The following is a 72,089-nucleotide window of genomic DNA, read 5'->3' as shown; positions in this document are numbered from 1 at the left end:
TTCACTAGACCACACAGACTACACCAGAAGTGACACCTCTCAGGAAGATTATACAGCAATATCTGATACCTGTCAGTATAATAATAATACATTACATTTGTATAGGGCTTTTCAAGAACACAAAATCGCTTTACAATATAAGGGAAGGTGGGGGGTAGGACTATCAACCGGCATGGATTGATGGGGGGAGGGGGGGCTATGAGTAGACAAGAGATGAGTTTTGAAAAGGGACTGGAATACTGTGAGGGTCTCAGAATAGTGGAGATCTTTGGGACAATATGCTCAAAACGTTTTTTTTCAAAATGTCAAAAAATGTCTAAAATTATAAATAGTGAAAACTTAAATATAAAATATTTCTAGTGTGAACCAAAATATAATACAAGTGATTTTTCTTAACCAAAATGCCAAAAACACATTATTCTAATACGGGTCCTTTTAGACCCACTTATGGAATTGTGTAGGGTCCAGTCACTCGTGCATCTAAGGGTTAAAACTTGGTTTTGACAAGGGCTCTACTCTTAGTGCTGCAGATAGCTGTAACAATCTTTGGACCTGTCATACATCATGACCACAAATTTTTCCAAGATCTTCAGGTCGTCATCATAAACCACTGTTGGTGGATACTGGCTGAGTTTACATTACATTGCATTTAGCTGACGCATTTATCCAAAGCGACTTATAAGTGCATTCGACCAAGAAGATACAAATTTGAAGAAACAGAATCATATAAGTACATCAGGTTTCATAGAGCCAAAACATTTCAAGTGCTACTCAACTGGCTTTAGATAAGCCAGTCCTTTGTTTAGTATATAAGTGCTTTGTTAGTAATATTGCTCGATGTGGAGTCGAAAGAGATGAGTTTTCAGTCTGCGCCGGAAGATGTGCAAGCTTTCTGCTGTCCTGATGTCAATCGGGAGCTCATTCCACCATTTTGGAGCCAGGATAGCAAACCCACGTGTTTTTGCTGATGGGAACTTGGGTCCCCCTCTTAGTGCGGGTGCAGCGAGCTGTTTGGCTGATGCAGAGCGGAGTGCAAGTGCTGGGGTGTACAGTTTAACCATGTCCTGGATGTAGGAAGGGTCAGAACCATTCGCAGCATGGTACGCAAGTACCATTGTCTTGAAGTGGATTCTAGCAGTTATTGGAAGCCAGTGAAGGGAGCGGAGGAGCGGCGTGGTGTGGGAACATTTAGGAAGGTTGAAGACAAGACGAGCCGCTGCATTCTGGATGAGCTGCAGAGGTCGGGTGGCACATGCAGGTAGACCAGCCAGGAGGGAGTTGCAGTAGTCTAGGCGTGAGATGACCGGAATAAGGTAGACCCTCCACTTTTGTACTTATATGCTCCCTGGGTAGTTGCCCGTTTTGCTTGTAAAGTAATCTTATTACTTTAGATACTGTCACACAAACCAGTGAAATGTGATTAGTCATGTTTGTTCTAAACACTTAAATATATATATATATATATATATATATATATATATATCGTTTTAAATTATAGTGAAGATTTTTCAATTTAAAAAGGGGCCCTTTCTGCTAACGACAACCCAGAGGCAAAACACAGTCCATGATGGGTGTCTCGGGCGGACGACCCAGGGGCAAGGCAGAGTTCATGATGGAGCTCTCGGGCGGACGGCCCGGGGGCAAGGCAGAGTTCATGGTGGAGCCCTCGGGCGGACGGCCCGGGGGCAAGGCAGAGTTCATGGTGGAGTCCTCGGGCGGACGGCCCGGGGGCAAGGCAGAGTTCATGGTGGAGTCCTCGGCTGGGGAACTCAGGAGACCGGGCTCATGGGCAGGAGCTGGTGGAATCTCTGGCGGATCAGGCGTAGACGAGACCCTGGACGGAACAGGACATAGGGTTGGCAGGACCCCCGGCAGAAGAGCAGTCAGCGGGATCCCCAACGGGACAGGACATGGAGTTGGCAGGACCCCCGACGAAACGGGTATCGGCTGGACCTCCAACGGCACAGGACATAAGGCTGACAGGACCCCCGGTAGAAGAGTAGTCGGCGGGGCCTCCAACGGCACAGAACATAGGATTGGCAGGACCCCCGGCAGAAGAGTAGTGACTCGAAAGGAGACTGGAGAGGGAATTCGAGAAGGAACTTGAGAGGGGACTCGAGAAGGAACTTGAGAGTTGACTTGAGATGGTCGGTACGCCGACAGGACTCGGGGAGCTGGCGTCGGCTGGCGAGCCAGCAGGAGAGGAGGTGCTGGAGTCGGCCGGTATGCCGACAGGACTCGGGGAGCTGGCGTCGGCTGGAGAGCCAACAGGAGACGAGGTGCTGGAGTCGGCCGGTACGCCGACAGGACACGGGGAGCTGGCGTCGGCCGAAGAGTCAACAGGTGACGAGGAGCCGGAGTCGGGACCATGGCTGCTGGGCCCGGTACTTGAGCCGGAACCATGGCTGGAACTGGGGCCGAAACCATGGCTGTGGGAACCGGAACTGAAGCCTGGATCATGGCCGTGTGGGCCGGTTTTGGTGCCGGAAACACTGAAGCACGGGCTGGAATCTTGGTCTTGCGTCTCCTAGAGATTCTTTGGAGAATCCGTGGGCCTCCCAAGGCCTGGTCATACCCCAGGAAAGGGTTAGAGGCTTCGGACAAGTCCTCAGGACAACTTGTAGCCACTCAGGCAACATGCTCCTGAGCCAGGGCTTGCGAGCAACCTCCTGACGTGCCTCCTTCAACGCAGCCTCTTTACCCCGTCTAGATGAGGCGCCATTCGACGTATAAAAAATGTACTCCAGAGAGTACCCAAGATGCTCCGCCTGTAGCATCAAAAAAGCCGAGTCCGCTGGGTCCATAATGGTCAGTTCGTTCTGTTACGAACTCAGACACTTAGGAGGTAGGACCCAATTGCACAACCCGGGAGAGGTAAAGTATTTGTAAGATTATTTTTCCAAGAACAGCAAAATGAACAACAAAAAATTGTCACTATCAAATCTCTAACTGAGATGACAAAAATGAGAACAAAAAAGAAAGCGCTCACGTAGTGAGGATCAAAACTTTACGAGAGCACAAAAAAGCATAGACCTGACCATGGCAAGAGACAAGAGCACATAGACCTGAACATGACAAGAGACGAAAACGAACTAACACTGAACACTGGGAGACAGGGGAATTTAAACACAGGGTAACAAGACACAGGAGGGAACAATCAGGGGTGGGGCTGACGCTGATGAGCACAGGAGACACAGAAGGGATGACAGGTGAAAACAATCAGGAAATTAGACACACCAGGGAAACTAACGACAGACAGAAAAACACAGGGAGAAATACCAGACAATACACAGGGAGGAAAACATGACAAGGAGAACAGAAAAACATCCACTACCAGACACACAAACTTAAAACCGTGACACTAGCAAATAGAGCAGCCTGTCCTTCTACAAAAAACGACCATATAGGCCGATTGTTCATGCCCTAATTACGACCCAGAGACACGTTTTAAAGTGTATGATGTTTCTTACACGACCACTAGAGGTGCTCTAGTGGTCGTGTAAGAAACAACATGCTCCCGGCCCATTCATTGCAAACGCTCCGGAGGGACGTTTATTCACAAATAACCCTCTCTGGAAAATTCTAAATTGTGGACTAGTTTGGCCATTAAAATGCTTTTTGATTGGATTTCTGGCGAGAAGTGTATATTGTACTTTTAGAATCCACGCCCAGTGGATGTGTAGGATCTATAGTTTGATAGATATTACGAAGATGATTTGAGGTCTCGCCAGGATAACGTGTATGCAGCTTCCATGTAAAGTTAGCGTGGGTGAAAACTGTTTTTCCGGTCTCGAAGTTTTCATAATAAAACCGGATATATTCCTCTCACTGTCAAATGATTACACAGTGATATCTGCAATACTCATCCACTAAAGACTTTTGTGTTTTTAACCTTCGATTCAGAGAAACAAATGGTTTTTTCGGAATTAAGACACTACAGTTTCCGAAGACACTAACCTACCCAGAATCCCCAGCTATCGTTTGGGACTACAACACTTGCTTTACAAACACCGTGATTAGTCATCAAGCCCTGTGATTGGATGTTGGTGTGGCAGTGCGACAAGGTTACGCTGAGCGTCACAGCTCTATGAAATGGAACCACGGCAGACTTTCCAAAACTGGAATTGGACGGGACCAGCCCCCCTCCCCCATGATCTATGGCACGTCTCTTTATAAGACGTTTTCGTATTTCCCACAATTAGAAGTTGCCAGTAGTAAACTGTGTACACCCTGGAGGTTTAGGGGATACGAAACACAGTGGTGTTATCAAATTTAAAACATATAATTAATAAATGGGTGAATTAATATACCCACATGACACCTAAGGTCAGAAGAGCTTTATTTAACAGCTGGTCTTATGTCTGTGACCCCTCCTGTTGTTCATTGATAAGCCTGAAACATGCACTTATCAAGGTTCAGAGGCACATTTTGCAAATATGGCAGTAGCCATCGATCATCAGACAAGATATACTTTATTGATCCCAAGTTGGGAAATGTTTTTGTTACAGCAGCATGTACTACTTTGTTCTACTCCACTACAATTCAGAGGTTAACCTGGTATTTTACTCCACTACATGTATTTTAGTTACTTTGCAGATTCTGATTAATGATGTGAAATATAAACAACCCTTAAATCAGACTTTAGTTACACCTGAGTCAAATTCAGGGAAGGTGATTGTCAAGTGCCAAAATAAACTATGCAATATATTGGACGTTAAGTACTTTGTCAGACTTCATATTTATCTGTGGATAACCCCAACGTTTTTTTCTTATTCAAAAGAAGACCTTAACTTAAAGTATTCTTTAATGTTTGAATAAAGCCTTATTAGTTGGTCTGTTTTGCACATCCTCCTGTTAATATCTTTGCACGTCCTGCACTAAACTGTTTTATTGTAGAGATCACTACAGTATCTTCTTGATATTTTCAATTTTGTATGTAGGCTACTCTTAATATTTAAATGTTTTCATCAAATAAAACGTATTCAACAACAAAATTCAATAACGTGCTTTAACCACTAGGCGGTGCGGGTTAAAAGAACAGTGGTCTAGTGGTGCCGTGGGATTTTGTGACAACCATACGTTATTATTGCAATATACAACTACACAAAAATAATTATTTTTTAATTTACTATATCAGTACTTTGTAGATTTAAATGTACGTAATCTGCGCGACTTGCGCGTCCACATCTCCACGTGCAGTGCTGCATAAACATGGCTGAGTCAGCGATAACTTTCGAGGGGTGGAGGCAGGGCCGCCCCTCCCTACAGGCCAATCACGCAGGCTGCATGGGGCCCCGCCTTGCGCAGGGGGCCCCGCCCAGAGGGCCTCAGCTGCTGTGTGCAGTTCTCCGCTCAGTTCTCCGTGCACCCCCCGCGAGAGTGAGAGTGAGAGGTGACAAGGGGAGCACGTCTGTAACCCGACACCGTTGCAATGAATCCACATCTGACCAAGCACGGCTTTGATACGGCCACTAGTGCAGGTGAAGAGATGTCGGTGAAAAGACAGTTTCAGTCCGGCGCAAGCAAGAGGGGAAAAAAACAAAACATGAAGAAACTAGAGCATCACTCGAAGGTGGGTTATTGTATGAGTCAAATGTGCAACTTGCGAATGTTGTATAAGTCAAATTGCCAATTGCCATATTAAAACATCAGCTGCAATTCACGACATGAAGAAGGCAGTCTCTGCAGAGCATATAGGCTAATGGAGATGCAGTTATTTCCAGCATTCTTTATTTACCATTCATTCAAGTATGTGATGTATTTGATCTGCTAATGTACAGGAGGAAGAGTGATACACTGTCTGTCTAGTTGGCTTACATAACAGTTAAAGTTTACAGCCTAAAAAACATGGAGCATTTTTTCCCCTTTTATTCATTTTTATGTCAATTTGCACATTTCATGGTGACGCTCAGCCTCTCCCCTTAACTCCTAACAGTCATCATCATGGTGATGCTCAGCCTCTCCCCTTAACTCCTAACAGCCATCATCATGTCAACCACAACATGTGTGTGTAGTTGTTGATATATTGCTGACAGAGGGAACTATATACAGAGAACAAGCTCAATGTTAAGGCGGAGAAGTGCGAGTTCCACCAGAACCGGATCAGCTTCCTGGGCTACATCATCAGCCAGGGCAAGGTGGAGGCAGACCCTGGAAAGATCAAGGCAGTGGTGGAGTGGCCAGTCCCAACTACAAGGAGGGAGCTCCAGAGGTTTCTGGGATTTGCCAACTTTTACCGTCGCTTCATCCGGAACTTCAGTAAGGTAGCTGCACCTCTCTCCAGACTCACCTCCGTCAACATCACGTTCTGTTGGACTCCAGAGGCTAACAGAGCTTTCATCAAACTCAAGTCCTTGTTCACCTCAGCTCCCATCCTTATTCAGCCAGACACAGAGAAGCAGTTTGTTGTGGAGGTGGACGCGTCTGATACTGGAGTAGGAGCAGTTTTGTCTCAGACGGCTGGTCCTGATAACATCCTCCATCCCTGTGCTTTTTTTTCACGTCGCCTCTCTCCTGCGGAGCGCAATTATGATGTTGGTAACAGGGAGCTTCTGGCTGTTAAGTTGGCACTAGAAGAGTGGAGACACTGGCTCGAAGGCAGCAAGCAGCCTTTCCTGGTCTGGACGGACCACAAGAATCTCTCCTACATTCAGTCGGCGAAGCGACTGAATTCCCGACAGGCCAGATGGGCTCTGTTCTTCTGTCGCTTCGACTTTTGCCTCACCTTCCGCCCTGGCTCCAGGAATTTAAAACCTGATGCTCTGTCTAGGCTATACTCTCCTGACTCTCCTGATCCTCCAGATGCTTCAATCCTTCCCAAGAGTTGTATAGTAGGCGCCCTCTCTTGGGAGATTAATAACACCATCCTGGAGGCATTGAGAGAGCAACCAGACCCAGGCAATGGTCCTCCGAACCGTCGGTTTGTTCCTGATGCTGCCCGCTCCAAGGTTCTACAGTGGGTCCACAATTCCCGGTTCTCAATCCATCCCGGAGTAAACCGCACTCTTTCTTTCCTGAAGAGACATTTCTGGTGACCAACGATCAACAGGGACACTCTGGAGTACGTTTCTGCCTGTCCCACGTGTGCTAGGAGTAAGTCCTCCCACCAGTCTCCTGCAGGGTTGCTAGAGCCCCTACCTATCCCTAGTCGTCCCTGGTCACACATCGCACTGGATTTTGTTACCGGCCTGCCCCCCTCCCAGGGCAACACCACAATCCTCACTATAGTAGACCGGTTTTCCAAGTCGGCTCACTTCGTTGCTCTTCCAAAACTCCCGTCAGCCCTGGAGACCTCCCAACTCCTCACAGAACATGTTTTCCGGTTACATGGTATCCCTGCCGACATTGTCTCAGACCGCGGTCCCCAGTTCACCTCTCGAGTTTGGAGGGAGTTTTGTCAATCCCTAGGAGCCTCAGTCAGCCTGACTTCTGGATATCACCCCCAATCAAACGGCCAAACAGAACGAACTAATCAGGACCTGGAGTCAGCTCTCCGCTGCATCACCGACCGAAACCCCTCTACTTGGAGCTCTCATCTCTCCTGTGTTGAGTACTCCCACAACGCACTTACCTGCTCCGCTACTGGTCTCTCCCCCTTTGAGGCTTCATTAGGGTACCAGCCGCCCCTGTTCCCCGAAGAGGAGCGAGACTTAGCAGTTCCCTCAGTCCAGCAACATGTGCGTCGTTGTCAGAAAATCTGGAGAGATACACGATCTGCCCTTCTCCAGACTTCGGCACGGAACCAGCGATCAGCCAACCGTCACAGAAAGGCAGCTCCTCTATACGTCCCAGGCCAGTCAGTCTGGTTGTCCTCCCGCAACATTCCTCTCATCTCTGAGTCCAAGAAGCTTTCCCCACGCTTCATTGGTCCTTTTCCCATCCTAAGGATCATTAACCCTTCCGCGGTTCGGTTAAAGCTTCCCAGAGCTCTGAGAATTCACCCCACTTTCCACGTGTCTCAGATTAAGCAGGTTCACACCAGTGAATTGAGCCCTCCGGCCTTACCCACTCCTCCCGCCCGTATCCTCGACAATCACCCTGCTTATACGGTGCACCGTCTTTTGGACGTCAGACGTCGGGGCAGGGGTTTCCAGTATCTGGTGGACTGGGAGGGTTATGGCCTCGAGGAGCGATGCTGGGTTCCTCGTTCCCGTGTCCTGGACCCAATCATGGTGAGGGCCTTTCACAGGGCTCATCCAAACAAGCCTGGTGGTCGCCAGGTGGCTCCCATTGAGGGGGGGGGTACTGTGAGGAATTGCAGTATCTCCTTCTCCTTTTTTCTGTTTGTCTGTCTTCCTGGCTGGGCGTGGTTGACCTACTTTCCGTTTCCCGCCAACTCACCTCCGCTCCTGTTTCTCATCATCACTGATTACCACTACTCACCTGCTGCTGCTTAAAACTTCGGTTCGATCATCAGACTTCGCCAGTTCTTCGTATACTCACAGTGGTAAACTCCAGTTCCGGCTGACTAGAATTGCTAGTCTTTTTGTATACTCTTCCAGTTGGATTTTTTCATATACTAATCCTGTTCTGTTTTGTGCCTGTTCCAGAAACTCCATATTCCATTCCGTCCTGCCTGCCACGTCCAGCCCAACCTCCGTCTCAGCCCTGCTCCACGTTCTTCCCACTCTGTTGAGAGTTTACTTTGTCTCCTGCCTGTTTTTTGAGGACTTAAATAAATCCAGTCTTTTTGACACTTCACCTAAGTCTCCGTCCCAAGTGTTCTTGCATAGCGGGTTCAAGTTTTGAGTCTCTTTACGAGGAGCGTAACAGCTTCCTTGCATTGACAGTTCTCTGTGCTGAATTTCTGCTGAGTTTCCTTTGCCTCATTTTTAATTTTGTGACCTGTCTGGTTTAAATGAGTGTGTTGCTGCTTTGATGAAGCCTAATTTGATAAAGTTTCAAATTAATTTCTGAAATATTTCATTAATAAATATTTAATAATAAGTAATATAGTTGTCTTTGTCACATTTTATTTGGCATTAGTAAATAATTATGCACATTTACAGATATTTTACATGATATGAGTGATAACACGTGTTATAAGGGCTATTTTGCGCAATAGGTGTGCCTTGAGATTTGTACTTGTCCTTTGGTGTGCCTTGGGCACAAACAGTTTGGGAACCACTGGTCTAGTTAATAAAACATAATAATATCAAACATAATATGACTATTTACTTTATTGTGAAATTAAAACAGAACTGTAAAGGAAAATACAGTTTCAGTCTCTCGATTTGAAGCTTATGCATTGTACCATGAACCTGTATAGACCTATAACAGTCAACTGCATGAGGAGTTGGAAAGGTAGTAAATAATATCCTACAAAAAAATCCCTTTCTATCAGCTGTGCACCGTTATGGTGTAAATATAGCTTATCTACCAATTGGATCAAATATAAAAGTCAGCCGAATTAGTGTTGATACTGCAAGGAGACGTATTGTGTGAAAAGAAATGGAAGATGTTGTTTAATTGCTAATATATTTATGATCCACGTCACGTATTCAGTTTTGGCAGCATTTCTTACAGTTTGTCCAGAAGTCTTCTCATCAGGGCTCTATAAATAAATATCTACGGCAGATATGTAATATTCATTTTTTTGGGTGGGGGGGGGGGGTGGTCAATAACGTAACCAGATGAGTGATTACAGTGCCCGGTATCATTTTACACACATTTGTATCACACAGATGCAGGACTTGCACACGCCTGTTATCTAACCGAAAGGTCCGCACGCACTCTCCAGCTGAAACTCTCTCCTTATTAATTTAATGCAGACAATCACACAATCTATGTGATTTTTGGATTTACCGTGCCTCTCAATTGCCCGTGACAGGTCGATGAATCCTGAAGTTGCCCAAGGATTGTTCAGGGAGCACGAATCCTTGTCAAAAAGAAGACATGGCCAGCAAAATAGACGCTGAAGTTTAGCGCTTCCAGTTAGCCACTCCGTGCGGACATAATTATCCTCATTGAATGTCCGATTCTCTCCCTTTTTCCTCTGTGTACACACAGCTCGAGTGCGGGCATTGGCCTGTCATCTGATTTAATTTTCAGTTGCTGCTGTAGCGGAAGTTTAGTAAAGTTATGTTTGATTAAGTACGCCAAATCTCCACCCTCCATAATGCTTCATTTGCTTGATAATTTCTAACGGCGGTGATGACAGTTACAGTATTAAAACTGATGTTGATGTGATTTGATTGGATGGCAGTGTCCAATCAAATCGCCAGCCGCCTCTGAAGGGAAGCAAGAGGCGGCTGGCTTCCCTTGGCATGGCCCTGACCAATCACAGGTTGGCAGGGGCATCACGTGGGCCTCATCTGATTGGTCAATCCCTCAATTTTTTTTCACCAAGGGAAGCCAGATTCGGCTGGCCTCCTCTCGCAACAGTGAGTGCAATCTACTGTTTCACCATAACATCTAGAGGGGCGCTGTTTGTTTCACTCTTTGTAAAATACTCAATGAGAATGGGGGAAAGACGGGCCGGCAGCAACACACAGCAAAGGAGAATTATCGAAACAAAACAAAGTGTTTTTATTTATTTATTTAAATTATAACTACAATCCGAAAAAACAGGGGAAGCCTGGCTTCCCTTGGCCTCCGGGAGAAAACGCCACTGGTTATGTGATGACTTCCAAAGAGAAAAGCAAGAACACTCTGAATAAAGTATTATTTTATTTTGTTTTTCCGATTTCATATCATATAAACACCATATCCCGAAATGCATTGCGGCTAAAACAATCGATGTTTTAGCCTATCAAAACCTCTGAAAAAAGAAAGGCGTCTCTCAGAATCGAAAGAGAAAAACCTATTGGAAAAACACAAAAGCAGTGTACACAATTTAAACCAATACATGTCGTATAATTAACAAGGATAAACTGATGTTTTTTAGTTGATGAGTACTGCAGATATCACTGTTAAATCATTTGATCATTGGTTTTATTTTGAAAACGTCGAGACCGGAAATACTGTTTTCAACCCGTAACTTTACATGGAGGCTGCCGCATACCTCAAATCATCTTCGTAATATCTATCAAACTATAGATCCTACATATCGACTGGACGTGGATTCTAAAAGTACAATATAGACTTCTCGCTAGAAATCTAATCAAAAAGAGTTTTAATGGCCAAACTATCCTGCAATTTAGGATTTTACAGAGAGGGTTATTTGTGAATAAACGACCATCTGTAACGTTTGCATTCAACAGGAGCACTAGAGGGCAAACACTTTCAAACATAATTATAGGACGTATTAAGCGCTTGAACAAACGACATACTGGTCGTAATAAGGGCCTGAACAATCGGCCCATTTGGTCGTATGAGTTGGAGGACTTGTTGAAATAGAGTGGTGCAGGGATGACGTATTTACCCGGAAGTAAGCTGCTGGTTCCCTCGACAAAAAAGCAATGGGATTTCTCCATAGGATGTTGGAAAATAGCTCTAAATAAGGTCTGTGGAAAACGAACATGTTTGATAAATGCACGTTTTCTTCAGCCGGATAATATCCACATGTCTACCCTACTTTTATAATTTTCTAATCATAAATCTAATCGCCAGAAGCAAAATGCTAACGTTATGCTATAAACGAACTACAGCCGAGTACGGCAGGGTCGCCCAACTTCAACGTCACGCCAACTTAAGATTGATATTCAAAAATACAGATTCAAAATTGTACAAGTTGAAGCGTTTCTTTTAACAGTTTGCAGGAGCGCAGGTAGTTGCTTTCAAGCAGAACAGGGGCAAACAAACTTAGCGGGAGTGTTTAAATGTTCGGCGTAATGACGTACAACGTCCTCGACAACTTCTGTAGTCCTATTCAGCCACTTTTTAAAAACTGTCGTTTTTCAGACACGTAAACTCTTCAAAATCACCAGTGGGGTCACTACTGATCAAATCAAATCAAATCATGTTTTGTTTATATAGCACATTTAAAAGTGATTTTTGGTCGAGCCAAAGTGCTGTACATGCAATAAAAACACTTTACTACAATAGCAAACAGAAGACAATAATTTACAACAGCAAATATATAGATAAAACACAGGGAAATATCAGGAGTCGTGCTCCGCTCTGACTAGAAGGCCAGGGAGAAGAAGTGTGTTTTAAGAGTAGATTTAAAAGAGAGAGAGTAGAGTGTTCCAGAGCCTAGGGCTGCTGCGAAGGCTCGGTGACCTCGAGTTTTCAATCAATCAATCAATCAATTTTTATTTATATAGCCCAATATCACAAATGTTACATTTGTCTCAGTGGACTTCACAGTGTGTACAGAATATCAGTATGACAATACGACACCCTCTGTCCTTAGACCCTCACATCGTACAAGGAAAAACTTCCAGAGAAAACCCACAGTTTAAAGGGAAAAATGGGAGAAACCTCAGGGAGAGCAACAGAGGAGGGATCCCTCTCCCAGGACGGACAGACGTGCAATAGATGCCGTGTGTAAATCGAAAAGATAATACATTTGCAACATAGGTAGTCCAAATGTTTGGAAATGCATGTGTGTATAATAGGAAGATGAATCCACGAGGATATCCATCCAGGACCTATGATCCAGGACCACAGCCACGACTCAAGATCCAGGTTTTAAGATCCAGGACACAGGACCGCAGGATCATCCATGACTCCGGATCCCAGCGTATATAGACACCAAAAAGAAAGAAATTTGGGGAAGCTGGGTTAATCGGAACATGAGAGTACACAGGTATAGACAGAGAGAAGGAAGAAGTAAGATGTCCCCGGACAAACTAAGCCTATATCAGCAAAACTAGGGGCTGAATCTAATCAGCCCTAACTATAAGCTTTATCAAAAAGGAAGGTCTTAAGCACACTCTTAAAAACGGATAGGGTGTCTGCCGCCCGAACACAAACTGGAAGCTGATTCCACAAATGTGGAGCTTGATAAGAAAAGGCTCTGGCTCCCATTGTACTTTTAGAGACTCTAGGAACAACCAACAACCCTGCATTCTTGGAACGCAATGCTCTAGTAGGACAGTAGGGTATAATGCGTTCTTTAAGGTAAGATGGCGCCTGCCCATTAAGAGCTTTGTAGGCGAGAAGAAGAATATTAAATTCTATCCTGTGTTCTATAGGGAGCCAGTGTAAGGCAGCCAGAACAGGAGTAATGTGGTCCCTTTTCCTAACTCTGGTTAGTACACGAGCTGCAGCATTTTGAATCAGCTGAAGAGACTTGACTGACTTCTTGGTACACCCTGATAATAAAGAGTTACAATAATCCAGCCTTGAAGTAACAAATACATGGACTAGTTTCTCTGCATCGTTTTGAGGCAAGATATGCCTGATTTTTGCAATGTTAAGTAGATGGACGGTCCTTGAAATTGATTTTATGTGGGCATTAAAGGATAAATCCTGATCAAATATAACACCAAGATTCCTTACAGTCTCACTGGAGGCCAAATGAATGCCATCCATAATTAGTATATCTTTAGATAATTTGTTTCGTAGATTCTTTGGGCCGAGTACAATAACATCAAAAAGTTTAAGGTCATCCACGTTTTTAAGTCCTTGAGGCAGTCTTGAATTTTATTTAGATGATTAATTTCATCAGGCTTAATTGATAAATATAGTTGAGTATCATCCGCATAACAATGAAAATGTTGAGCCTGGTCTTGGGCACTACCAGCAGCAGCTGGTCAGCCGACCTTAAGGCTCTGGCTGGGGTGTAGCGATGGAGGAGTTCTGCTATATGAGCCGGAGCCAGCCCATTTAGTGCTTTGAAAACAAATAAAAGGAGTTTAAAATCAATTCTGAACCGAATTGGAAGCCAGTGCAATGAAGCCAGAATTGGGGTGATGTGGTCACGCTTTTTGTGGCCGGTCAGAAGACGCGCAGCTGCGTTCTGGACTAGCTGCAGGCGTTTAATTGACGCCTAGTCCATACCCACATACAGAGCGTTGCAGTAGTCCAGCCTCGTGGTTACAAAGGCATTAATAACCCTTTCTAGGATTTTAAAAGATAAAAATGACTTGGTCTTGGCCAATAGTCGTATTTAAAAAAAAACAGGTCTTGACTACGGTGCTAACCTACTGATGTATTTAATGTTGTTTAATGTGATCCGTTTCTTAAATTAGTTTCAACCACAGACCTTATTTCGAGCTATTTTCCAAAGTCCTATGGTGCTGAGACGAGGGAAACCGTAGTGGTAAAATGCTAACTCACTTCTGGGTTTTAGGACTCGTCACTGCACCACTCTATTGGAGTGCACATGTTACATACTGATGTCACCACAGAAGTAAACAAAGGAGTACAACGATTGGGGGGGGGGGATTTGAGAGAGAAACACCGCATCTTAGCTTTGCAGACCATTTACAGTGCATCCGGAAAGAATTCATGCCCCTTTACCTTTTTCACATTTTGTTATGTTACAGCCATATTTCAAAATGTATTGAATTCATTTGTTTTCTCAACATTCTAGACACATTATCCCATAATGTCAAAGTGAAAAAAGTTTTAAAATAATTTTTGCAAATGAATTAAAAATAAAAAACTCAAATATCACATGTGCATAAGTATTCACACCCTTCACTCAATACTTTGTTGAAGCACCTTTGGCAGCAATTACAGCCTCAAGTCTTCTTGAGTATGCTACAAGCTTAGCACATCTTTGGGCAGTTTCTCCCATTCTTCTTTGCAGATCGTCTCAAGCTCCATCAGCTTGGATGGGGAGCGTCGGTGCACAGCCATTTTCAGATCTCTCCAGAGATATTCAATCCGGTTCAAGTCTGGGCTCTGGCTGGGCCACTCAAGGACATTCACAGACTTGCCCTGAAACCACTCCTTTGTTATCATGGCTGTGTGCTTAGGGTCGTTGTCCTGTTGAAGGGTGAACCTTTGCCCCAGTCTGAGGTCCAGAGCTCGTTGGGACGTTCAATGCTGCACACATTTTTCTGTACCCTTCCCCAGATCTGTGCCTTGATACATACCTGTCTCTGAGGTCTAAAGACAAGTCCTTGGACCTCATGACTTGGTTTGTGCTCTGATATGCACTGCCAACTGTGGGACCTAGACAGGTGTGTTCCTTTCTAAGTCATGTCCTATCAATTGAATTTACCACAGGTGGACTCCAGTCAAGTTATAGAAACATCTCAAGGATGATCAGTGGGAACGGGATGCGCCTGAGCTCAATTTTCAGTGTCAAAGCAAAGGGTGTGAAATACTTATGTACATGTGATATTTCATTTTATTATTTTTAACACGTTTGCAAAAAAATCTTTAAAAACGTTTTCACTTTGTCATTATGGGGTATTGTGTGTGGAATGTTGAGAAACACAATGAATTTAATCCATTTTGAAATAAGGCTGTAACATAACAAAATGTGAAAAAAGTTAAGGGGTATGAATACTTTCCGGATGCACTGTACATGCACAAAAACCTATTAAACACTACAGGAGAGGGAAAACCTAAAAGTGACAATGACAGTGCAAATCTGTAGTGTTTTTGGCACATGGCCTAATTTTATTGTGGTGACATAATGAAAAAGCACCTATTAGTTTGCATAAAACAAATCTTGTGATACATTTAGGGTTAATGGTGAGAATCAGATGCATGTCATCCTGCATTAACTGTGTCTGTATCCATATTTAAAATCTGATCATCATGAATAATGCATATGCTATTCGATCTACAGTATACCTGGAAAACTGTGGCGAGATACACACCACCCAACGGTATCATTTCAAACTGTAGACCTGAGATAATGAAAATAATCATCTGCCCGTTCTAACAAAGGCTTTTTGAAGTCTCTCTCTCTCTGTCATATATCTATTAAAAGCTGCTGCTGACGTCAAAAGTGTCCACCATCTTTGACGAGAGCTGCACTGCCCCCCCCCCCCCCCCGGTTCCCCAAACCATTGAAGAAGAAGTGAGGAGGACTCAGCCGACGCTTAGCAGTGCCTTTGCAGCATCCCAGTCATATTCAGAGAGAGAGAGAGGCTGTGTCGGTTAGCTGTTGATATCCGCAGACATTTCCTCCCAAACTGACTGCGGGGCACCGACAACAGGCACAGGTAAGACCCGAGACTCTTTATACTCCTTTTCTACTAATCTTATTTCTTAATTGGGTTGTTTTGTGCGCATTGAAGCAGTTTGTTATTCGTGAAAGGCAAGCGTTGGATTTCTGAATCAGGGTGAAGCTTTTTGGGGTTTCCTCTTCTTTGGGAATATAGAGGATGATTTGCGGTGTTATAACTCAGAAGACATGGAAGAAAAGCAATGCGTGAACTCGCCGGGTGATAAATCCCTCACGCGCAGTGGATGCGGAGCGCTATAATGCGTAAAATGCAATGTGGGCGTTTAAAGAACCTTGGACAGCGGCAGAGAAGGAAACCCACAGCGAGGAGGTGAACTGCAGCTCCATCTAAACACCGCATTGTGAAGTGAGCATTTTTTTTATTCGGGGTCGTGTCTGAGTCAAGCATTTCTCCCAGCCATTTTAGATCTTCAAATCAATGACTGAGAGCCTCGCCCCCCCTCCTTCTCGGAGCTGATAGCCGCAGCAGGTAGACCGCTGATGTCGCAGCGAGGTGAGGGGAATCACGAAGCAGCATCTGTCAGCCCGGAGAACGAAACAGCATCTCCCGCTGACTCCAGGAGAGGAGTCTGGGTGATTGCGGTGCATGTGGTCTGATGAACTGAATGTCATGTTACTGTAAACTGCGCCATGGTGGACGTCGGTGGGAGAAGGGTAGACGATATAAACAGAAGGAGGTGGGAGGGAAAACGGGGGGTGATATGATCCTGCACGGAATGCGTCTCCCCCTTTTTTTATTTGTTTTTACGCATTGCCTTTACATAGGCCTACTTATAAAATGTACGTGATAGAAGGGAAACTATCCCATGGTCAAGGTGCGGGTGGTGGGGGTGGATGGAGGTGAGTAAGGTCTCCGGGGAGGACCACGGTGAAACCCGCACTATGACACCCCCCCCCCCCCCCCCCTGTATTCATTCATCAAACGAACATTACTGTCAATCACGCATGGCGCACAGAGGCTCATTTGGTAATGCACATGTAAACCAGCTTGCATTTAGATTGCACCATATTAGTGCATACTGTATATAAATAAAAGGCAAGTGTGCAATTTCTTCTAAATTTGACTTAATTTGCTGTTTCTAAAAAGCATGTAGGAGACAGACTTGACACTATGGTGTATGTCATGATTTTTCACATCATGCCAAATGGGTTTTTTGGGAACAAGGACGATTCATGCTGGTATGGACGTTTGGGCTGAGGAACAACAGTGGATGTCTGGATTGTGTGTGGTGAATTGACGCCCCTGTGCAGCATGTCACGCACAGCGCCCACACCATGGCTGCTTGTTAGAGGAACCTCACACGGGGATGTAGACATAGATGGTTGTTGGGTATCTTTTGAGTGTGTTGCGATGCGGCACATTGCACTCATGTTGATCTGTGGGATTATTTCATATTAGCTCACATGGCAGCATGACTTGCTGTCACCTCAGGGTTAATTTGTGCCCCTGGGAACCCTGCCATGAGGATCACAAGAAGATGTTCTCACATTCCTTTAGTGAGTTTGTAATGACCTTAAAGACACGGATTGGATCATACAGTCAAAAGCAAACAAACATGAGTTGATTAATGAAGAACAGCCTGCAGGCGTTAGACTGTGACAGCAGCGTGTTCATTACAATGGCACATTATAGCCTGCAGTACATAGAGAGCACAGTAAAGCCCCAAAGGATGCTCCAGTTGCCATGACCGCTATACCATGTCGCGTTATGCGGCTAGCAGTGTTTGGACTGCAGAGAGGGAGAGAGAGACGGAAGCAGGGGGGGGGGGGGCTATACTGCACACACTGTGAAAGGGGGCTGCTCTCTGAATAAATGGTGACTCACAACAGCATCGCCATCACCATCAACCGTCCACTGATTGTGTCTCAGAAACACCCTGGCCATTGTTCATTTCAAACAGGCACTTTCACACACACCTGCATTGTATCTTTGTGAAATGGAGCTAAAGATTGATGCCGGTGAACGCTGATGCGGCTGCGCATTGCGTGTTTCTGTGCAGGTACAGGTCTTAATTATTTCGTATATCCCAAATGTACGCACGTTAACATTCCATTATCATCTTTCATGATAAAATCAATGAGAAAGTAGCATTTAAAATGTTTGGAGCATCCTCTTCGGCATATCTCTTGCTACTTTGGATAAAAGGATCATTTATTGTCATTGTCAAACTCAGGGATGTGCAGCAAATGCTTTTATAGTGCCATTCTGCTGAGTAAGAATAACAAAAAAGGCAAAACAACTATTTGATAAGAGTGTGGAATGATTAATGTAATGCCGTGTTGTTCTTTGGCCTTCACTTATCAAACATACGTCTTCTTTTCCTCCTCTACACTAGCAGATAAAAGTCCTTTTGGGAGCAAACCCCATGTTTTGCTCTTCATAATTGATTCACAAATAGCTGTTTATATTCGGGCCTTGCATCCAACCTAGAGCTTCAGAAAAGAAAACAACTACCTGCTGAAAGAAGAGAAAGAAAAGCATCCTTTGCTCAAGGGCATTTGTTTGTACTGCGGTTGTTTCTCTCCCTCTCACCCAGTTCAGGTTTTATCTGCATGACAAACAAAATTGTCCTCGTGGATTCAGCAGAACTTGTTCAGCCGCTGTCGCATTAGTCACTTGTCCCGAATAATGCCCCGTGGTGGTCAAGTAAGCTGTTCTGTCTGTATTTTCTGAACAGCAGAGTGCTTTTTCGATCATACTCCATAGCCAGAGGAGAATTGGATATTCTGTCTGCTTCTTGGAGACATCATAATGGGTCATATACTGTTCAGGATATTGTGTTTTTTCTCAGTGCAAAATCATCAAGCCATGGAAAATAAAAATGTATCATCATGACTTGAAAATATTTACTATTGATTTTGACTTATCAATGTCATCAGTCTTCATAGATGTGGTACCCCTGCTGGTCTAAGAGTGAAACAAACTCATTCAGTTATTGTTCAGTTAAAATTCATTAAATGATGTCTGCCACCTTATATATTTATATGTAAGGCTTTACTGATGTGCCACAATAATGTATCCTGATGTTATTGAGTTAAATATTAATATTGTGGCTTTCCAAGTTAACATTGATTGAGATGACTGCGATTAAATCAGCATATACTTCTGCCAGGGGACGCCACCCCTCAGAATCTCCTGCCACCCTCTTGCCACCCCATGAATATTTGTCTAGATCCGCCCCTGCTTACGTGGTTACTTGTATAGGTTGAGGTTGTTCTAGGCTGTTGCTTGGCGTGGCGAGAATATTGCTCCACTTTCTCCGGTCCTCGAAATTCGGCTTCCAGTAGCTCTGGAGAGAGCTTTCGCACCTGTGGCCACTAACCGTCATCATTTCTCTGCTTTGTTTCAAGACCCGCATCACTCCACCGCTCCCATGTTTTTTTTTGTGTTGCCATAAGTTAGTCTCTCTGTGTTGGTGCGCGGGGCTAATGCTAATAATGCTAATGCCCGCAAATACAATGGCGGCTTCACAAAGCTTTTCAGAGTTGTATGGGGCGTGGTTTGCAATTCGCCCAGCCAATAGAAATTGGTACTTTTTTCTCCCCAGGATAGTACCACCTCTCTAGCAGGCACTAAACATGGGGGTAACATTTCCCGGCACTAAGTACTCTTTTTGGTGTGTACGCGACATAAGGGGTACTAACGGAACTAAACGGGAAAAGTACGGGGAAAAGTACTCCGGTGTGAACGTGCCTAATTCTACCCGTGATATACGCTCATTATATCACGGCTAAGAACCAATCAGATTGCTTGATTTGACTTGTCCGTTTTATTATTCAAATTAACTACTACAAATAACACAAACACATGTGGTTTTAGAGAGGGAGATACCGTTCAACCCATAAACAACCATTATTAACATACAACACTCCTTGAAACACCTCAATGTGTCCATTTTACTTACTTACAGTACTTTATTTACATATTGAACAAACATAACATAACATAACATTTGAGTATATCACGGCTAGCTGTTTTCAGTTCTTAAGCTAAGATAAAGCTGGAAGGTTATCTTATTATATAACGTTTTAAATTAGATTGGATTGTACTTTATTGTTATTGCACAGAGAACAGATACTGAGAAGCCAGAACAAAGTCTTGGCAAGAAAGTAAATAAGCATACTTGTCAAACTTTTCCTGTGAATGAAATGGTAGATAATAGCCCTGATTTAGAAGGAAAACAGGATCCAGCTTTGAGGCTTTTTAAGAGAAAGGGTTTACTTTTCCAAACTCAGGGGCTCATCAGAAGTTAAAATGCAGAGTCAGGGTGAGAGGAAGGGTTGAGCTTTTTTTGTGTCGAGTCAGCCCTCACGGGACGACCTCTCACTTTCAGAGACACTCCACATGTGGACAACAAAAGAGAAACAAAATGGCTGCTACAATGAAGTGGTGCATTGCTTCTAACCACGTAGGAAAAAAAGTTGAATTATCAAAGCAATAGTTTGTTACTTTTATCAGTTTGTTTTATTGGTTTTATCTTTATTTAGCTATGTTTCCTCAAACTTGTCAGGTGGATAGTCATATTGCATTATGGGTAGCTAAATGCTTATTAATGAAGATGGGTTTGGGATATTGATTGAGGCTCGTTTCAGTGCTGGCACAAAAGCCTGACGTCTCTATATTTAGTTGTATTCATCTTACCTCCTGTTTTACCCTCGATATGACAGCAACAGAGAGTTCATATTATCTCCCTCTTGCTTTGATGCTTTTCTGGAACTGAAAAAAATAACTCCCACATGGTTTTAGCCACTTTTATGAGTCAGTTATCTTCGAGGCCAATCTACCGCGCTGTCATCATTCTGCCATCTGTCTTCTCTCCCGCTCTTACAGGATAACATTATTATTCTTTTGATTAATGAAGGGAATTTAGAGAAGGAAAAAGAACGTTATTACAGCGAGAGGGAAGGAGAGAAGCGAGATAGAGACAATGGAATAATGGAGAATAAATGAGGGAGAGAAACTGTGAAATCGATTTGAAGAAATACCGTGAATACTTCCTGTGTGAAAGTGTTGTTTTAAAACAGATAGTTGTTCCTATCCAGATTATATATTTGTAATTGTATTAAACCTTTATCAAACCAGGAGAGTTCCGTCTCAATAAAGAATATATTTTAGAGCTGGCGACCCAAGTACTCGAACATTTCAGGTAATGTCCTCCTCTATCTTCCTCTTTCACCACAGTATCTCTAAAAAGGGCACTCTCTGGCCCAAAAGTATCTTTGCATTTCTGTTCAAGTGGGACCTTGAGAAATGAAATGCAATCACATAGAAAAAAAAACATGCCAGAGGACAAAACTATAAAAGCAAGTGGCCATATTCACAAATGTGCTCTTTTCCAACCGTCCACTGATTGTGTCTCAGAAACACCCTGGCCATTGTTCATTTCAAACAGGCGCTTTCACACACACATTGTATCTTTGTGAAATGGAGCTAAAGATTGATGCCGGTGAACGCTGAGGCGGCTGCGCATTGCGTGTTTCTTAATCTTAATTGTTTCGTATATCCCAAATGTACGCACGTTAACATTCCATTATCATCTTTCATGATAAAATCAATGAGAAAGTAGCATTTGACATTTTGGAGCATCCTCTTCGGCATATCTCTTGCTACTTTGGATAAAAGGATCATTTATTGTCATTATCAAGCAGATGTGCAGCAAATGCATTTATCTTCATGTTCTGCTAAGTAAATAACAAAAAAAGCAAAGAAACTATTTGAAAAGAGTGGGGAATGATTAATGTAATGCCGTGTTGCTCTTTGGCCTCACTTATCAAATCACTTATCGTCTTTTCCTCATCTACACTAGCTGTGTTTATTGTGTTTATTGTATTTTGTTACTCTGGCACAACAATTTCCTTCGGGATGAATAAAGTCTTATCTTATCTTATCTTATCTTAAAAGTCCTTTTGGGAGCAAACCCCATGTTTTGCTCTTCACAATTGCATCACAAATAGCTGTTTATATTCGGGGCGTGAATCCAACTTCAAGACAAGCTTCAGAAAAGAAAACAACTACCTGCTGAAAGAAGAGAAAGAAAAGCATCCTTTGCAAAATTCTGTATAGGAACTTGGCACAAAATGTATATATATTTTTGTAAATCAGAAATCATTTTGATAAATCATGCCCTTTAATAAACACTGGTTCTCATATTTGACTATAGCAAGCTGATATTAGGGCAATTGCATTTGAGAATTTAATTGGCACAGAAAGAAAACCTTAAAAGTAAGGGTGCAAAATTCACTAATGCTCTTTTTTGTTTATTCCGTACGAGAATTTGGCAAAAAATCTGTTTATATTGTTGAGGTAAAATGGGAAAAATTGCCTGTAATAAGAAATGATTGTACCAATGTACGCACTAATATACGTTACATAACATATTACTTAATAAACATTGGGTCTCATATTGTACTATGGCAAGCTGATATTATGAAGCGTAGTCGCTTGTATGTGTGTGTGCGTGGATATGATGCAGCATGCTCCGGTTTCACATTGATCTGTAGCTTTAAACAAATCACTTTCACCAACACATTAGCCTTGGCTTCAGCAGCATTACATTGTAAACCATCCCTTTCGGACTAAAGCTTCTATTTCCAGAATAAAAGCATGTATAGATGTTTTATCTCTGCATCAGTGAAGCATAAAGTCGCCATTTCATATGCTCGGGTCAACATGAATACGGCCTCCTCCCTCTACATGACATGGCTTTGTGTGCTCAGGTGCAGAGACAATACGACTGTACAGTATCAGTCTTCTGCAAACACGGCTTTCATTCTGTGATCAGTGGACTGTTATGGGCTGTTTGCCTTGGTGAGATTGTTGCTGTAGGTGTGTTTGTGAGCGTGTTATTTATGATGCTGCAGTGCAGCTGGAGGTGGTTGGTGCGGGTTAGCCTCTGCAATGCTCTACATGAACCTTTAACAAAAGGTGAGGTATAGGAGAGAGGGGGCATGTGTTTCATTTCTCAGTTGATGTGAGCTTTATCACACACAGTATAGTATAAAGACTGCAAGGAATGATATGGCATAATGGAACTTATGGTGTGACGCATTATGCATCTGGTTTGACTTAAGTAGAGCAGCAATGATAAGTCAACAACAGAAAGACTATCTACGGGCCTTGTAATTATCAAAATGATCAAAAATCATCAACTGTTTTGACAATTGATTCATCTTATGATATCTTTACTGCAAAAAGTGGCAGATTTGTACCTCAAATGTGCAGATTTCCTGCTTTTCTTTATTGTATATCAGAAATAAGTGAACATCTTTTGTTTGTTTTTAGGATTTGAAGACATCGTCATAGACTTTGAGAAATTAAAAAGGATATATTTATTGTAGATTGAACGATTAATGATGAGTCTAGAAAATAATCTGCAGAATAATTGATAATAAATATTGTTGTTAGTTGCAGCCCTACCTTTTTGTCTATTTTGTTTCCATTTGACTAAGACTTCATCAATAATATAATGGCATTGATATATTATATAATGCCTAAATATGTCTCATGAGCAGTAAAGGGTGTCAGTATAAGTGATTATTGATTGTTTTTTGAATTACCTCCACACTGGAGGTCAGCATTGTCCCATTGAGCATTAGCTGAAGACGTTCAAATATGACGGTATTCAAAGGATGTCTAATTTCTTACTTTTTAGTTGTTTTATCCATTTAACTCATATGTTAAGCAAAGAATGACAGAGATGTGAATTTCTTTGAATTATTTATTATTTATCTTCTATAATAGTTGACTAAATATTTTTGGTTTTTTAGCCAAATTCCAAAGAATAGCACACATTGTAAATAAATAGTTGTATGAGCATTTTACCTATATTCATACATATAGGCCGACCATTTGATCTGTAATGAAATTATAGTTAGCTACAGCAATTTGTAATAACAATTCTTCATATTTTTTCATTATTTCATAATAAACCAAAAAACACCTTGGTTGTTCTTTTGTTGGCTCAAACACAAAGAGGAGGCAGCAGAGGTGGCATTTTATATTTTATGATGAGTGTATTCCTTCAATTGTACATATACCTAATTGCCTTTAAATGTCTTTATTAAATGACTTTTTAAATAATGAACAGGCCCTTGTATGTGGCCGGTCTTATAACCCCCTGATGATGGATGAAGTACAGACTGGACTGTAAAATAAACTCTGGTGATATTTGATTTGATTTTCTTCCTGGAGTCTGGTGCCACCATCCCCAACAGTATATACATGCTCCATGGCAACAACTGTGACCAAAGGACTAATGAAAAACATCAATATTGATTAGGGCACAACAGTTTTTTAGTCCCTTACGGAACTCAGCCTTTCCACTCCGCGGACAGCTTTAACGTTCCCTGATAGGGTTCCATCAAACACGCAGATATAAACGGAACATCTGCTGCATCTCTCGCCAGAGAACCTTCGCATCTCTCCGTCCTGACGTTTATTACGTAATAAAACACGAGAGTTTGTGCTTCTAATTCAAAACAGGCTGCAGTGGCCTGTGCATACATTGCTTGGTTGATTGTTGCTCATATGTTTATCTGCACCGCCAGAGACGTGCACACATAGACTCGGTAGTGCTTGAGCACCTGCCCGTTTTGCCCTCTGGACAGCAATGTGCCCTTTTGAAAGTTCGTTTTTTACAGTTTTTTGTATTTGTTATTACAGTGTACTGTATGTGGCTCATGGTAACATCGATCAATTCTGGATTAAAAGCTTCTAATATATACAACAATGCCCCAAATGCGCGTTGTAATTTTGTCAGACATCCCCACACGTGCCCCGCGGCACTCCCGTACGTGCCCTGGCTGCAGCCCCTCCCTTCCCTGCGCTCAACGTGAACGCGCAGCGCGCAGAGCTGACAGTCAGTCAGTCAGACAGGCCACGGCGGGTGTGTGGTGCAGCAGCACGCAGCAACACGATTAAAAGTGCCCTAGTGACGACCAAGTAAGTAACCACCAGGTAACAAATACAACGAGTGTATTGTTTAATCCCCTAAATCAGATGCCAAACTAAACTATACAGGGTTCGTACGGTCATTGAAAACCTGGAAAAGTCATGGAAATTCAAAATGCAAATTCCAGGCCCTGGAAAAGTTATGGAAAACAATATTTTTCCCAAAGTTTTGGAAAAGTCATGGAAATGTAACTAAAGTTGCGTCAAATATAATTTACATTTTATCTAATCGCCGAAATAATCTGCGGTCGCAAACTGTTATGTGCCATCATGACGCGCATGGTGTTATTTTTTAATATATGAAGCGCGAGCTGTGTGCTCGAGTCTTCTTGACTGTCGGGCCGGCTGAACTCTGCTGCTCCGGGATGAGGGTCAGCTAGGCTACATTATCTCTACGGTGTGTTCGTTAACTGTGCGGAGTCACTGTGGCACAGACTGCACCGCTGGTGAACAGCTGTTAGAACAGGCCGTTCAGGTGTTCAGAGCAGAGCGGCAGAGCGTGATGTGAACTGAAAAGTTTTTCTGTCGCAATATCATTGTCACTATCTGCTAACGTTAGCTTTAGCCTTCGTTTTCTAATAGTTTTTTTCATAGGCTATAAACAGAGGTGGTATAAGTATAGAGATTGTACTAGAGTAAAAGTAGAAGTACTCAGATCTTGTACTTTAGTAGAAGTACTCAGATCTTGTACTTAATAAAAGTAGAAGTACTCAGATCTTGTACTTGAGTAAAAGTAGAAGTACTCAGATCTTGTACTTGAGTAAAAGTAGAAGTACTCAGATCTTGTACTTGAGTAAAAGTAGAAGTACTCAGATCTTGTACTTGAGTAAAAGTAGAAGTACCAGAGTGTAGGAATACTCTGTTACAGTAAAAGTCCTGCATTCAAAATGTTCCTCAAGTGAAAGTAGAAAAGTATTATAAAAATAATAAGAGGCATGAAAATACATTTTCAAAATGCTCAACAGTGCTGCCAGAATTATAAACTGACTGCTACACAATTAAAATGCTTTTATATATTTATATTAGATGTGACTCTTTAGCGTTTCTGTTATTATTAACTGCTGCTTTAGTTGTTCTGACTGCTAAAATCCTCTGTTATTCCTCATTTTAAAGCCGATATTCCGTGGGGTCGGGGGGCTCGGATCCTTGTCACCTTTTTCATACCTGATGAGTTTGCATCCCTGACTACAGTTGCTTTAGCGTGTAGAAGCTAGTAAGCCTACTATTTGATTTGTTTTAGATAGGCATCTGCATCAGACAGTATATGGTTATTGAAATAAATATATATGCAATTACGACATACAAGATGTGCCTTTAATAAATCTCACACTACTAAGGCAGCCGGCGGTTCCACCAGGGGCATCAATCCCAGGGTGGGGGTTTCGTCCCCCCCTTAGCTTCAGATTGGACCCCCCTAAGTCATTTAGAATAATAAAAAGAAATGTTAAAATAATTATAATAATTTTTTGATAATAAATCAGTAAAATCAGGCAAAAATAAGAATTAAATAACATAACCCTAACCTAACCCTAACACCGAAATAAAGTAATCAAAAACCGAAAAGAAACTAACAAAATCCGCCATTATCCGGCAAATTTTTCCGCACAATTTCGGCGCGACCGCCACGACGACTCAGAAGGTGCCCTTTTTGTTTCTCTTGAGCACCTGCCCCTATAAATGTCTGTGCACGCCACTGTGCACCACCATCTTCTCGAACCCCCTCACCCCATCTGAGCCCTCCCACTATATTCCCCTTTTTAAAGAAGAAACTGCTGGGAGTGTGGTCCAACGTTGGGGATGAATGGGGAAGGGCTGTTGTCCCCTCCGGGAGTGGTGTTGGGTGGAAGAAGAGAAGAAAGAAGAAGAAGAAGAGAGAGAAGAAGAAGAAGAAGAAGAAGAAGAAGAAGAAGAAGAAGAAGCATCAGAAGACAAGAAGAAGAATAAGAAGAATGAAGAAGAAGAAGAAGCAGAAGAAGAAGATAGAAGAAGAAGAAAGAAGAGAAGAAGAAGAAGAAGAAGAAGACATATTTTATTAATTTAGTGGTTATACAGTTTGCAGTTAAATACACATGTGCAAATAGGAAATTAAATAAGTTATTACAAATACAAACGCATGTCATAATGCAGTGGTGTCAGAGCAAAGGGGCTGCCATTTTCCCATGCCCTGGGGGTTCGGTGCCTTGCTTAAGGACACCTCAACAGGGCCTAGGAGTCACACTTCTACCAGCACCAGTGTACACTACTATTTGCTTTTGTTGGTGCGTATGGGGACTCGAACCAGTGACCATCTGGTGACAATCCAATTCCCAAGCTAAGTCCCTACTGTTGAGAACAATATTTAAAGGTCTTTTACCCAGTGTATCACTCAGATTTGGTGTGGCAGGATCTATATCCCTTCGTTGATGCAGCCAATGTCTTTGTCAATTATCCCGCTGTAACTCCCAATAAATCTTCAGTGTCTGTCATCAGTCGAGCTCTCCAGTGTGCTCCGTAACTTCAGAGTCCTTGCTCCAGAAACGTTCCCTATACTACTTCCACTTCTATTAGGCAGCTATTATATAGAGCGCCTAGGGAGGGGGTCAGGGGCATTTCGGCCATACTTGGTCATTCCGGGACTTGAACCGGCCATATTCCAGTTCCCAGGTCAAGTCCCTACTGCCAACATCAGCTCATGAGCACCCCTCCCTGTCACCTCTTGTTTGTCAAATGTAATTTCCTGACCCTGTTCTAGACAAAAACGTCATTTGTAATAGCCTCATGGTAACAATGGCTCCCCCATTGGATGAGCGTGTTTTGCATTCATGACCTCTGTCCCCCACGGAGACAGCAGATGTGACAGTGGGACTGGAGGGTGTTTGCAGTGCTCATATTTGCTGTGTTATGCAGTGCATACTGAATCATGGCCTTCTTTTCTTCTCTTTTCATCCTTGTGTGTGTCTGTTCTTCTCTTCTTTCTACAGTAGCTCAAAATAAACACCTCAGTCTGCCCACTGGGATGCTTTTGTCCCGCCGTCTATTGTCCCTCGAAGCAGGACGCTGGCTGATAAGGAGCCATGCAGCTCAGGACCAATAAGAAATGGGTTTGGAGTGGGGGGGAGATGAGCTGTAAATCACCAGCCTTGCCCTTGTCTCACCCTCGCTCTGTCTGGTCTCTATTAGCAAATATAGCGGCTACACCACTTTCAAGAGACAATACATATGATGATGGCTTAGTTTAACTTTAGTGCTGCGTGATAATGGATGAAGTACAGCAGTATTCACATTAACATACACACAGGTCATCGTGTGGCTATCCCTCAAGCTGTTCATGAAGGAGATTATGAGAGGAGGTGTGTGACTGGAATACCAAGTGAGTAACTGCCCATCAATGTCAATTATGCCTTCACACCTCCAGAAAACATTCAACTGTAACTTCTGGCATCCCGGAAACACACTCACCTACCAACTCGGCTGCATGTACAGATTATTTTCTTTATGGATCAATCATTTGGTCTTTGAAAAAAGTAAAAATTACCATTCCAGTTTCTCAAAGTTCAAGGTGATGCATTTGAATGTCTTGTTTCTTCAAGACAAAACCCAAATATATTCACATTAAAGGATTAAAAAACAGAAAAAATGAATCTTAATATACGATAAATCTTTGCAATTGTACTTCCTTCAAGTAAGAAACTGATAACACCTCTGACAGTTTCTCAATCCGCTATGTACAGTACCAACAGTCATGCCATTGGCAAGGATAGGATATGTCTCGCATGATTTACTTATGTGTTCTCGAACATGCCTTATAGGAAACTATGGAGGGATTATGTTTGAGTGTTTGTATTTCCTTGCATAAGGAACACAGTATGTGGTTTACTATTTAAAGCTGTCTCTCTGCGTTATTCACCGAGCTCGATAAACTACTTTGGCCTAAATGTATAGTCTGATCATTAAAACATCACAAATAAAACATACCAGGGAAATGTTCCTGTCTAGTGATGTTATCATGCCATGGGGAGGCTTGCAGCAAGGACTGATTATTAACCAGCCTGTATGAGCAATAATCACCAGTCCATTACAGTACGTATAGCATCATTTTAGTATTTTTAAATAAGCATTTTGCTCCAAGCCACACAGCAGGAAGGTGTTCCATTTGCTGTAGCTAAAATATGCAGACTTATTTAAGATGTATATGCAGATTCGTTTTTTGTGGTGCAAATGGTATGTCTTTTTATTTGGCAACTGGTCTCAAATTTAGAGTTTTTACTTAAACAAGTACAGTGTCCCTGTTAGGCTATACTAAAATGCAGTGCTTTTAGCTTCAGAAAAATACTTACATTCGTATGCTAGTATCAGCTTAAATCAGGATTGTACGCCAAGACCAAATCTAAAGGCAGTTTTAACCAAATTAAAACCAAGTCAATAGAATATCTAGTCCTGTTTAAGCCCATATGAAGACATTATCTTCCCAATGCTAACCCTCTGCTCACTTGATCAACTGTATAGCTGTATAGCTTGGATTATAGCTCAATTTGGAAGAAGGAAAAATACTAGATAATAGAGTTCACGTGTAATGAAGGTTTCAATAGTAAATGCAGCCAGATTACTGGCAAAATGCATCACACCCAAGACCAGGCAATTCCAAATCCAATTATGCATAAGTCCAACAAGTGCGGTACTTAAAAATGGTCTCAAAACAAAAATATGCCCAACCCTAGAGCCACACCTTGGCTTAAAATGACCAACAAAAAATCATTGAAAAAATTTAAATACTTTCCAGCTTGTTTTTTGTTGTTTATCGAGAAGACCTACCATTTCATCTCTAGTTCTTTTTATTCCCTTAACACAGGATTCGCACGTCTGGTCCTCTTCTCAAGGTCACAGCGGAGAAGGTCTCAGGTCTCAGGTCTCAGGTCTCAGGTCAATAATGCATGACATTCTTTGCAGAGTGCTCCACTGGGATGTCGCTGCTGCTCTTAATGCTAGCTCCTCTGTGCAGAAAGAGCTCCTGCTGGTGTGACACATGGGCTTGCTGTGTGATGTTTCATCACTGTTGTTATTATTCAGGCTCGCTGGGGTTCCTGGAAGGGGGGTGCCATTTTGTCGTCATGGTTATGTAAGGGATTATGTGCAGCGATCCGGTCATTACTGAGAAAAGAACCCAGACAGGGTGAGCAGGGCCTCGACGTCAAGTGCAAATAACACATTGCTTCCACTAAGAAAAAAAAGTCTGTTCTGAACTGCTGAGCTGCCACGGCAACAACATAACTTAAAATGATGGCAGCACTGATGGAGGTTTTCTGCCTCTTAACGGTCAGTCAGTTCACATTTGCTTTTCCATGAACCCATCTTTAAACACTGCCAGAGCCCATACCGTGTTCCTGGTTTACTTCTTCTGCTGATTCCAGCTCTTTTCACCACTTTCCTTTTCTTGCGCCGTTTTCTTGTCTTTGTCTTTCTTTACTGAGGACAGTTTTAGGCATCATAAATCCATAGTTTCGTGTTTTCCACAAATATACAAATGAATATGAAAAAAATTCTATTGTGTTTTCTTTTTGGCTTCAGCTGATGTTTTCTGCGGATTGATAGGACTGCACATACTGTAGTCCCTTGATCAGGGAGTCCTTGGCAACATTAGAACCTAGCCTGGCTGCTGTGGACATTTTATCAACATTAGATATTACTATCTCCTCTGCAGCTAAAGGACTATTCAAATAATTAAAAAAGGAACACCTACTTGATCTATTTCAAGCCTTTGTCATTGCTGTATTCTGTACAGAGTGATAGCACCAAGTGAAGAGCTATAGTGACCTTCACAATTAAGTCGTTTATGCAACAAGATATATTTTTACAAGGGCAATTACCATCAGCATATGCGCTATAGGTATGGCCAGATGGCTAGCAGGAAGGCTATAAACAGGCCGGAAGATAACCTTTAAATTCACTTATTGTATTATTAATCCACTGTGACTGTTATGTTGCTCTGAAGTCCAACCTCGTTATTTTTCAGAGGAGCAGACGCTTTTTCATCTCTGTCAGCTGAGTAGATTGAGATGACACTCGAGTGGCATCTTACAATTATAAAATGTCCACCAAAGATATTTAATTTAAAAAGACAAATGTTTGATGTAGGAACGGAGATGCAGCGACTAAAACTGACCGACAAACAAAATGGCTGCCAACACTCACACACATAGAGAAAGAGAAGATAGAGACACATACAACCCGATGTGCATAAAACTAAGATGTATGTTTCACTCGCCACATCCAAGCTCTACACAGTATCTTACCCTTGAGGTCATTTCCCCTCACATATCGATTAGTATGTCTTACAGCCTTCTAATGTTTCCACGGTATAGGTCTTCAGATAAAAATAGGCAAAATCCAAAAGGACAATAACATAATTTTCTAACCTTGATTTTCCTCCAATGTGATCACTGCCATAAATCGCACAGGAAAATGGAAAGGAGGAGTATATTCAGCATTATATAAGACATTGTTACTTGACCAAACATAACCTGGGTAAGCATCGATTATGTATACTTTAGTTGAGTATTCGACATACTTAAAACAATCAAATACTTACTGATGCACAGTAGAATTAGAAGGTGCGGTCCAGTCTGTGTGATCTTTTTTTTGGTAAAGTGAAAATGAAAGAAGAAGGCAGAGAGGGAGAAATATAAATGACAGCGGAGAGGAAGGATATTAAAGAAGAGTGGAGCAAAATAGATGGGGTGGGGGCTGGTAATCTTCTCCAGTTAGTATGTGATTGGATAGGCTGTGAAATATGCCGTTCCTCGGGGATAGAATGTGCCGGGAATGGAAATAAGGGCAGCTCCATATCTAGCCTTATTGTTCCCATGGTGTTTACACTGAGGTGCCAGGAGGGTGGATAGATAGATAGGATAAGATGAACGTTCTGTAAAAAAAACGTTTTTTTACAGAACATAGACATTTGAATTTAGCCGTGTTTATTGCTCATCCAAAATACTGATGAATGTGTTCGGCTTTACTCCAATGCGATTACTGCCAGACTAGAAATATATCATATTTTACAGCAACTTTTCTCGTGGCAAAAAAAAGATAATACTGATAATCAGCAAGGCAACAAGCATCAATAATGGAGTAATAAAGTGTGTGTATCTTACTACATATACGCAGGTTGATATATAGTTGTGTCTTTTTAATTACTTTTTTTCCCTGTTCTTCTTCTTTATTACCTTCATGTTTACTCTGAGTCAAAAGGTCATGGTTTCAGCATCATGATGACAAACAAAGGAGCATGGGACGCTTGGGTGTGTGCACAAAGGAAAACCCATGTGTTAGCAAATGGACGTTTTGAGGCAGCTGTTTGGCAGATGTTTTGATGGTAATGTCGGATTTCATACCTCCTTAAAATTAAGATTAGGATCACTTTTATTAATCCCTGTGGTGAATTCAATTTTTTCCTCTGGTGCTTTTTTACAATTACGGCCCGAAATACTGACACACACACATGCACAGGATATATATACATGAACAGGTGGCAGAGAGAAAATGGCTGCCCTGGGGCGCAGTTGAGGGTTCGGTGCCTTGCTCAAGGACACCTTGCACAACGACACCTTGCACAAGGTTACCAGTCCACACTGCATATTTTATTTTAGTCCGATTAGGACTCGAACCGGCGACACTTTGTTTCCCAAGCCAAGTTCCTACAGACAGAGCTACTGCTGCCCAATAAAATAAGATGCAATAAATAAGTAATGAAAGGATTACTTAAAGGGGACCTATCATGCAAAATGCACTTTTGTATGATCAAAAGTGCATTGCAGGGGGCGTGGTCAGCTGCAGCTCATTTGCCACAGAATCAGCCCTTGTGAAGACAGGGCTGGAATAGAGCGAAATGAGGCATGGCTAAAATGCATGATCTGTTTGGTATCTTCACAGACATGTTTTATATAGGTATGGCCCTACAATATATGTTTCAAATATAGCATGATAGGTCCACTTTAAGTCTAATTCCATGATAATTCATCAAACATTTAGTTTTGGAAGCAAAGTAAATACCCATTTGAGTTGGCCATGTATTATTTTCCAGCTCTGTTTAATTGGTTATTTGTTGAAATAGCGAAGAGGTCTTATAAGTGTCTGCTTGACAGTTGATTGATATGTTATGTCTTTGCAAAAGCAATTTATAATACAACATTATTCTGAACGTATGGTAAACTAAAGGTGCTAAAAACTAAACGGATAAAATATTCCTGGTTTGTTTGACATAAATGTATTTCCCCCACTTTATTACAGCTGACAGTCTTTTGGTAAATAGTTATAAATTAAAAGTGCCTCTCAAGTGGGATGGCCAACATTGAATTAGATAGGAATCTCTAGATAAATGGGTGTAGTTTGAGAGGGAGCTTTTTACGGATGACTGGGCAGCCTGCTGGTTAGACATTCTGTAACTCAAAGGTCATCAGATTGATCCGTGTAATGGTAACTCTGAGAAGCATTTATTTCATTTCATTTCAAACCTTTATTTAACCAGGTGAATCCCATTGAGATCATCGATCTCTTTTTCAAGGGAGACCTGCTGCAAGCAGGTTCCACATGAAGACATAAAAACAGAAAACAACAGAAAAACAAAAAGGACATTACAACATAGATGTAACTCTGTCAAGCAGTCTCTGTCTGCTTTATCGATGCAAACTGCTAACAGAAGCTAGAAAGGGGCTTAGCTCTCCATTAGTGTGGTATAGTAGCAATGGTAAAAATCAAATTGAATATATATTAATTTGTTAATTTGTTAATTTCAGAGAAGGTCCGAATCACAAATGATTTGTCCCTTTCATTATCATTGTGAGATGTAAAAATACAAAAGCAGTAATACTTAAGACACATTATTGGTAGAATTAAGACATAGTATTCATATCAAATAAATCAGTGACTTAACTCATAATAAACAAAATGTCATATTTGGTTCGCAATCCAAGTTCACTTATTCACCTTTAAATAAAACAATTTCCAATAATCCATAGTTTTCTTAGACCTCAGTACAGACCTGTTCAATAACTGCAGAATGCTGCAAAAATATGGTTGAAAGCTTCCGGAAAAAAGCTTGGAAGTGAACCTTGAGTCTAAAATATTTTGACACAGATTTGTATTCCCAGGGTAAAGGATTTTCCAAGTTAAGTATCCAATATGTTTGCAGAAATTATGTCATTAGAAATGACCAAAAAGCTATTTTAAATCCATTCAAGTCAAACCAAGAACGTCTATTCTTGAGCCTACATGGGAAAAAATACCATACATTATTCTCTCTAACTGTACTATAATGTGACCTCCAAACATGCTCACTGATTAATGCATTGATTACGAAAGCATGTTATTACATTACAGCTGCTCCACCAGTATTGTGCATCTCTTCTTGAGAGAATCTAGTGATCTAATCCAATCCAATCTATTTTATTTCTATAGCACATTTAAAAACAACAGCGTTGAACAAAGTGCTGTACATCAAAACCTGTATAAAAACATAGCATAAATACATGAAAAACAGACAGGACATGAAACAAATGTAAAACACGAGACAATGAAACCAGATCAGAAGCCACAGACTGAAAAAACTGTCCTACATGACGGAAAGAAAAAAAAAACACTAGTAAGAATAAAAACCCAAATTGAAAAGCACAAGTGTCACCCGGTCTATAAATGCAAGGGAAAATAAGTGGGTTTTTAAACGAGATTTAAAAACAGGCAGAGTTGGAGCAAGTCTATCTAATTCCTTCCATAATTTTGGAGCTGCAACAGCAAAGGCTCTCTCTCCTTGCTGCTTTAACCTTGATTTAGGGACGACCAGAAATTGCTGAGGAAGCAGGCAGTGCTGAATGCTGCTGAGATTAAAAATGTGGAGCCGGTAATTGAGACGTAAAGTAAAAGGTCAGTCTGGACGGTTAAACTTAATTGCCTGAATTTTGTTACGCAACCAGGCCGAGAAGCCATCTCTTTGAATCTGACTGGATTCAGACATTAAGTCCAGTTGGAGGTTTATATAACCCAATATGGCCACTGCTGTTATGGAGCAGTGCAGCAGAGCAAGAAGAGGAGAGAGGAGAGGAGAGAAATGTAAGCAGGAAGAGATTTAATATCATGATGGATATCAAATAACATAAAATGTTATTTGATGTGCAACATAGTGGAAGGATCTCCCAGTGTGTCAGTAGACATCAGAGTAAATGCTACAATAAAATGGGCCCCGGACATTATCATTACGATGCCTCTGTCGATCTGAGCTATACATGACTGAATTCATCTGCTGAGTTGAATACAGATTCATCTATATACCGCCTGGGGAGGTTTCGGTGATTCAGTCCGTGACGTCCAGGGATATTGCCATGGCACACAACAAAAATGCTTCATTTCCTGTGTATGTACAGCGAGTGTATGGTCAGCAGATGTTGTTGTGAACATCTCCGGACACATGAGTGCGTGAAGCGAACACCGGTACAGCAGAAGCTCCGAGGCACAAGGATGAGACACGTCGAGGTGGGCAAGGCCGTCTGTCCAAGATGATGCACATCCTTATGTGATCAGTCTTTACCTGACGCAGATTTTTCTCTGCCATTTTGGTCTCTGTTGGTTTTTTCTGCTGCAAGAAAATAGTCTTACAGTTTTCTGGAAAAGGCCAAATATATGCAGTCCTACTGTAACTCGACCCTCTCTGTTCAAAGCCCCTCCCTCTAGACAAGGACAACATATGCACTCTTCATACCTGCAGAAGTATAGAGTAAACAAGTCCTAAAACCCGGAAATAACTTAGCATTTTAGCCTCGTAGTCAAACAAATTTTGAAAGTGTTACAAGTCTGGACTAAGGTCTGTGGTTAACTCAAGCTGAAGATATTTGAATGTTTTGTTCTACGACATAAAATACGTCAGTAAATACCCCTCTGATGAATGTCTTAGGTTCTATATGTCATAAAAAAATGTTTTGATAACAAGTGACTAAAATGTAATGTTAAATGTCATCATGCTGACACAGGACCACTGTTAGCTTAGCGGTGTTGATGTAGTTCGTTTTATACCATTACATAATCCCAATGTGATCCCGGAGCCGTTATATAGCTGCAATTCTATGTTAATTACTGACCTGTTTTCTTATGAAACTTTGGGTCAGTAGATTTGAGGCTATATTGAGCTACATAGCAGCAGCTTTTACCCTTTGTTAAAGAAACATCATTGCTCATGATGGAAAGCAACTTCTTCTGGCAGGTTCTTTATGCCATTAAATCAGGCTTTTACCATTCGATAGGATGGCGTGCACCAACATGTGCATTTGCAAAACAGCCAATAGGATGCCCTCTTTCTGAAGTGACCTGTTATTGCCAAAGTCTCCTTTAATGGTCAATTTTCCTAAAGCATGAAAGCAAAGCCAAGCGAGGGAGCAGGAGTCTAGTCTTCTGTCAGACCACTGGAATTTCAAAATGCTAAAAGGTTTTTATGTTCCCAATGTTTCCCCCTGAAATAAATGTTATAACTAGTAAGACAGTGAAGGCATCAAGGAGTACAGCAAGTAACTTTGCATTTCCCTTCTGTCTGTGCATTGATACAATGGGTAGAGTAATATTACGTTTGAACGTCCTATTCTGAAATAATCTGAAAAAAAGCAGAATAAGCCGCTGTGTCCACATAGTGTCATTTTCTGGCAGAAAGGCACTGGCCTCCGAACAACACTCCAGCAAAAAAACACTCCCAGCGCTTTTTCAAATGTTTCTATGACAATGATATCTAAATATAAGATACGATTTATTTTATTTATCCCAATTTAATTTGTAATATCGCATCACAATTTCCATTTGGGCTACTTTATATTTGTTTGACAAACACCAACTACAAGATGGTTGCTCTCACACATTGTTTGGATGAGCTTCACCGCTCAGTCTGACAGCTGTCGAGTCAGGAGGGCGAAGTCATCAAAACGCTGACCGGCAACAAGGTCCAAGTGTCTGGCTGCAGCCTGTCCTCCTACAAAAAACGACCAGATAGGTCGATTGTTTAAGCAGCTTAGATTACGACCCATAGCCACTTTTTAAAGTGTAGCACCTCTAGTGGTCGTGTAAGAAACAACATGCTCGTTTAACGTTTATTCGTTTATTCACAAATAAATAACCCTCTCTGGAAAATCCTAAATTGTAGAATACTTTGGCCATTAAAATGCTTTTTGATTAGATTTCTAGCGAGAAGTGTATATTGTACTTTTAGAATCCACGCCGAGTGGATGTGTAGGATCTATAGTTTGATAGATATTACGAAGATGATTTGAGTTCTCGCCAGGATAACGTGTATCTTCCATGTAAAGTTAGCGTGGGTGAAAACAGTTTTTCCGGTCTCGAAGTTTTCATAATAAAACCGGATATATTCCCCTCACTGTCAAATGATTACACAGTGATATCTGCATTACTCATCCACTAAAAAACATCAGTTTATCCTTGTTAATTACACAATATTGATTGGGTTTAAATTGTGTACAATGCTTTTGTGTTTTTAACCTTCGATTGAGAGAAACAAATAGTTTTTTAGGAGTTTAGACACTACAGTTTCCGAAGACACTACACTACCCAGAATCCCCAGCTATCGTTGGGACTACTACATCCGCCTTGCTTTACAAACCCTGTGATTAGTCATCAAGCCCTGTGATTGGATGTTGGAGTGGCAGTGCAACAAGGTTACGCTGAGCGTCAACAGCTCTTTGAAATGGAATGGAACCACGGCAGACTTTCCAAGACTGGAATTGGACGGGTCCAGCCCATACATCCATGGTCCAGCCCCCCCCACCCCACGTCTCTTTATAAGACATTTTCGTATTTCCCACAATTAGTAGTTGCCAGTATTAAACTGTGTACACCCTGGAGGTTTAGGGGATACGAAACACAGTGGTGTTACCAAATGTAAAACATATAATTAATAAATGGGTGAATTAATATACCCACATGACACCTAAGGTCAGAAGAGCTTTATTTAACAGCTGGTCTTATGTCTGTGACCCCTCCTGTTGTTCATTGATAAGCCTGAAACATACACTTGTCAAGGTTCAGAGGCACATTTTGCAAATATGGCAGTAGCCATCGATCATCTTAAGATAAGATAAGATATACTTTATTGATCCCAAGTTGGGAAATGTTTTTGTTACAGCAGCATACTTTGTTCTACTTCACTACAATTCAAAGGTTAACCTGGTATTTTTACTCCACTACATGTATTTTAGTTACTTTGCAGATTCTGATTAATGATGTGAAATATAAACAACCCTTAAATCAGACTTTAGTTACACCTGAGTCAAATTCAGGGAAGGTGATTGTCAAGTGCCAAAATAAACTATGCAATATATTAGACGTTAAGTACTTTGTCAGACTTCATATTTATCTGTGGATAACCCCAACGTGTTTTTCTTATTCAAAAGAAGACCTTAACTTAAAGTAATCTTAATGTTTAAATAAAGCCTTATTAGTTTGTCTGTTTTGCACATCCTCCTGTTAATATGTTTGGACGTCCTGCACTAAACTGTTTTATTGTAGAGATCACTACAGTATCTTCTTGATATTTTCTATTCTATATTTCTATCATTGACCTTCTACTTTCCCCCAATGTTGTATGTAGGCTACTCTTAATATTTAAATGTTTTCATCAAATAAAACGTATTCAACAACAAAATTCAATAACGTGCTTTAACCACTAGGCGGCGCGGGTTAAAAAACCAGTGGTGTAGTTAATAAAACATAATAATATCAAACATAATATGACTATTAACTTTATTGTGAAATTAAAACAGAACGGTAAAGGAAAATACAGTTTCAGTCTCTCGATTTGAAGCTTATGCATTGTACCATGAACCTGTATAGACCTGTAACAGTCAACAGCATGAGGAGTTGGAAAGGTAGTTCAGAAAATCAGTAATATCTTTAAAAACTACAAGTCTCTTTCTATCAGCTGTGCACCGTTATGGTGTAAATACAGCCTATCTACCAATTGGATCAAATATAAAAGTCAGCCGAATTAGTGTTGATACTGCAAGGAGACGTATTGTGTGAAAAGAAATGGAAGATGTTGTTTAATTGCTAATATATTTATGATCCACGTCATGTATTCAGTTTTGGCGGCATTTCTTACAGTTTGTCAAAAGGTCTTCTCATCAGGGCTCTATAAATAAATATCTACGGCAGATATGTAATATTTAATGCAGCCGAACCGTGTATTACAATGCCGTTATGTGATGACTTCCAAAGAGAAAAGCAAGAACACTCGGAATAAAGTATTATTTTATTTAAAAAAAATGTTTTTCCGATTTCATATCGGATAACCACCATATCCCGACATGCATTGCGGCGATGTTTTAGCCTATCAAAACCTCTGAAAAAATAAAGGTGTCTCTCAGAATCTAAAGAGAAAAACCTATGGGAAAAACACAAAAGCAGTGTACACAATTTAAACCAATAAATGTCGTATAATTAACAAGGATAAACTGATGTTTTTTAGTGGATGAGTACTGCAGATATCACTGTTAAATCATTTGATCATTGGTTTTATTATGAAAACGTCGAGACCGGAAATACTGTTTTCAACCCGTAACTTTACATGGAGGCTGCCGCATACCTCAAATCATCTTCGTAATATCTATCAAACTATAGACCCTACATATCGACTGGACGTGGATTCTAAAAGTACAATATAGACTTCTCGCTAGAAATCTAATCAAAAAGCGTTTTAATGGCCAAACTATCCTGCAATTTAGGATTTTACAGAGAGGGTTATTTTTATGAATAAACGACCATCTGTAACGTTTGCATTCAACGGGAGCACTAGAGGGCGAAAACTTTAAAACGTATTTATAGGACGTATTAAGCGCTTGAACAAACGACATATTTGGTCGTAATAATTGGGCCTGAACAATCGGCCTATTTGGTCATATTAGTTGGAGGACTTGTTGGTCTGGCTGCCGATCTGTTTAGACAAATGGGCTTTTTGGATCTCTGTTAGGAGTTTTCCATCTAAAACACCAGGCCAAAAACAAGCCTCTACTCCTATTTCTCCAATCACGTCACCAGAACATTTCTGAGAGGTTGAAATATTTTCAACTTAAAGCTCTCAGATAGGCTGCACAAAACTCATTCAAAACGATTTACTTATCTTGTCCGCTAAGGGTTAGCATTACAGACAGCGAATAACCTACACACAACAAACAGCATCCATAAATGAACAAAAACAAAAAACATGGTTCAACGACAGACATGATTGGATCAATCCGATTGAATAAAAATGCTTTGTCTGCGATACCCATATTGTTGTACAAATATGTGTTGTACATAAGACATACAAATATGCCGCTCTTTATTTCTACCTAACAGACAATGACTCAACATTATTTATAATGGGTATTGGATGCCCAAAATGGTTGCAGGATTACAAAACTATGCAAGGCTCTTAACTCTTAACTTGAGGTGTATACCATTTTGATGTAAGTCTGCCTTGTAGCCATATCCAATCTCTAGCATATCTGACACATGACAAATGTTGTTTCATGTCGATCTTTAGAGTTTGCTAGCAGTAATCCAGCATCTGGAGTTGGCTTGGGATATTGGCCTGTTCTCATAACCTACAGAGGAGAGGAAAGGATCACAGCGACAGGGCAAACTGTTTATGTCTCTCTGTCGCTAATCCATCAAAATCCCAGTCAACACTGTCTGAGACTGGCATTCCTCTTCAAACACCACGCTTCCTCTCATTCCCCAACTAACAAACACTGCTGCAGCTTCCTAATCCTTGATTATACAGTCTGCAACAGAGAATTGGGAGATAGAAGCTCCAATCCTCCTATTTCGTTTGGCCCATTTTGTTGAAGGCCATTTTTCTTCGCACCTCTCTGGAATATATTTTATATTTTAGTCCTCCGGCTTTCAGCTGCTGCTGTTATGCAGGGCGACTCGAAGCCATTAGGAGAGTATAACCTGGCTCAAGGGCGTCTGGACATGTGTGATGATGGATGGATTTACTCACAGAGAGATAAATAGGACCTTGAGGACTTTATGGTGAATTAATTAGTCTGAGTTTGTCTTGAATAAGTCATAACATGATTAGCAAATGTAAGTACGTGTTCCCAGTAACATACTATGCGCGCAAATCCTTTACATTTTCAGCCAACATTGGCCCGTCTGAGCATGATTTTGTTCTGCAAACATTGTCTTCCTTGTTGTCACTGTTTCTTCAACTCGAATACTTTTCTGTTCTGGTATCAAAAAATGATGTACACACAAAGGAGGCGGATATCTATGATGTCGTGGATATAATTCCCCCACAGTATCTTTTAACACGTCTTTTAATATCAATGACTTTCCAAATGACAGAAGCCACCTAATTTTCATTGCAATAGTCAAATATTAAAATAATTACAGACAATGTATGCCTAATGTTTCCTTTTCCTTTGTTTCGTCTCTTCTCCAGCCCTCCCCGAAATCCCACTAGGATCTTCTCTTCCCTGTTGGAGTCCTTCTCCACCCCCAACATCCAGCAGCCATGGCAGAGGACGCGGACATGCGCAATGAGCTGTCAGACATGCAGCAACGCGCCGACCAGCTGGCCGATGAGGTGAGAACAATACGCTCCATGCATCACTGTGGATTCAGTTGTGATGATGCATGAACATGATGGCACGCATGCTTGCATTTATGCACACTTACTCACGGAGAATACACTTGAGCACATTCATAGGCATACAAATGAGAAGTGAACATCGAAGCTATTATGCTTTTTGGGATGTTACCTTCCCTGTAGTGTGTTATATACATTTGTGTGCATGTAAATGGTCTTCAAAGGCTAAAATCCCTAAGTTCCCTCCAGAGGGAGTTTCTCTCCCACACACTCCCCCCCCCCCCCCCTGCCTGAAATGCCTCCATTGGACTCCTTTGTTTGCTTCTATTGACTAGTTCTCCAACAAAGTGTACGTGATATGCTAAGGTGAAGGACATCTCTAAGTGGTTGACCAGTCATAACAGAGCTGGCCAGCTAACCAATCAGAGCAGACTGGGCTCTGGTTTCAGACAGAGGGTGAAAAGAGGTGCTGCAGCACAGGCAGTATGAGAAAAATAAAGAGCTTTTTGAACATTGAAGCATGGAGACATGTCACAGTAGAGGCAGAACATACAAATATGAACCTGAAAGTGTGCATAGTAGGGCCCCTTTAAAGAGACTTTGAAATTGGAATGACTATTTTTGAAATTGGTACAGTCCAGTAATGAGCAAAACAATTGCAGAAGGCAGACAGTAAAAGGTCCAAACCATCAATGTATGTCGACTAAACTTTTTTTTGTGTAGGCCTACAGGCTTACCCCTAGTTTCCACCGGGTGGATGTGTTGCTGTATTTTGGATGTGTTGCTGTATTTTAGTGGTAAAAAAATGCATTCATCATCATAATTATTCTATATATATCATTTACACAGTGCCTGTAAACCGGAGAAGAGCGCTGGCATTTCTCCGAAAGACTATGGAGGGATAGGGTCTGCAAAATGAGTTTGTGTGTGTGTATATATATATATATATATATATATATATATATATATATATATATATATATATATATATATATATATATATATATATATGCTATATATGCTCTGAACGTTCCACTTCCTGCCTGCCCTTACAGCTGCGTCGCGTCAAAAATAGGATTCAGAGTTGCCCTGCGCCGAGACGCTTCTGGGACGCTTCTGAGCCGTAATGCTGCGTACCGGACGCGATGCGATGTTTGGGTTTACATGTAAAGTCAATGCAGAGACGCGGACAGACGCAAATTCGCTCCGACGGCGAGCATGAAGCGGTCGACGCGGCGCGAATCACACGATTGAACGGTGCCTTGTCAAACGCGAGAGTTCAATTTTTTCAACTCGAGCGTCAAATTCACGTGACGCGTTCTCGCGGAAGCCAATCAGCAGTGAGGATCTCAGCCTGCCGTCACTGACGTTCAACCAGAAAACATCAGCCGTGAGCTGTTAGCTCTCAGAGCTCACAGCTCCTCATATCTGTTCAGAAACTTGACAAAAGTTAAACAAGTACAAACCACAGACTGCCTGTGTCATGGCGAATACAGTCGCTGGTTTATTTATGTCTGTTGGCCGTTGTTATGAGTGTGGAGTGAGCATATACAACGTTAGCTTAGCCTGGTCGACCCAATCTCCATTCAGAAAACAAGCATTTTAAAAGGTTTTCCGCCTGCCCTCTTGTCTGCAGACTTGTCAAGCATTTATTCATGGTTTTTACTAACCGGTATCAGTATGTTGTTACTTCGGCATCATTTAGAAACGTGTATTACAATTAAATCACGGTCAAATATGTTCATGTTGTTGTAGCTCCCGAGCCAGCGCGTCTTGTTTGAATGATGCGAGTAAACACAACTGGCAGTCGGGTGAAACTCAAGCATTTAAAGAGCGAAGCGAATATTCGCATCGCCTCCGGTGTGAACGCAGCATAACGCGCCGCGTGTGGTGGAATAGCACCCATTGACTAGAGTGGCCGCGATCTTTGCGAACGCCGCGGCGCAGCCGTAAACGCGGCCGTAACGCGACGCAGACGGACCCGGTGGAAACTGGGGGTTAAGTGTTATTTGAGTTATGACAACATTATGGAAAGGAGACCAAAGAGAAATCTAATATTTTTCTGCACTTTTTGCTTGAGCTGGTCTATTTCTCTCATTCTGAAACCTCACGTTGTCTGATATGGTGACTTTGCAGCCTTTTTACAGCTGCCGACTGCTGCACTCTCAATCAATACAGAAATAATTTAATTTTTTTTATTCCCATGTTTTAGTGTCCACGAGTCACTCAAACATAGGAAAATAGGGTGGAAAAATACTAAGGGTATTATACTCCAAAACAAATTAATATATATTATACAACACACACATTATTTTCTGCCTCGGACTGTGGCTGTTTGCATATGTGTGTGCAGGACAGGTGATAGGAGAGTATACCTGTGTCATCTGACTTTACATAACACAGCACGGTAACATCTCGAGTGTGTGTTTGTGTGTTAGAGTGCACTTGTGAACGTAAACATGCAACATTTCTGTGTGAGAGTGTCTCTGCGAGAGTATCCGTGTTCACGTGTAGAAAAACATCTAGGTGCTCAAGCTCCTATTTGTGTGAATGTGTGTGTGTGTGTGCACGTGCATGTGTATGTGTGTGTACGTTTCACAGCAGTGTGAGGGAACGAGAGAGTCTCAGTCATGGCCCAGAGCAGATAAGCCCACACCCCTCCAGCTTTACATCTGACTCACACTGGCACAGCTGAGCAGAATATTAAACACATGCGTGAACATAGTGGATACACAAAATGGTGGCATCGGAATAACAGTTTTGCCCTCTCTCATGATGACAACAGCACATATCGTGGCCATTTCAGATCAAAGACATAAGACATTCAGCTACATATCTATCAACACATAATAGACGTTTCGGAAAAAGGGATAGAGAGTAAGAAGTGTAGTTATTTATATTGGCTGACAATAGTGTTGTTGAGTCAATCATCTTGAGTTCGATTTCAAAGATATGGTGGCCGACAGGTGAAAATGTGTCCCCAAACCCTTCCCCTAGGAGAAACGCGCTGCAAAAACACATGTCAATGAAAACATCAAAGGCTGACAATAGAAAAATGCTGGTAGAAGCACAAAGGAATCCAGGGGACACTAAAACGTGATGCACACAGCTGGGACCCCATGTTAGGGGATTATAAAGTTGGACAACTGTCACGGTTGGCACAGTAAATCTGTGTTTTATTAGTATAATTGAAATGACTAGATTAGCTACGTAAGCTCGTTATTTTACAGAAGATCTGCAATAATATCAGAACGAATCATGCAATTACATTGTTAAAATAAGCCAATAGCATTTTAATTTAAGGTAGTGAAAGATAGCCAACTTTATAATCCCTGAACGTCAACAATGATTTGCAGCGCTTTTAGTAAACGCTGCGCATGTGTTGTCAAGCTGGTGAAGTTGTTTCACATTTTGTGTTTTTTATTGTATAGTTTTTGAAACTGCAGCGTATTTTTCCTAATGAAAACGTAGTAATGCTTTTGCACCTGTCGGCCATCGTACTAATGGGCTTGAAAGCATTTTAGTTTTTATTTTAATTTCCAAATCATTTTATTGACTGACAGTTTAAAAAATACACTTTTCAGAAATCAGTCACTGTTACAGCGTCATTCAAAATTCCCATCGGTCGTTCGTATTCAATACTCAGTGCAGACATACTGTCGCTGTAAGCTCATGGTGATAAATGGCCGACATTGATCCCTTTTGTGTCCCGCTGATTGTTCAAATTCACTCCACTTTGTTGGTTTACAAGTCTGCTTATGCTCATTTCAACTAACATACACACTTTGGACAAGTTATTGTGATTTTTGTGTTTCCCCAGGAAGATAGATTTATTTGTTCTCTGATGTCAAACAGTGTTATTTCCATTTTGAATCTGTCATATTATCTCATTAACTGTATTTCTTTTTTCTCCACAGTCTCTCGAGAGCACCCGTCGTATGCTGCAGCTGGTGGAGGAGGTAAGAAACACCCAAGATGCTTTGAGTTTACGAATGAAATCTGAGACTAAATATGACACAGCGAGAATACAAATGGTGACACTGGAAGTCTATCGATTCCTAGATACATCATTTCTGTATATATACGTTTTTTTTTTTAAATACTGCGGAAGAAATAATTTACTTGTCTTGGGCATAATCCGGAAACTCACAGAAATTTGGTGACATTCTGATAATTTGTTGAGATGCATGTGATAAGGCAGACACAACCCCCTTTGGAGAAGACAATATTTTCAGTTATGGGAAGCATCCAGACATCATTCGAAAGGACTCATTTTGCAACAACCAAAAGTGTATACAGCTATCTATTTAGAAAGCTAGACATATTAAAGTAGTGAAACGTTTTTTTGTGATTTGTTCTACCTGGGGTAGGGGCATCTCAACTTTTAGGGGCCCTAATTCATCTACTAAAATAGAATTCACAAAATATTAGCATTAAGTAACCCAATTGTTATACTTCACGCATGGTTTGATTCCTAATTGAGAAAAAATGACAATTTCATCGAGAGATGCTTTACATTATACAAAATGACAATACAATGCTTAGTCCTGCTTAAATTGTGAACATGAGGGAGCCAGCATTGACAATTACAGATTTTACACAATGTTCCCCATTTGTCTAATTTTAAAACAAAGAACACTATGCTGTTCTTATCAGTGGAGGAAGGAGAGCACAACACTATAGCAACACACATAAAACACACGATTATGAGACAGTCTCAGGAGAGGAGCTACATGTGTACTGTAGTATACAGCAAGGATACTAAGAGCCTCATCTCTGGAAACCTGGTTGCACCACAGTAAATCTGTGACAGTGGCTGTGGTCTCCATGAGAAGATTACAATTCTGATACGACCAGTTGCATGTTATCCCCTCCCTTTATCTTTTACTGTATTTCCTGTCGATCTTTACCTAACCACACTTTGCGGCTTTACTATAATAATAAATATAATAATAATATAAATAATAATAAATAATAATAATAATAAATAATAATAAATCAATATAATAATATAATAAATATAATAATAATAATATATATAATAATATATAATATATAATATATATAATAATATATAATATATATAATAATAAAGGGAAATAAATAAATAAGGAGACAACGTAAACACTTATAAAGATAATATTTTTTTATTTCAAAGTGAAAAATCAGACTGCATTGCAAACTACATTTTAAAGGAACATTTTGAGATATATATAGATTGAATACATTTACAATGTTAACTAACTCTCAGCAATGAAGCAATTTAGCACGTTTACCAGAATGAGAACTGTTCCTTAAATACTCTGCTGCTAGGTACCAGAAGACATTTTAGTATTATTATTTACTTTTGTATAGACCTGGAATGAATTTCCATAGGACTGTTAACTAGCTAACAATAGCTTTCACAGATTACTTGTTGACCAATCAAACTACTTTTAGGTGAGGTCACCTCGTTGATTTCTAAAAATATACGATCCAATTACATTTTTCATCTTTAACAAGCTCAGGGTTTCTCTCTTCTAATTGCTTAAAGAGTCAGACAAGATTGAGTGAACCATGATTCAACTGAGTGATGGCATGTATACCATTACAGGAAATTAATTCAATTAAATCCGAAACGACACACCCGTGAGCAGACTCTGTCGATTCTTATTTGCCTGTGCCAATAAATAACACTGTAATAGATTGAGAGTGATAGACAAGGAGAACAGAAAGCCTGATGTGACACAAGCAGACAGAGATGGAGGGAAGTAGGACATTAAAGAGAGACAGCGTAGACAGCTGGGGTTGACTGCGTCTGACAAGCAGATCTCAAGGTCACATTGATCAACAGCCGACATATCAGCCCCCCCCCCCCCCGTGACTGTGCTGCAGGCAGGGAGATTACAAAATTGCGTTATATGCTGTAATGCTGAATACAGGCTTTTATTCTCCTCATTGTAAATAACATTTGGTCTATTTTTGACTCAGAAATGTCTTAACCAGTTGAAAGATGTAAGATAATTTAATGGATTGTATAGATGATGAGGTGGTTAATTACAATGCACATGATTTGAATTACATTTTAGAGCTCAATTCATGCTAGTTGCTCTTGAAGAATTATGAATCCTTTAAGTTGAAGCACACCCCACCAAATCTTAAGGCTGTAACTATATATTCTACAAAAAGGCAACTGCCAAAATGCATGAATCTATCCAGCTGATTTGAATTAGTAAATCCGCATTGAACCACTTCCAGTCCTGTATTGGATCATGGTTGAGTTTCCCTGGGGACTCATTTCCACTACTTTGGGATTCTGCTTTGACACGCCTTACCTAATTACAGAATAATTTATACTCCAGAGTTTCCTTATTGCACCCCCCACGCTTTCCTCCCAAACTGCTGAGGTGGCAAGGGATATATTAATGTGTAACAGTGTATGTCAAGTGTGTGCCTGACACACCATAATCTTATTTATGTGAATCAGGACCGACCAGGTGCCACATCTTAGTGAGACGGCGCTGCATTTCTAAGAAGCAGAGAGGAGGAAGAGTTGTATAAGCAAGTATCGCTATACTCCTCCTCCTCACACTCTTTCTACCAGCATCAAAACCTGTAGCCAACACAGCCATCAGTGACTAAAGGCTTTAACTGTGGCACTCATGCTAGCTCAGCTGCTCTGATGGTTTACAGTTGGGAAGGATTTAAATGTATCTGAAGGGGGAAAGAAGACCAACAGACATTCTACATTTAAAATGTAGGGCAGTAGAAAAATAGTCCTTCTTACAAGTTGCAATCAATACTAATGTGTAGTCCAAAGGTCATCAGCTGCTGAGTCGTAGACAGAAGGGGTGTTGGGATCCTGGGTTATTAATTGTTTAATTTGTACGAGGAAATCCAATAGAAAGGTTTTTAATTTTAATGAGATATCTTTTCTTTTTTTTCTTTTTTTTAAACTTTTATTTATCCAGGTGTATCCCATTGAGATCATTGATCTCTTTTTCAAGGGAGACCTGCTCAAGTAGGTTCCACATGAAACATAAAAACATAAACAGAACAACAAAAAGGACATCTTACAGCATCATTACAGGGATTTACAATTTACATAACTATCCACATGAACAGGTACCAACAGCTTCCGATTGACTAGCATCCAACAGAGCTTTAAAAACATTTAGTGGCACCAGATTGCTCAGTTTCCATTTCAGTTGCAGACTATTCCAAGACAGTGGCGCTGCACATCTAAATGCCATCTTCCCTAAGACAGTCCTAGCAGTTGGCACATTCAATAAAAACACAGCATTCGATCTCAGGCAGTAGCCACTTACAATTTTCCGTGAGATCAGGGAGCAGATGTAGGATGGAAGTTTCCCTAACATGGCTTTGTATATAAAAATGTACCAGTGACTGAGCCTCCGTACAGTTAGTGAAAGCAAACCAGCCCTTGCATACAGGGTACAGTGATGGGTTAATGCTTTACAGTTTGTCACACATCTTAGTGCACTGTGATACGCAGCATCTAACTTGACCAGGCAATTGGCAGGTGCATTCATATAGATCAAATCACCATAATCCAGCACAAGTAAAAAGGTCACAGTGACTAGCCTTTTCCTGGCCTCAAGCGAGAAACAGGACTTATTTCTGTAGAAGAAACCTAGCCTAACCCTCAGCTTTTTAAGCAGGTTATTGACATGAAGTTTAAAAGTGAGACAATCATCAAGCCAGATACCAAGGTATTTGTAACAGGCAACAACTTCAAGTTTTATTCCTTGCGTAGTTACAATATCCAAAGCAGTCTCTGGTGTATTTTTAGCTTTAGCTTTAGAAAAGAGCATTACCTTGGTTTTATCCACATTTAAAAGAAGCTTTAATTCAGAGAGCTGAGTCTGAATAATGTTAAAAACAGCCTGTAATTTAACACCAGCCTCCTTAATGGAGAGACCTGCACAGCACATCACGGTATCATCCGCATAAAAATGTAAAGTAGCTTCATCCACATTTTCACCTAAACTATTAATATAGATAGAGAATAATAGCGGACCTAAAACAGAACCTTGTGGTACACCATTAGCAATGTTTAACCACTCAGAAGACAGCCCATCAAACTGAACACATTGGGACCTTTCAGAGAGGTAGTTTTCAAACCACCCCACTGCATGGCTGGACATGCCTATACTGGCTAGCCTCTGCTTTAAAATGTGATGATCGACGGTATCACGCTTTGGACAGGTCAATAAATAGAGCTGCACAGCTCTGCTTATTATCTAAAATACTCGCCACATCATTCACCACTTTCATTGTGGCAGTGATGGTGCTGTGTTGCTTTCTGAAGCCTGACTGATGTTTAGACAGGATGTCATTTGTACATAAAAACACCTTTACCTGTTCACTCACTAGGCGTTCAAGAACCTTAGCCAGAACATCTTCTCTGCAGTCAGCATTTTTATTGTTAATCTCCTGGGTGCCATTTCAACTTTCATGCTTGAGTTGTGTTGACAGAATTACCTTTGCCTTTTTTAATCAATACCAACATGCTGAAACAGGGAATATGAAAAAATCCTAATTTGCTCATTTCGGACGACAGAAATAACAAAAAAAGTATCCCTGGGTATCGTGATGTTCTAGGCTCTTGTAGATGACAATATATTTTGTATTGTGTGACATCATGGGTAATGGTTGATTACTTAAAAACATATGGGTCTTTATGTTTCCAATTTGTAATTCTCTATCTCTACATTGATTTTCAAGATGTATGTTGTTCCCTACTGTAGATATTTAATGGAATAGTTTAACCTTTTGTGGTATACAATACTGTAATTATAGTATTTATTTACTAATTATAATTAGCTTTCTTGCCACGAGCGAGCTGAGAAAAAAAGACTACAACTGTCAAGGATATATGGTAAATTCTAAGCTAAAGCTAGTTGAGGTACACTTAACATATGGACGGGAATCAGTGGCTAACAGCTAGCTCATTTCCAAAGGTTAAAGACCAACACTGCTAATGTCGCTTTCCATACTGCTATTGTAGCCTAGCTAGCAGTGGCGTTCTCACAACCTAACCACTTGAACTCAATGCTTATTGTGTAGGCTACACCATTTCCCATGTTGTGAAAGGTTCATTGGAAGACCACTAATAACCCACTAATTAACCCAGTATATCATATTTCTTTATGGCTTCATGTAAAGTTACCTGCTGGAACTATTTTTTTCCGAGCCAGGGACTAGCTAGAGACAGCAGTTTCATATTGAGCGAAGAGACATGTGAATGATGAACTTTTCATCTAAAACTCTATAAACAATATAAGTGTATTTCCAAAAATATATAACCATTTCCTTAATCATGACATCATAAAACTTGTCACCATTTTTAAATGTAATGCATGCGGATAAACCTGGACTCTCTTTGTTGTTGTGCTAGCATTATTGCAGTAGAAGAATATAATATCAAAGAAAGCAAAATAGTGATAAAGAACACTGACTAAGTTCATGTTGTTTTAATCTGCTAAAAAGAAAATATGGTTCAAAAGGGAAAAAGTTGAGGATGGGTAAATTGCTTAGGAGCTCACATTTTTCAGCAGCAACTGATTCCCTAAACTGTTGTGGCCTCATTACTGACCTTTATTTCGTTTTGTTTGTCCTCCCTCCCTCCCACTTCCTTTCTACCTGGCGGTCTTTGGGGAATAGAGCAAAGATGCTGGCATCAGGACTTTGGTTATGCTGGACGAGCAGGGAGGTAAGTCTGTGAGAGGGGAGATGGCGGCTTTAGTAACATGAAATAACTGAGCTATTCACATATAAAAAAGCTCATACTTTAAATAAAAAGTAAAAGATTGTGTTGACATTAGCAGAACCACAGGGGACATTACCATTTACAATAGTAATGTTGATGATAAAAATGTAAGGTATCAAAACACTTGTGATTGGATCGATTGTTTCACATGCAGTTGCTTGTTTTCATTTAAATGCATATCCAAACTAATTCATATTTTGAGGACGTCAAGGGTTTAACTTTGGGGAATTTCTTTCTTTCAGCTACCTTCAACCTTTGTTTCCTTTGTTTAACATATTCTTTTTGATTTGCCTAACTGCTTTTGATTTGCCAGCAGCTTTTTGTTATGCTCAACAAAGACAGAGAATAAAAAGTGCCAAACATTAACTATAAGGTATATTTAATAAAAGCCACTTCAGTGCCAAAACCCTACAGCTCAACATCGAGAGAATTTATTCATTTTCCAGAACTCAGTTGGGTTGGCGTGTTTGTCACTGTGGGAGCCTATGGCGAAGGACTACTGGGCTGTTCTTGGATGTTAAAATTATAAAAAGGCAGTCATGTTGGTTTCACAGATTCAGTTAAATTGAATTCAATGCCAAGAGATGTTTTTATTTTACCACATCTGCTTATAAACATTATTACAAAAGAAGTGGCAGCAGATATGCCACCTTTAAATACACCCCATTTTATAGCTCACTTCTTTACAATTTGGCCAATCTTTCTTTTCCTGTAAATACTACTGGGGGTGAAATCAGATACCCTGCTGACAGCTAACCGAGGTGTTAAAATACAAGAGGTGGATAAGAAAAACGATCGATTTAGCTGGTAATGACAAACTTTTCAATCACTCCTCAATCAACCCCCATACTTTGTACAATCCCTGGTTACATGCAGTTTTTTTATGAGCAAGCCAACAACCCTCAATGAACAACATGATTAAAGTGAGGCCCATTTCGAAAAGCCCATTCAATGGCTGTACTATTTTCATTGTTCAGATAGAGCAAAATGCCTGCACATTGCACATTTTAAAGTTAACAGTTGCAGTTTTAAACAGGGTTGACTTTGCAAATAAACAAAACTACTTGGTAAAGTTCCTGAAAAGATGATGGTTTGGCTTAAAATAAGAACGTACGTAACTTAAAATAAGTGAAAGAGTTTATGTTTAGCGTGGGACAAGAACAGCTGTCCCTGTTTTAATGTTCCTTTTTTTTTTACCAATCATTATACCATGACCTATATGGTCTTTGTTGCCCTTTATACTACGATCTTACTTCTTTCTCCAATCATAATTACTATGCAAAATAAAGGCCGGCCTCATCTTATCGTATTTATATCGATGATCAGCCATGTAAATAGATGACAGTGACCCTCAGAATTGACTAGTAGCTCCCTACTCTTATCTATGAGGCAATAACAACTGATTGTGCCCATGGAATGAGCTAATATCATCTGAAGAGGATAAAACAACTGCAACATCAAACAACTAATAGTGGCAATGTGAAACTATGAAGCAGAAGTAGTTCTTTATTGTCTATAGCAAAGGCATGGGGCTTCAGCTTTCCCATTGGCTGGGATGCTTGTCAACCTATTCACCAATCCTGTAAGATAAACCCGTAACTGCACCAACACGCTTGTTCACTCAAGGGGATAAAAGCTTAAACCCTCCTCTGACTATCCATTTATCCCCTCATCCCTAGCGGCCATACTATTCTGCCCCCGCAGAGTCACCTCTCCAAAGCTAATTGCAACAACTGACTTGATACACAAGAGGCTGTTACTCTAATCTGACCCCTGACCCTTTGTTATTGACTACATGCAGGAAGAAGAGCCTTTAGCTTTATGGACTGCGATACATCTGAGACAGTTTTTATAATGTGTAGAGCTTTTGCTATACATTTATTTTAATATAAAACCTTGAGTCACTAACCTTTGTAAAAACACTATTAATGTCATTACCCCCACTTTGCTCTAAAAACTCTGACTCAACGTGGATCCTTTCTTGGTTGAATATATTAACATAAATGAATGCCAACCAGGGATTTTACAAAATCTAAAAAACTACTTTTTGAATCAGTTCCATATTTAACTGTGCCTCACCCTTTCACACCTTGCACCGTATTTCCTTAAATCACAATCAGGATGGATCATTTATTTGTCGCCAGTGCACCACCACTTTAAAGACCCTGGCCCCCATAAACCAGAATACCATGAAAGTTTGCCAAGGCAATGCAAAGTAAGAGGCAGTTCTCTGTTTTATAATCCAGTATTCACTGAGGTATCATACTAATTTAATTCACCACATTGGAATTAGAAATAATTATCCTCAGAATTAGAAAGGGTAGCCTCATGAACAACTAAAAACAAGTTTCCCAAGCCCATGAAAGCCATATTTGTGTCCACACATTTAGATTAAAACCAGTAACTGTTATGGTGTCTAAAGTGGCTGCGATTGCATGCTCAGACCAAGAAGCATGTCATATCACTCATATTTTAGTCACATCTTATATCTAAGGAAAAGTTATTTTGAAAAGCAAAAGGGAGCAACTAAAGCTCACTGTTCTTGTAGACTAAATGAAGGAACAAAGACTTACCTTATGTGGCATTATGCTGCCAGCACATTAAACAGTTCTCAAGTGAAATCGCCTTGATCCGTAAAAATGATTACATTACATTGCATTTAGCTGACGCTTTTATCCAAAGCGACTTACAATAAGTGCGATTAAATTGACATTTTTAAATGTCAGCTATGCTAACAGCAAACAATCTCTTTATTTCTTGCTCCGTGAAAGAAAAAAGAACAATATAGGGAAAAGTTTGGAAAATAAGTATGTATTGCTTCACACTGTGATGTTAGATGAGAAGATGAATGCCACGCTTATATATGTAGCCTACACCAAATATGAAGGTACAGCTGTGTTAGCCAAGCTTAGCAAAACAACTGAAAACATAGGAGAACAAAAAGCTGGCTAGCTAAAACCTAATGTTAACAGAATTAGCCTATAAATACCGTAAAAGTGATTAAGCTGTTCTTTAAATGTAATTTTGTATAGTAGGTCCCTCCCCTTGCAACTAGCAGATTTGTTTACCTTTTGACAGAGTCAAGCTAGCTGTATTCCTATTTACAGCACTCTTTATGCTTGGCTAAGCTAACTGGCATCTTGCTCTACCTTCATTTTTATCTTACCGACAATCAAGGTATCGATCTTCTCACCTAACAATCGGCTTGAAAGCAACTGAGCGTACTCTCAAGAATATTTTAACTGACTTCAATAAGAAATTCAGATATTTACTTAAATATTATTTTATAGCCTACAATCTCTCTGGCCCAACAAGTTTGGAAGTGACAAACATAAACACCATTTCATTTTATTGCACTAAATTAATAGGAAATAAGTTCAGCCTTTATCTTTTACCCTGCACACACACACCAGAGTAAAACACATGACTCAATTACTGCTCATCATAATTCATATTTCTGTCAATCAGTCAATGAAATTCATTCCACTACTGTCATCCCTTTGTCCTGACCAGAGCAACTCGATCGTGTTGAAGATGGCATGAACCATATCAACCAAGACATGAAGGAAGCCGAGAAAAATTTAAAAGATTTAGGGAAATGCTGTGGGCTTTTCAAATGTCCGTGTAACAAGTAGGTACTGAAAATGCCCCAACGGTTCTTTACATATGTGGTGGCGTCTAGTTTTTCCTCTTTTTTTTCTTTTACTTTCTTTCGTCACAGTGAGTGTCTGAAGTTGTTGTCTTCTCTCCTTTGTCCTCTCTTTATCTCTCTCTTACTCTCCTCTTCCTTCTCCCTCTCTCTCTTCTTGTGCTTCGTTCTTTGGGGGATAAATGACTTGTGTTTAATCAGAGCAACTGGAGCGCATCGAGGAGGGAATGGACCAAATCAATAAGGACATGAAGGATGCAGAAAAGAATTTGAACGATCTAGGGAAATTCTGTGGTCTTTGCTCCTGTCCATGTAACAAGTAGGTGCTGCTTGCCTGCCTGCCTGCCTGCCATTCAAAGATCAGAATAAATATCTGAGAAATCAAAAATATAATCGAGGTAGAAGTGACATCACGATGGCCATCAGCCAATAGTCCGCTCTGCTCCATCTACAAATAAACTTTGTCCATTTCACATCCATATGGGGTGGACACTGGAGGCCATGATGTGCTTTCAAATAATGTATCTCCGATACACACACAAAATACACAGCACACTTAAATTCTAAATTGTAATTCTCCTCAATTCTTGTTTTAAGAAAAACTACAAATCAAACTTTTTTGACATATTTTTGGAAGTGTCCTGGCTTCGTCCCTCTTGACAGAGGTGTCCCATTGTCCAAATAGCATTGGTTGTTGACCATTAATGACTTAATACATCCCTTTTCTACACTCTACATTTGTCATGCTGTTTATGTTTGGTTGAAAAGTGAAAGCTAGCAAGCTCACTCTCGGAAAGTGGAGCCAAATTAGCATAGCTTGCTAATGTTAACATTGATTTTCATTACACAAAACTTGTGGTCAACTGCTGAGACGTCAGCAGCTAATACAGCTAATAAGTAAGTTGTCACCATGGCATTATGGATAGGAGTTAATTAGCTTAGCTGGTACCCTCAACTTGCACACAAGCTTTAAATGAACAATACATCTCAGTGGTGACTAAGCAACAGCTCCATTAATGCATCAACTAAATTACCACAAATGACATTGTCAGTCTCTACTAAAAAGGATTAGCAAACATACTTTAGTAGTCCATCAGTCTGAGCTATTGCTACATGATTGGCATCTGAACTACCACCTATACTTTCAAATTACAAACTGTGTAAACACTCTACCCCTACTTAGACCCAAATCCTATGACACCGGCTCAAAAAGTCCAGTCCTCAACATAAGCCCATTTCCACTCAATGAAGGCCAAGGTTATTCAATAAGTGCCTCTTTAAGCCCCCTTCCATCAAGGGCCCTTCTCCAAGTGCCCTATTCTCTAATCGTCCACTTCTCAAAACACTTTTATAATGGGAGGCATCTAAATGCTGGTGCAGCCATTGTAGAAGTCCCACTTGCAACAATTGTACTGATGCTTTCTGAACGTTTCTTTTTAACTATTACCTCTGATGGTTAAGAGGGGACTCCTACAATGATATTACTGTAGCTATTTGCTATCCCAACTTTCAAATCAGAGAGATTCAACCAAAAGAGCAGGGCTGGAGCTCCCGAAGCATTTTGGCACTCAGATCATTTTGTGTGTTTACTCCAGCTGGATATTAAGTGATCTCGGCCCCATAATGCCTTTGGTCAGCCTGGTCCAGGACTGTTTGACACTTCTCCTCATCTGCATGATCTTTACCACACCGCTCTAACATCCAGTAGATCCTCACCTCTTTGCAGGCAACAAGACTTTTTTTGTTTCCCTCTGAGCACCCCTCCTTCCCCCAGCCACCATTTTTGAACTACCAAGTGCCAATGACATGGAATGACTTGCGAGCATGACCCTTTGAATGCTCATGCATGCATGACAATGCAACTCATTACGGCAATGCTACACATGATGATGCCAAAATCATGATATTGATATTGACATTGAAGGTGATGTTGTTGATGCTGATGATGAAGAAATCTTATTATGTTGTGTTAACTATAGGCATTCCGAAGGCTGTAGGCAAAAGTTTCAGTTTAAACCAGATGCATTTGCAACAGTCAATTGTATATATTTTGTAGGAAGCAGCACAATTTCAAGTGCCGTAATAATAAAACTATTTGTGTATATTCTAATTTTAGAATGACTACAACAATATCAAATGAACATATCATAGAGACAATTTTTATTTAATTTAGTATGAAGAATAAAGAATGTTATTCTTTTTTTTTTTAAAGCAATAGATAAGAGGAAGGCGGTATATGTCAGAAATGGTGGAATGCTAGAAGAAAGGTAGTGAACCCTTCACAAGAAGACCAAAGTGACAGTATGATATGATTTAAAGCAAAGGAGAAAAACAGGAGGGATCTGTGTTGTTCTTGGGAGCTGGAAACTGGGTTAGGACAGATGCGCAGTCAGATGTTTTCAGGGATGTAGTCATGTTTGATGTGCAAATAGTACATCATGCCACTGCGCACGTACCTATTGGTAACCAGGTCTTTACATGGCTCTGTGTAGAGATTCTGTTTGAGCCCCTCTGGTTCTGCTGCAGTTTCTCTGCAGTGCCGCTCCCCTGCAGAGCGCTGTGCAAATAAGCCTTTACCCAGGCTTCAACATTCCTGTTTGCCAAGCTCCCTCTCCCGTGGGGAACTCGCTCACATGTAGGCCAGCCATATCAGAGAGTGGCATGGTAGCCGGCTGGGAAGTTGAGTTCAAATTAATGCGCATACAGACGGTTTCTAGAAAGTTAAAAAAGTTACATTTGTATCTTACGTGTCAAGATAGTATTTCAATCCTTTCAGCATGCTGGCTGTCTATCAGTTAGCTGACTCCTAGTTCTCTGCTACTTAATGCATTCGGATTCCGGCTGTCTGCATGCTGTTAGTGGTCTTTGATTGGTGGATAGGAATGAATAAGATAAGAACTATTTTAGTTTTTAGTCTACAGGATCTGCAATCCTCATATGATCTAATCAGATCATTTCAGTTCAATCACAGGGAAACTGATTAGAGGAGTGCCTGATCCCCATTATGAGACTGCAGGGAAGCAAATTGCAATTGGGACCAAACTGGATATCAAATGAAAGGAACGTGAGGAGAATTGATGTTCAATATTGGGAATCAAAAGGGAAGAGGACAGAAAAACATTAAAAGAAGAAAGCACGAAAAGAAAGGACTAGACAAGAGCAGCGTGTGTCAGCAGGGACAGGGAGCTAAACAAAGCCTCGGTCTATTTCTATAAATTAAAAAAACGGTGTAGGAGCAAGAATACATCAACACAGCACTCTGAGGATTTACAAAACTCGGTAACTGATGCTACAATACAAGCAATGAAATGATGGATTATTGTTACATGGATGATATCAAAGTATGTGATTAATTTAGGATGACCAGATGTGTGAAATGTGAAGGACATTTCTATTTTGGCAATCAATATCATTAAATTATCAAACATAATTGTAAAAAGCACTACAGTAATAATATTGGGTAAAAACGAAGTAACTTTGCAAATTTGTTTGAATATAATTGTTCTTGTTATAAGCAAAATATATATAAAAAACAATCTGAACAGCTATTTAGTGGTACTGGTAGAACGGGTAGAATAAAACAGAACAGAACATATCAAATTCAGAGTAAAACAGCATAACATGCAAACAACAGTGGTCCTTTATGTTAAATAATTAACAAAAAATAGTACAGAAAATAATTTACAGAAAGATTTACAACTAAACAATGTACATGTAGTAACCTATAGATGCATTTGTCAGAATAATCTATTTTCATCACGATGGCTCTTCTTGAAAAGACATAAATGATGATGTTGTGAATTTACTTGATAGTTTCTAGCCAAGTTTTGCCTTTGATATATATATATATATATATATATATATATATAGAGAACTAGATACAACGTTAGAGGCCGGACCCAGTTCATCCCTGGGATACACATGAAGCCAAAATGTCCTAATTCTCGAAAACAAAAATTCCTGGATCATCTGGGTCGCTGGGCCCATTGAGAACTTGTGTTTTTCTTTAGCCCCTTCTCTAATCCACCACGTCCAGACTAGTCTTGGCTCAGTCAAATGAACAGAAAGGAAAATTACTCGATTCAAATTCTATTTAATTTTACAACTTTTAGGATGTAATTATTTAAATAGGCCTATTAAATAGTTCGTACTGTGTAGTTGATTTAGCACCACAAAAAAATATACGCTGACTTAACGACGGCCCTTTCCCAAAGTTAGTCAATGGCAAAAGGGTTTTTTGGGCCCATAATGGACTACAGTATAGCGGACTTACACAGAAGTTGTAGTATCACCGTTTGGCCAATACAAAAATGTTTTTTAATGCCCAGCTCCCTTTCTAGGGGTTTGAGTTTTCTACAAATGTAGCACGAGCAAGTATATGCTACTATATAGAAGTAGAATAAGAATAGTTATATGCAGCTGCTGTAGCAAGCAGCCCCCTCTGTTGGCCAACACAACCACTACACAATATTGAGTTGTCAACTGGTAGGCTTCGCTGCCTGGTCTTTCTTGTCACATAAAATATGATTTCACTTAGCGTGTTGTATTCGACTCGCAGTTTGAAACAGGGACATTTGCTTGGAGAACAAGGATGCCTGGTCACCCTAGATTACATTTTAAGAAATATCAGTGGACTGTTTGAGTGGTGAAAGGTGTTTGGTTGTGCTGCCACGAAAAGTGCCTTAACATTTTGTAGATACAAACATGATAAAACCATAAAATAAAATAAACAATGAACCTCCTTCTCTTACCTTCCCTTTCTATCCCCGACTCTTTAGTGCCAAAACAGACGCTGAGGCGGTGTGACGTTTGACAGGCAGAGTGAGGTGACATTTACAGAGCCATGGAGCGCTGCGATTGCATATCGTGTTAGCACAGCTGTATTTGTGAGACAGAAGCAGCTACAGATTAAACAATGGGTGTTAGTGTCATCCTTAACACACTCGTTACTCCTCTGCCTCACTGCCACCTGACATCCAACTCTGAACCTGGAAGAAAAAAGCAGTGACATTTAAAAAAAACACAAAACAAAGGGTGGGGGTGTTAGAGTAGGTTAGGTCTAGTTCACCATGGTGTTATTCTCTGTTGACTACCTCCAGTTTCTTGTTTTGTTTTGTTTCCTTTTGGCAGTTTGTTCTACACATTACTCGTCGTCCATCCTAACAATGTGACAGTCCTCTGTGTTGTGTGTCTGCCAAAAGCTCGTCTCTTCTCTGTTATCTGTCACACTGGGACATGTAACTGTGGGATTGGGAGGGGGGGTCCTCATAGCAACAACACAGAACTGCCAGTAGGAATTTAACTTTCAAATAATAAGGATAAGGTATGTCACACACTGAGTCACCCAACATGTGGTAGCTAATAAAATGCATGCAAGAATATAATATATTGTGCCTGATTCTGAACAGCATGTTATACCTTACTATTGTGTAACAGCAGAATACAGCTTTACTTAAACCCAATTTACCAACCAGTCTCTGCCTGCTATGCTTTGCTTGACTTAGTCTAGTCCCCACCATATATTTATGTGCTGGATGCATGAAACCAAATAACACCCCTGTGTCAGCTGATCACATTACATATTGACATATATGTTGTTGCAGTACCTCAAATCCAAGGCAATGGGAGGAGCCTGGTTGAGGTCAATTATGATAAGGGTTAAAATGTTGATTAACTGTCCCTCCTCGTCCTCCCTTTCGCTGTCGGTGGCCAGGATGAAAGGTGGAGCCAGCAAGGCCTGGGGGAAAAACCAGGATGGGGTGGTGGCCAGCCAGCCCGCCCGCGTGGTGGACGAGCGTGAACAGATGGCCATCAGTGGAGGCTTCATCCGCAGGTAAGAGAGCAGCTTCAGGTTTACGTATCGAAACACCTAGGGAGAAAGGGAGAAAAAAGTATGTACTGAAAGGTATGTATGAACATTGGAGGAATAGGAGTGTCCGTGTTGGGGTTCGAATACATTTCAGGTTGAAAAAGAACAGGAAGAGACCTACTCGAAGTTACCGAAGTGAAGAAATACTGTAAAAAATGTCAAAGTTAAGACATGGAGAAGCTCTTGGTGCAATCCTTGTCAACCCAAACAGTCCAGAAGCCATCAAACGAATCGTGGAAACATTGTTGATGGAAACTTTGCCCAAACACTCCTAAAGCCTTTAACCCTTGTGTTGTGTTCAAAAGCTGTTACCGTTCATGGTGTTCGCGGGTCAATTTTGACCCATGATTTATCTCAGTCCAAAACACACACAAAAATTACTATCATCCAATATTGTTTTAACTAACATCATAACTAACTTATTATGCATTCATAACCGTACAATCCTGTTGTAATTTAATGTTATGGCCCTTAACACATTACACCACATATTGCACATGTGCATATTTGTGTTCAGGTTCAAGTGTTAGTGTACATATTCTTTGAGAAAGGTGGAGTTCCCGTCGGGGGAGGGGGGCAGAGGGAGGGGAGACCAGGTGCATGTTGCGAAAAACTATTGTTACAGTGGATGAAGGGGGAGGGGTGTCTAAAGTCAAAGATGAATCTTGATTGGGCCAAATTTGACCTCGAGTCACCCAAAACAATTCTGCTGGGTCTCCCCAGACCCGAACACCAAATTATACACTTTTTTTAGAGACCCTCAGATTTGGCAAAAATTGTCAAAATCAGTTTTGTAGTGTTTATATAGCTGTTGTGGAGGATATCATGAAGCCTTGTTCCGATACAAACAAATAGAGCGTAGTTATTATATAATTTTAACTTGAAACGGGTCACGGGAGACCCGAACACAACATAAGGGTTAATGGAAACGTTGTCGACAGATACATCCTGATGCAGACAGGTTTTGCTAAAGCACTTCACTACACTCCAGATATTCTGTCGGACTAAGAAATCCTGGTTTACAGACAATATCTACTTTTGATATTAGATACAATACTGAATACATGTTGATTACATTTTACAACATTGTGTCACATCATGTTATATTAAATGATCCCATTACAACAGAAGGAGAAAACATGGCGCCCTGGTAGTTGACCTGGTAGAGCAGGCACCATGTTCTAAGACATTAACAGCAGTGTTGGTTACAATCTGATCTGTATCCCCTTGTTTCACATCATTCTCTTCCCCTTTTCTTTATAACTTCTAAGTATCCTGAGACTGGTATTCATTGGTGGTTTTGAAGAGTAAACATTCAGTTTAGCAAAGGCAATTTAAATAGTTAAGACGCTTACATTTTGGTTTTACCTAGTTGTCCAAGATATTATTTTTAGTCAGCGTCATTTCAGGGAAATAAAGTAACCTTACTGTTAGTAATTTCAGTTTGTGTTATACAGTAATGTCATAGTTAAGACACAGACCCATACCAAATGTCCGTGATATATTTATTTTTATTGTTTTCTCAATTTATATTCAATCTGTATATAGAATTGAACCAGTGCTGGAAACTTGGCGATATCAAATGTAGTTGTGCACAGGATCCTCCTACTGTCATGGTCTGAGGTCATGCCCTGATCTTCAGAGACTAGAAAAAGGATCAGAGGTTCAATGTGGATGTGAGAGTCACAGAAGGAGCAGGCATCGCCTTGCTCCACCTTTTCATCGTGGCAATATGTGGTTCAAGGTTCTTTATTTAGTCATACCAACATAGCTACAGTGTAGTTATGCCGATGAAAATATTGTGTCACAGGCTTCTCCAACAGAGCAACACAAAACACAGATAAACAGAAAAAATATAGTGCAAGTAAATAGTAATACAAAAAGAAAAATAGTGTGTTTGACCTAGTGTTTATGCAGACGACACAGTGTTTAAATCTGCCCTTGTGTGTGTGTTTGTTTAGGGTAACAGAAGATGCCCGGGAAAATGAGATGGACGAGAACCTGGAGCAGGTGGGTGGCATCATCGGTAACCTGCGCCACATGGCCCTGGACATGGGCAACGAGATCGACACCCAGAACCGCCAGATCGACAGGATCATGGACAAGGTATGACACGACAAGATTTCATAGCATTGTTATCTTACATTACAGATAATTTAGATATTTATAAAGATTAAGGTTTTTTATGTATTGTTCTTTATGCATATAATCACTTATTTAAGCCAGTTTTGACTCTCTATGGGATTTCAAATGTATTATTTGTAAAGATAGAGATAATGTTAATATTTCCCCTTTCCTAAATAGTTTCCCGTAAGTACCTGATTAATTTACACTAAGGTTAATATTTTAGTTTTGAACAGATTATCTGGCTAAAACTTAATGACAAAAGATTACAGTCCTGGTTGATTTGGCAAAACCTTATTTCTGGTGGTAAGAGAAGATGTGGTTTAATGCTACAGGTTCCAGCATACCTGGGCCTGCAACGTAAACTATTGTTGTTTTAGTTAAGAAGTCAGGCAATAGAGTGGTGCAGGAATGAGTTCTAAAAGCCGGAAATTAGTTAGCATTTTTCCACTTACGGTTGCCTGGTCTGGAAAGAAAATGTAATCTTTGTTCAAGCAAACACAAACTTAGGAGATTTCCCGTTTTATTCTACGACATAACATATTGTCAGTTAATACCACATTCATGACTGTCAGAAGCTTCTATGAGTCTTAATAACAGCGGTTGCTACCAAGTGACTAAATGTGTCTACTAAATGTCATCACACCTAACATTAGCCGCCTTTAGCTTAGAGTTGGTGATGCGAACCATGTGAGGCCAAATTGCATACACCTTGTTAAACTGCCATCTTCCATCTCCATCAACTTGTAGCAATAGCACGACCACCAGCAAACAGTACCAAAGTGTTCTTGTAAACCTGACTTAAAAATACCACAAAACAATCAAACTGATATTCTAACCTTCACCCTTTGCCCCTTTTCTTTTACCCAGGCTGATTCCAACAAGACCAGGATTGACGAGGCTAACCAGCGCGCCACAAAGATGCTGGGCAGTGGCTAAACACACCGAGCCCAGAGCGCGGTGGTCCCGGCGTCCCGCGCCACACATCTACAGGCGCTGACATGCTTTCATCATGGTATTGACCTTCTAGGTTTGCACACATGCACATATCACCTCCCCTTCCCATTGTAAATGTTGTTCTGTGTGTCGTCTGTCGAGCTTTTTCAAGATGATTGTCCTCGTAAAAAGATGATTTCTTATACTCCGTATATCATTCTTTCCAAAGGTTGTATATAGTGCTGACTTGATGGCTCTCTAGCTCACCTGTGAAGTTTTTATTCTCTTTATCGAAATATATATATCATATATTATTATCTATCATATATAATATAGATATATATATATATATATATATTAAAGTACACTGCTCTGGATGATAAGTATATAATAGGAATGCTATACAAGATGTTTGTTTCTATTGTTTTTCCTTATTAGTATCTCAGTATCGTCTTAGTAAAATTGTGTCATTCCATTTAGGCTACTGACATGCTCCTTATTTTGGTGTTGTCACGTCAAAAAGGGATAAGACATAAGTTAAGAGACAATACAGGTGAATGGGATTGCAAAGAGCACTTACAATCAAAAGGCAGTCGTTGGTACATTTTCCTTCATCGCAATCATACTGAGTTACTGTTCTGACAATGTGCAACTAGACTCTCTGTAGCTGTATTAGACATTGCATTCCAAGTGATGTGAATTGTGCGTTCTCTGCATGACAAATGGTAGATTTTAGTCTTATAAATAAAACCTGTCTGAAAAATATATATAAAAAATGATAACATGGCAGTAGCAAATTGACAAAACGCATGCTCAGTATTAGGACACAGTTGATCCTTCCATACTCCTGCAAGTTTGCAATATTGCTACTCTTTTTGTCTCGATATATTTACCAACTGTGACCATCTCGTTGTAAAATAATGCAAAAGGGATCTAAAAAGTGAGTTAAAGATGAAAACATATGAGGACTTGGGGTTGTATTGCAAAAACAATGACCTGTTTTCTAAATGATTATGCAGTTCAGTGATGAAGATGTTGATTATGTGCTGAAAGATGAGGACTGGTTGTGTACTGTAACATAGGTTTTGGATGCTCTGAAAGAAAATAAACGTTTGCAATGTAAAGCAAAGAGGCATATTTCTGAGAGACCTTACTTTTATAAGAAGAATGTATCTGTAAGTTTATTCTCCGCGTGTCGTTTGTTAATGGTAAAAATAAGGATAATATTGAACAACAATAACTATACTCTGAAACAAAAAAATACATACAAAGGTTTTTTTTGTTGCTTCTGTACTTTAGAGCTATGCACACCAAATCGCCAAAATGTCAAGTAGTTAGAGTAAGGTGATTAAATACCTAATCCTGAATGACACAATAGGTTAGACCGTGAGATTGATGTCCTCAACGCATGTAATATTAAAGACTCCCTCTCTGTATCCTGTCAGTGTGTAAAGTGGTGGACATTTTGTAGCTAGCTGCATTGATTAAAAGTAATAAACCCTAGCCGTGTCTGTCTTTATTGCTCCTGTGAGTTGACAGTCTCTTTCTCTAAGGTCCAGGGTAATATTTAAAGAGAAACACCACTAAGGCTATGCATTTTAGCATTTATATTAGTTATTTTTGTCCTAACTGCTCTAAAACTGGCATAATTTCTAGGCGTAAAGCAGCACAGGCATTTTACAAAAAAACATGATTAATGCAGTGACAGTCAACAAAATATAAGATTTGTAGAACACAGGCTCAATTTGGATACTTCCCTCAGTACACTGCCATGTTGTACACTTTGAAGACTTGCTCAGTTTATGAATTTTGACCAGAGTCATTGTCTAAAAATAAAGACGGCTGCTGTGCCTTCAATGGATATCTAGCAAGCAACATTTTGGTTTGCAAATCATTGCAGATTACACAATTAACTCAATTAAGACAACAGTTTAGGAGTATGTTTAAAAAGAAAAATAATTATATTTGCAAAGTACTTTGTTTCCAAAAAAAAAATGTTTCACTACTGTCTGTTGGGGGGGGGGGCTCATCTCACAATGTCGCTTGGGGCCCCAAGTTGGCCAGGGACGGCCCTGACTCTCGGCCCCCCTTTTGGCTTTCTGGCACCTGGTCACCCTACGCGTAGCTTCTGTTAGCCAAGATGGCGTTGAAGGTGAGAAGTATCCAGCGTTACCAAAAAACATGATCATTACAATGACAGACAACAAATTATATGATTTGTATAGGCTTTGTGCAGACACATTATCACTTTGGATCAAAGAAATGACCAAGATGCATCCTCTATATTTTCCCAAATCATCAAGCTATAAGACCATCACTCAGTCATATGTCTGAAACCGAAACAAAAGTGTGAAAATAACACGTTTTGGTTTTATGGAGGGTTATGTTATGTTTGCATTCTATATGCTAAGCTAACAGGCGGTTGGTTGTTCCTATATATTTAATGTACAAACAGAAGAATGGTTAAGATATTCCTATCTAAATATCCACAACCAGGTAAAGAAGCCTTTTTCCAAAAATGTCAGACGAAACATGACATTTTCAATTAGTTTGAACATCCTTACTAACATATGTCCTCGGTTTAATGTTAGCATTTACTGTAGCCTACTAGGAGTACCCCACACTGTACTAGGTGTCAAAATAATGTCACCTGCGTGGGGCCAAAACATTGTTAATCACAAGGCTAATGGAAATTAAAGTGCAGCATGGACATCCACTTGTTTTAAAGAAATCCTCAATGAAAAAAGCTGCTAAAAAATAGAGTTTGTTTATTAGTTATTTAGCATAATCCATTTTCAACAGTACTGTTAACATTTGTAAAGCTTTATGGACTAAATATGGCTATTCAAATACAAGATACCATAATCAGGCAGTTTAGCACCATCTGGTGTGCACACAGAGTAGTACTTATACAGTCCCTGATATGTGGAGATGTGGTTCATTCAAAATGTTTGATCAGAATATATTTTAAGAGGGGAAAAACGTTTTGACATGCGCCATCATATTTAGAAATGTGAAGAGTCTTTGATCGCTTTTTGAGAGGTCATCAGCTTTTAGGGGGTGGTGATACATGAGTTATACATGAGTTATACAGGAATACCGCCTCTCCCCACTGAGTCTAGACACACTGAAGATCTGCATAGATTTGACGTGGAGTTCGGATTCTCCTGGAAAGAACCCTTGGCCCTGGATGTGAAGAGAACTGGAGGTGAGTGGGAAATTATTTTGTACTGATATATCAAATGACAGCAGCAGAGAAGAAAAGGACAGTATTGATATGATTCGCTAATGGAGATCATGGCAAAATCTGATTGGTTTATCCAAGAGAGTGAAGGGCCATAGAGAGCCGAAGTCCCTCCCTTTCCGGTGGAACTCCATGGGACCTTATTTCAGAAAAATTATGTATTGAAGTCATCGGCGAGAGAAAAGTTATCTTTCGATCCCGTTTGAATTGTGCCATGAATTACACATATGATGTTTGTCAATCTTAAAAAATCATTTCCAAGTAAAAAAAGTCACAGTTTGTCATAAAACTGTGAAGTTACACTTATTTGTATGCCATGTAAAGCCATAATCAGACAATTGAAATGTAATAATAAAACCATCATTACATAACGAATCTTATACCTGTAGTTGATTGTTTACTCTAGAGCCATGCAAGGAGCGTCTGGAAATGTGTTCGGAAACTTAAAGGAAATTCCAAATACATCAGCAAAGACAAGCTACACATTCGTTCCTGCTACTCCCAGCGCAAGGTTCAAACCGAGATCTCCAGAGTTATATAAAAGTGGTTTTGCCACTAGTGTATCCCCAATACCTCAGAAAGAAAACTGTAACCGACACAGTGACACATCCCAGTTAAACCGATGCATCTACTGTAAAGGATAACATCATCTTTCTGCTTGCAATCAGATTCTCAAAAACAACCACAAAGAGAAGTTGGAATTCCTCAGAAGCAAAGGACTTTGCTTTGGATGTTTGGAAAAGGGCCACATGAGTAAAGGATGCAAACAAAGACATACCTGCAAAGAGTGCAATCTCACACACCCCACTCTGTTGCATTTCAGTAATATCGAGTCGAGCAAAGGAAAGGTAAAGACTGTTGCAAATGCTTTAGTGGATATGGATAAAGATGATTCACGGGAGGAGGATATTGGGGCCGGTGAGCCTGAAGGCACCCTGGCTATCGTTCCTGTGAAGGTGAAAACAAAAAAGAGTAATACCATCATAACAACATACCCCTTTCTGGACCCAGGTAGTACGGCTACCTTTTGCACAGAGTCCATTCTACAGCAGCTTCTAGTGACTGGACGCAACACGGAGATACTCCTACGAACAATGAATAAAGAGGAGTCAGCTAAAACATCTGTTGCATGTGACCTTGAAATATGTGGTCTTGAAAGTAACCAGTATGTAGCACTTCCACCTGTTTATTCCCAAAACAAAATACCAGTACGAAAGGCAAATATTCCCTCTCAGGAGGACGTGGAACAATGGGAATACCTGAAAGAGGTTAATATACCACAAATTGATGCAGAGGTTGGCTTGCTAATTGGGTGCAACGTGCCCAAAGCTCTAGAGCCATGCAAAGTCATAAACAGCCAAGGGAATGGCCCATACGCTGTTAAGACCATTTTAGGTTGGACAATAAATGGACCTCTAGAAAGGTCAGATATGACTCGTTGGATTAAGCCACTCGTTACAGCAAACAGAATTTCTGTTGTGGAAATCGAGGAATTGTTGAAGCAACAAGTGAAGCTGGACTTTCCAGAACATCAACACAAGGAGCGTCTGGAAATGTTGTTAGAGTTTATTGAAGGATAAATGTGTTTTCATAATGTATTCTCATAAATGTGTTAATGGAGGAACAGAGAACAGTCTGTTCAAATGGCACACATACACACACACACAGATTCACATGACTGAGAGTCACAAGATTCACACTAACAAATAAGGCGTTGGTCAACACCACATGATTGTCATGTTACTGTATTGTTGAAATAAAAAGAATGCACTGAGAGAAGGCGAGCAGAGTTGGTTAAGGAGTGGACATTGCATGTCACTCGCCGATTCTCCTTGCAGCAAGTAAACTTGAAACTCGAGTACTGTTATCACTGTTCACTGGATTTTGGTATTGAACCGAGCTGGGGTTTTACCCTTACAAAGTAATATAGATACCCCACAAATGTCAAGAGAGGATCACAAGTTCATGGAAAGTGTCTCTAATTCTGTCAAGTTAGTAGACGGACACTACAGTATTGGACTGCCATTAAAGGAAAAAGGACTTGATTTTCCCAATAATATACGTGTTGCTGAACAAAGAGCTTTGAACCTAAAAAGAAAATTCCAACAAAACAACAAATTCTACAAGGAGTACATAGAGTTCATGGCGGATGTTGTTGATAAAGGTTTTGCCATCAGAATGACACCTGAACAAAAAGACAAGGCAAATCAAAGCAAAAGGAGCTGGTATATTCCACACCACGGTGTGTACCATCCAAAAAAGCGTAAACTGAGGGTGGTTTTTGATTGCGGTGCAACTTACCAGGGCACATCTCTGAATGCACGTCTTCTCCAAGGCCCAGATTTAACCAACAGTCTTATTGGTGTCCTTACAAGATTCCGGTAGAAGAACATTGCATTCATGGCAGATATTGAAGCCATGTTCCATCAGGTCAAGGTGCCAGAGGAAGACTCAGATCTTCTCACATTCTTGTGGTGGCCCGATGGAGATCTCAGTAGTGAGCTAGAAGAGTACCAAATGGTTGAACACATCTTTGGAGCAACATCCTCGCCTAGTTGTGCCAACTTTGCCCTACAACAGTGTGCAGGAGACAATGTGGATGACTTTAGCCCAGAGGCTGTCTCTTCGATGCTAAGACATTTTTATGTGGATGATTGCCTAAAATCAATGGAAGACGAGAGGAAGGCAGTGATAATCGCTCACGAACTTAAAACCCTGTGCAGTAAGGGTGGTTTTAAGTTAAACAAATGGGCAAGCAACAGCAGAGCTCTACAAACAATACCAGAGGAAAGTAGATCAAAGGAAATCAAGGATCTGGATAAAAATACCCTGCCTGTTGAAAGAGCTCTAGGAGTTCAGTGGTGCACGGAAACAGACTCATTCCCAGTGGCGTTTTTATATGTACAAAAGTGGTGGGGCACAAAAAACGTAGATGTCTATAAGCTTCTGCAGTGAGGTTCATGGCTGGTGAGGCACTGGCACTGACTCTTCAGGTTTCCAAATATTATATTTTGACCTAAATCAAAATATAATATTATTTTCAAAAGCTTTTTTTGTCTGATGCTTCAATTAATTTTAAACAGAAGGATACCCAAAAAAATGTAATTTTATCATTTAAATATTGAATTGTTCTCTCTTAGTAAGATCCCATTTTCAATAAAATTGCAGTCTTACCTTGATTTGAAGATTAAGTCCATTGGCCTATCCTTCTGGACAAAAATCTCTATTACTTTTTTGTAATCCTCCTTATCTTCTTGTAGTTTCAAAAGTCTATCATAAATCTAATCTAATCAATAGATTTATGATTTGAAAATTATAAAAGTAGGGTAGACATGTGGATATTATCCGGCTGAACAAAACGTGCATTTATCTAACAGGTTTGTTTCCCACAGATCTTATTTGGAGCTATTTTCTAAAATTCTATGGAGAAATATCATTGCTTTTTGTCGAGGGAAGCCATGCGCAGCTTACTTCCGGGTTTTAGGACGCGTCACTGCAGCTCTCTCGTCTCCGGATGGCAGCTCTATGCATAGATATAAACACTAGATGACTCACCCGCGCTGCTGGCCAATGGAGACCGACGTTGCCACATGGCCGCCATCTTGCATCATTCATAACATTATGGTTTACTATTTAAATAACCATAGCTTGCTCAATTTTCAAACGGTTTGGTTTTTTATAAACATCAAAGATGTAGTTATGATACTATATACTTATAGTCATGGACTTTCTTATGAAAATAACATTAAGCAGATCAAGCAATAGCTATACACACACACAAGGTATTTATATTAAATATTTGCCGGTGTATATATTTCCATTTATTTTTATTATATTGTTAATATTTAAAATAAATTATAAAATTAAAATATATTTATATTTTATATATAAAAATCGGTCTCATGTTACCACTCTGTAAGCCAAGAGTTGTTAATTTAGCAATGCCTTAGCTTGAAGAATAGGGACACAACTAATGACAATAGCATATGGTGGTATATTATTTAGATATTCACACCTTTATCAGAAGAACCAAACCAACATAAAATGAGCTCACAGACAGGCCAGTTCTGTCTCATTTATCACAATTATACAAATATATAAATCATAGTAATATGGAAATTAATAAGTTACTTTTTTAAGAATTCAATGTTCACTTATCAATACTGTGAGCCTGATTTTTATTACATTCTCCAACAGAAAACACAACTCAGCGTACTTTTAAGAAATTGATCTTAATAGGCTTTTCCCCTTATAAGGCAAAAATATGTTTTGAGGCTCTGGACAAAAATGGCTATTTTGATTGTAAAGATTGCCAATCCCTGGGTGTAGTTTCAATGTTTGCACATGTTTATTCAAGTGTATGAGTGACATAGAGCAAGTGAGATGGCCAGTGGTTCTCAAACCTTTTACACAGAGTACCACCTCAAATTATATTGGGCTCTCCTAGTAACACCATCATAGACCTTCCTGGGTACCACCGAGATAAAGGATTGTGGCCTTATTCTTAAGCCATATGATGCTCTCATTTGTTAGTGACATTCCACATGCAAATAAAACAAGATAAGATGGTACTTTATTGATCCCAATTTGGGAAAACATTTTTAGTTACAGCAGCATAAGGGACAAAGCATTTTACAATGACTTAGAAATAAGCAAGAAAAATAAAGAAAATAAAGAAAGAGGAAAATATACATGTTGAGTTTGGCAGGATATTATATATATATAAATATAAGGCATATGGAATATTAATGTTAAATATTAAATAGATTATATATGTGTAAAATGTACAACGTGGTTATATTCAAGAGAAACTATGGAGCAGAGAGTTATCTTCCAGCCAGAGGTGATTTGTTGAGTTATGGCACTGCGGAGCTGCAGCAGTCTGTTGGAGAAGGAGCTCCGTTGACTGTCCAGCTGC

At 40.3% G+C, this 72,089-nt stretch overlaps 1 protein-coding gene across 5 annotated transcripts; it reads left to right on the top strand.

Annotated features, from left to right (window-relative positions):
- Positions 1-15,842: 15,842 nt before the first annotated feature.
- On the top strand, positions 15,843-65,430 carry snap25a (synaptosome associated protein 25a). Of its 5 annotated transcripts, none has more exons than XM_034228495.1 (9): positions 15,849-16,013; positions 27,947-28,335; positions 41,431-41,574; positions 45,495-45,536; positions 51,244-51,292; positions 54,863-54,980; positions 60,712-60,831; positions 62,829-62,973; positions 63,862-65,430. In XM_034228495.1, exons 3-9 carry the CDS (start codon positions 41,503-41,505, stop codon positions 63,928-63,930), a joined length of 615 nt encoding a protein of 204 aa, XP_034084386.1. In that variant the 5' UTR covers positions 15,849-16,013; positions 27,947-28,335; positions 41,431-41,502; the 3' UTR covers positions 63,931-65,430. The 5 variants fall into 5 exon arrangements, with proteins under 5 accessions (XP_034084382.1, XP_034084385.1, XP_034084386.1 ...); XM_034228492.1 differs by lacking the exon at positions 54,863-54,980 and adding an exon at positions 55,200-55,317 and having other exon boundaries at positions 15,851-16,013; XM_034228491.1 differs by lacking the exons at positions 27,947-28,335; positions 54,863-54,980 and adding an exon at positions 55,200-55,317 and having other exon boundaries at positions 15,843-16,013.
- Positions 65,431-72,089: the final 6,659 nt, after the last annotated feature.

This window comes from Gymnodraco acuticeps, unplaced genomic scaffold (assembly GCF_902827175.1).
Source record: "Gymnodraco acuticeps unplaced genomic scaffold, fGymAcu1.1, whole genome shotgun sequence".
Classification (NCBI taxonomy): Eukaryota; Metazoa; Chordata; class Actinopteri; order Perciformes; family Bathydraconidae; genus Gymnodraco; species Gymnodraco acuticeps.
Note: the sequence above shows the minus strand (reverse complement) of the source record. Positions and strands in the feature narration are given on the sequence as shown.

Excerpts from the sequence above, each read along its gene's own strand:
- snap25a (XM_034228491.1), top strand. The coding sequence starts at position 41,503 with ATGGCAGAGGACGCGGACATGCGCAATGAGCTGTCAGACATGCAGCAA. Across the intron at positions 51,293-55,199 it reads TATGCTGGACGAGCAGGGAG|AGCAACTGGAGCGCATCGAG; the intron begins GTAAGTCTGTGA and ends GTGTTTAATCAG. Across the intron at positions 55,318-60,711 it reads TGCTCCTGTCCATGTAACAA|GATGAAAGGTGGAGCCAGCA; the intron begins GTAGGTGCTGCT and ends GTCGGTGGCCAG.